The 72,089-nt window shown below is 49.8% G+C and overlaps 1 protein-coding gene across 1 annotated transcript; it reads right to left on the reverse strand.

Moving 5' to 3' along the window:
- Positions 1–14,780: 14,780 nt before the first annotated feature.
- LOC147093703 (uncharacterized) lies at positions 14,781–51,478 on the reverse strand. Its single transcript, XM_085974350.1, has 4 exons — positions 51,377–51,478; positions 50,617–50,781; positions 41,257–42,482; positions 14,781–15,707 (listed from the first exon to the last, which is right to left on the reverse strand). Exons 3-4 carry the CDS (start codon positions 42,372–42,374, stop codon positions 14,948–14,950), a joined length of 1,878 nt encoding a protein of 625 aa, XP_085830476.1. The 5' UTR covers positions 42,375–42,482; positions 50,617–50,781; positions 51,377–51,478; the 3' UTR covers positions 14,781–14,947.
- Positions 51,479–72,089: the final 20,611 nt, after the last annotated feature.

The raw sequence follows: 72,089 nt of genomic DNA on the forward strand, positions 1-72,089 counted from the left end.
ATGTGTTAGTCTAGGTACAGATAAGCTTCAAAGTCTCCACGACGCACTCTGCCACCCTGGGGTTACCAGAATGAACCACTTCATTAAGTCCCACAATCTACCCTACTCTATTGAGGAGGTCCGGACAATGACCAGAACCTGTCATGTTTGTGCTGAATGCAAACCCCGCTTCTATAAGCTGTCCGAGCCAGCTCATCTTATTAAAGCAACTCGACCATTTGAGCGTTTGAGTCTCGATTTTAAAGGTCCCCTTCCATCGAGCGACCGTAATGTCTATTTTCTTAATATTATAGACGAGTACTCTCGGTTCCCTTTTGTTATCCCCTGTCTGTATGTGACTAGTGCTGTTGTAATTAAATGCCTCTGCCAACTGTTTTCCTTGTTCGGCATGCCTAACTATATACATAGTGATAGGGGTTCTTCCTTTATGAGCGAAGAATTACAACAGTTTTTGCTATCGAAGGGGATTGCAATGAGTAGAACTACCAGCTATAACCCTCGTGGTAATGGGCAGGTCGAGAAAGAAAATGCGACAGTGTGGAAGGCTATCGTACTGTCTCTGAAGTCACGAGGCCTGCCAACCTCTCGCTGGCAGGATGTCCTGCCAGACATGCTGCATTCCATAAGGTCTCTTTTGTGTACAGCGACGAATGCCACCCCTCATGAAAGGATGTTTAGTTTTCCAAGAAAAGCTACTAATGGAATATCGTTACCCACATGGTTGACGACCACGGGCCCTGTGTTGTTGCGCAGACATGTGAGAGGCCACAAGACTGATCCACTGGTGGAGGAAGTACAACTCCTCCATGCTAATCCCCAGTATGCGTATATTCAATATTCGGATGGGCGAGAGGATACGGTCTCTATTAAAGATCTTGCACCTGCTGGAGCTCGAAAAGAGTTCGACTCTGAGAGTAGAGTTTTCAATCGTGGTATTGGACCTTCAGAGATACAAACCCTCAGTGTGGAAAATACTGATGATTCTGGGAATTCGAATGAACCGGAGTTAGTACTCCGGGAGGAGCCTCAGCAAGGGTTACGTCGTTCCCAGAGGATTATCAGACCTCCTGACAGACTGAATCTATAGCAGGGGGTGAATGTGATGAAATAACTGTGTTCTGATATTTGTACTTGTACTTGTAATGTCTGGAATGTTCCACCAGGGGGAACCACTAATGCTCCTCCCTGGCCCCGCCCCTCTTCTGGTATGTTCTACCAAGGGCTCGGTCGATGATGAACTCTGTTAACTCTGCCATGATTCTTATTTAATAAAAGGCTTCAGTCTTAAGCTTAACTTCACGGATTCGGGCAGTCATTTGGCACATCAAGGAGGATGAGAGAAGCATCTGTGATAAAGAAGTAGGATTAGCGGAAATAAAAATAGCAATAAGTGGAATGAAGGGGGGGAAAAGCCCAGGGTCCGATGGACTAAGTGTAGAATTTTATAAGGAATTTTTTGAGATTTTAAGTCCATTGCTCTTAGAAGTTTTTAAGGAAATTAAAATTGAGGGAAGCCTGGCCCCATCTATGAGGAGAGGTATCATAAGCTTAGCTTATAAAAATAAAGGGGATAGACAGGATCTGAAGAATTGGAGGCCCATCACACTATTAAATGTGGATTATAAGATCTTGGCGAGGGTTATGGCAAATCGTTTGAAGGAGGTGTTACCGGAGATAGTTTGGCCCTCTCAGTCCTATGGAGTCATAGGCCGGGACATCACAGACTCTGTGGTCTCAATCCGAGATGCGATAGAACTCATGGAAGAGAGTGGGAGGGAGGCTTATGTGTTAAAGATAGATCAAGAGAAAGCCTTTGATAGGGTCTCTCATGAGTTTTATTGAAGGTTTTGGAAGCATTTGGTTTCAAGGAAAATTTCATTCAGTGGATAAGGATTTTTTATTCAAACATATTTAGCTGTGTTAAATGTAATGGTTTTTTTTATCTAAGTCGTTTCCGATACAGAGATCAGTGAGACAGGGTTGTCCCCTGTCCCCACTGCTGTACACATTGGTAGCAGAATCATTAGGTTACATGATGCGAAAGAAACAAGGGGTATTTGGGATTGTGGTACCCAGTTCCGGGCTGGTTTCGGTGATACACCAATATGCAGATGACACAACCTTAACATTGAGAAATGGGGAGTCAGTGAGGAAAGCTATGGAGGTAGTGGAGGAATATTGTAGAGCTTCAGGTGCCAGAGTGAATTATAGTAAGTCCCAATGCCTGGTTGCAGGGAGGGGTAGGGGGGAATGGTTGGGGGAATGTCCCTTTAAGGTGGTGGAGGTTTTGGAAGTTCTGGGGGTGTATATGGGGTGCAAGAAAGACAGGGAAGAAGTGGATCGATTAAATTGGGAACCGAAGGTTATGAAAATTAAAAAGATTTTGGGAAGATGGGAAAGAAGGTGGTTGAAAGTGCAAGGAAGAGCGACAGTGGTGTCTGCCCTCCTGCTATCTAAGCTATGGTACTTATTGACGGTGGAGGATATTCCTGAGTGGGCAGAAAAGTCCATCCGAGAGGCTTGTGTGAGGTTTTTATGGGAAGGGAAACCAGCCTTGGTGGCTTACAATACCATCATTGGACGGAGAAATCAGGGAGGACTCAACTTCCCAGATATTGATTTGAAGAAAAAATCCTTTAGAATCAAATGGGTGAAGAGATTTCTTCAGAAGTCAAATTCAAGTTTTTGGAAGAGTTGTTTTGAGCATTTTTTTAAACAAAGTGGGATAGGAGGGCAGGGGATATTGTATATGGAATACAATAATATGTTTTTGAAATCGATTAAGCTTCTCCCTAGGTTTTATAAGGGGGTTGTAGAGACTTGGGCTCAATTTTTAAAAAGTGTGCAGTTTATGCCCAAGGGGGCTGAGGAATTTTTAGAACAGCCCTTATTTTTGAACAGGTGGGTCAACATCGAAGGAGAGGTTTTATTTAATCAAGCTTTTATAAAAGCTGGGATTATATCGGTGAAAGATGTATTATACGAGGTGATTCCAGGTTGGTTGCCAGAAGTGATAGTGAGGGACATGGTGTGGGAGGAGGATCAGGAGGTAGAAGGAAAAGCAATAGGAATCATGTATGAGAAGATTGTGAGGGCAATGCCACAGGATTGGATGGAAGAAATAAATGCGGAAATCTCCAAAGGAAGTAAAATGCATCCTGCTTTTCCAAGCTTTGTACTGGAGAAAGGGGGAGAGTTAGTCCAATTTGACAACTGTAATACTCGAGATTTCTATGAGGTATTCAGAGAATGGAGATTCAAGACACCTGCTGGTCAGCAGTTTTGGCAGAGTATATACCCACAGCTGGACTTCAACAGGATTTGGAAGGGAGTGTGGGCGAATTTTAAATGCCCAGATTTCAAATTGGCTCATAACTGGATTTTTACCATGACGGTCTTGTGCAAGATTGGACAAGTGGAGGCGGCAACTTGCCCAATGTGTGGGACACAGGATGAGACTCTGTTCCCATTTACTGGTGTTATGTCCGCAGTTAAATGACTTTAAGTACTATGTTCGACAGTTGTGTGAAGCTTTTTTGCTGGGTGGGGACCGAAGAGCGAGAATGGGAATCCCGTGGGACTCAATTTTGAGATGGGGATTGCAGGAGAGTCTGCCAGAGTCTAGCGGAGCGGCAATTAATTTAATGTTCAGTTTGGCTAGATTCGTGATTGTGCAAAGAAGGAATGCTCTGTTTTTTAAGGGGAGGAGAATCAATCTAAAAGAGTATTTTAAATATAAACTAAAAGACCATTATAAGGCTCTGTGGATGTTTTATTCAGAAAGGAATTTAAGGACAGTATTTTACAACCAATTTTTAAAGTACAATCGATTAATATATGTTACAGGTGATAAATTAAACTTCAGGTTTTGATGTTAAAATGTGGTGGCGGAATGGCTGTGCAGGGCGGTGGAATTGATTTGTATCATACAATGAAATGATCACGATGTTGTAAATGTTCTTAATGTTCAATAAAGCATAAGAAAAAAAAAGAAAAAAATGTGGGCAGCACTCTCACCTCTGAGTCAGAAGGTCGTGGGTTCAAGTCCCAGTCCAGAGACTTGAGCATAAAAATCTAGGCTGACACTCCAGTACTGAGAGAGTGCTGCGCTGTCAGCGGTGCCGTCTTTCGGATGAGATGTTAAACCGAGGCCCCCGTCTGCTCTTTCAGGTGGATGTAAAAGATCCCATGGCATTACATTGAAGAAGAACAGGGGAGTTCTCCCCGGTGTCCTGGGGCAATATTTATCCCTCAATCAATATCACTGAAATAGATTATCTGGTCATTGTCACATTGCTGTTTTTGGGAGCTTGCTGTGCGCCAATTGGCTGCCGCATTTCCTACATTACAACAGTGACTGCACTTCAGAAGTACTTCATTGGCTGTAAAGCACTCTGGGACATCCTGAGGTTGTGAAAGGCGCTATATAAATGCAAGTCTTTCTCAGCAAGAGGGCGAGTGTCAGTGGTTGGAGGGAGGAGCTCAGTGTTGTCACTGGGTGGACACAGACAGATTGAAGCTAAAAGACAGAATGCTGAAGTTTGGAATGATAACACCCAAAGTCAGGAGATGAGCCCTTTGCCTAGATATAGGAGCTGGTTGCTAAGAGACCCACAGACCTAATAACACTGCAAACTGCTCAGGCAGCAGACTTGTTGCAACATGTGAGGTCCCGAGTGAGTTGGTGCACAGACAACAGAGGCTTGGGCATTCCTGAGAGACAAACTGGTTCTGTAACCGGGAGAATAGGTTGAGGGAGTCACCCTACATGGGAAAACTTGTCTGAGGTGTTAACACAGAGGCAGCTTGGGAATGGGATGATCAATGAATCATAGAATCATAGAAATTTACAGCACAGAAGGAGGCCATTTGTAGGTTACGGCACTTCAAGTGAATATCCAAGTACTTTTTAAATGTGATGAGGGTCTCTGCCTCTACCACCCTTTCAGGCAGTGAGTTCCAGACCCCCACCACTCTCTGGGTGAAAGAATTTCTCCTCAAATCCCCGCTGAACTTCCGAACAATTACTTTAACTCTGTGCCCCCTGGTTATTGACCTCCCTGCTAAGGGATATAGGTCCTTCCTATCCACTCTATCTAGGCCCCTCATAATTATGTACACCTCAATTAGGTCTCCCCTCAGCCTCCTCTGTTGCAAAGAAAACAACCCCAGCCTATCCAATCTTTCCTCATAGCTAAAATTCCCCAGACCAAGCAACACCCTCGTAAATCTCCTCTGCAACCCCTCTAGTGCAATTACATCCTTCCTGTAATGTGACCAGAACTGCACGCAGTATTTTAGCTGCATCCTAATTAGTGTTTTATACAGGTCAAGCATAACCTCCCTGCTCTTATATTCTATGCCTCGGCTAATAAAGACAAGTATCCCGTGTGCCTTCTTAATCTCCTTATCTACCTGTCCTGCTACCTTCAGGGATATGTGGCCATGTACTCCAAGGTCCCTCTGATCTTCTCAGTGTCCTACCATTTATAGTGTATTCCCTTGCCTTGTTAGCCCTCCCCAAATGCATTACCTCACACTTCTCCGGATTGAATTCCATTTGCCACTGTTCTGCCCACCTGACCAGTCCATTGATATCTTCCTGCAGTCTGCAGCTTTCTTCTTCATTATCAACCACACGGCCAACTTTTGCATCATCTGCAAACTTCTTAATCATACTTCCTACATTCAAGTCCAAATCATTGATTTACACCACAAAAAGCAAAGGACCCAGTACTGAGCCCTGTGGAACCCCACTGGAAACAGCCTTCCAGTCACAAAAACACCCTTTGACCATTACCCTTTGTTTCTTGCCTCTGAGCCAATTTTGGATCCATCTTGTCACTTTGCATTGGGTCCCATGGGCTTTTACTTTTATGACCAGTCTGTCATGTGGGACGTTATCAAAAGCCTTGCTAAAATCCATATAGACAACATCAAATGCACTACCCTCATCGACCTCCTCAAAAAATGCAATCAAGTTAGTCAGACATGACCTTCCCTTAACAAATCCATGCTGTCTGTCCCTGATTAATCTAAATGGAGATTTATCTGTCCCTCAAAATTTTTCCCAATAATTTTCCCACCACCGAGGTTAGGCTGACTGGCCTGTAATTACTCAGTCTATCCCTTTCTCCCTTTTTAATCAATGGTACCATGTTAGCAGTCCTGCAGTTCTCTGGCACCACACCTGTAGCCAGAGAGGATTGGAAAATGATGGTCAGAGCCTCTGCTATTTCCTCTCTTACTTCTCTTAACAGTCTAGGATATATTTTATCCAGGCCTGGGGATTGAACCACCTTAGACTGGGTATTATTTAATGAGAAATGATTAATTAGCAATCTTGTTGTGCGTGGCCCCTTGGGGAGGAGCGATCATAATATGATAGAATTCTTCATTAAGATGGAGAGTGAAGTAGTTGATTCAGAGACTTGGGTACTGAATTTAAATAAAGGAAACTATGATGGTATGAGGTGCGAGTTGGCTAGGATGGATTGGGGAATATTACTTAAAGGGCTAATGGGAAAGGCAAACATTTAAAGATCGCGTGGATGAACTAGAGAAATTGTTCATCCCTGTTTGGCATAAAAATAAAACAAAAAAGGTGACTCAACATTGGCTAACGAGGGAAATTAGGGATAGCATAAGATCCAAGGAGAGGACATATAAATTGGCCAGAAAAAGCAGCAAACCTGAGGTTTGGGAGCAGTTTAGGATTCAGCAAAGGAGGACAAAGGGATTAATTAAGAGGGGAAAAATAGAGTATGAGGGTAAGCTTTCAGGGAACATAAAAACTGACTGTAAAAGCTTCTATAGATATGTGAAGAGAAAAAGATTGGTAAAGTCAAGCATAGCTCCCTTGCAGTCAGAATCAGGGGAATTTATAATGGGGAACAAAGACATGGCAGACCAATTAAATACATACTTTGGTTCTGTCTTCACAAAGGAGGACACAAATAAACTCCCAGAGATGTCAGGGAACATAGGGTCTAATGAGAGGGAGGAACTGAATGAAATCAGTATTTGTAGGGAAATGGTGTTAGGGAAATTGACGGGATTGAAGGCCGATAAATCCCCAGGGCCTGATAATCTACATCCTAGGGTACTTAAGGTAGTGGCCCTAGAAATAGTAGATGCATTGCTGGTCATCTTCCAAAATTCTATAGACTCTGGAATAGTTCCCATGGATTGGAGAGTAGCTAATGTAACCCCACTAGTTAAAAAAGGTGGTAGAGAAAAAATGGGGAATTATAGACCGGTAAGCCTGACATCGGTAGTGGGGAAAATGCTAGAGTCCATTATCAAAGATGTAATAGCAGAGCACTTGGAAAACAGTGACAGGATCGGACAAAGTCAATATGGATTTGCAAAAGGTAAATCATGCTTGAATAATCTACTGGAATTTTTTGAGGATGCAACTGGTAGAATAGATAAGGGAGAACCAGTGGATGAGGTGCATTTGGACTTTCAGAAGGCTTTCGATAAGGTCCCACATAAGAGACTAGCATGCAAAGTTAAAGCACATGGGATTGGGGGTAAGGTATTGACTTGGATAGAAAACTGGTTGGCAGACAGGAAGCAAAGAGTTGGAATAAACAGGTCTTTTTCTGAGTGGAAGGCAGTGGCTAGTGGGGTACCGCAGGAATCGGTGCTAGCACCCCAGTTATTTACAATATATATTCATGATCTAGACAAGGGAACTAGATATAATATCTCCAAATTTGCAGACAACACAAAGCTGGGTGGGCGTATGTGCTGTGAGGAGGATGCTGAGAAACTCCAGGATGATTTGGACAGGTTGGGTGATTGGGCAGAAGCATGGCAGATGCAGTATAATGTGGATAAATGTGAGGTTATCCACTTTGGTGGCAAAAAACAGGAAGGCAGATTATTATCTAAATGGCAATAGATTGGGAGAAGGGGAAGTGCAACGAGACCTGGGTGTCCTTGTGCACCAGTCGCTGAAGGTAAGCATGCAGGTGCAGCAGGCGGTTAAGAAGGCAAATGGTATGTTGGCCTTCGTAGCGAGAGGGTTTGAATACAGGAACAAGGATGTCTTGCTGCAGTTGTACAGGGCCTTGGTGAGACCACACCTTGAGTATTGTGTGCAGTTTTGGTCGCCTTTTCTGAGGAAGGATGTTCTTGCCATGGAGGGAGTGCAGCGAAGATTCACCAGACTGATACCTGGGATGGCAGGAATGATGTATGAGGAGAGATTGGGTCAATTGGGCGTGTACTCATTGGAGTTTAGAAGAATGAGAGGGGATCTCATTGAAACGTATAAAATTCTGACAGGACTGGAGAGACTAGATGCAGGAAGGATGTTCCCGATGGTCGGGGAGTCCAGAACCAGGGGTCACAGTCTAAGGATAAGGGGTAGACCATTTAGGACAGAAATGAGGAGGAATTTCTTCACCCAGAGAGTGGTGAACCTGTGGAATTCTCTACCACAGGAGGCAGTAGAGGCCAATTCATTAAATATATTCAAGAAGGAGTTGGATATATTTCTTAAGGCTAAAGGGATCAAGGGGTTAGGGGAGAAAGCAGGGACCGGGTACTGAATTTGGATGATCAGCCATGATCGCATTGAATGCTGGAGTAGGCTCGAGGGGCCAAATGGCCTACTCCTGCTCCTATCTTCTATGTTTCTATGTTTCTCTCCACATAACTGAAGTCCCCGATAAGAATATACAAATTAGGAGCAGGAGTTGGCCATACGGCCCCTCGAGCCTGCTCTGCCATTCAATAAGATCATGGATGATCTTCAAGCTCAACTCCACTTTCCCACCCAATCCCTATATTCCTTGATTCCCCTAGAGTCCAAAAATCTATCTATTTTAGCCTTGAATATACTCAACGACTCAGCATCCACAGCCATTTGGGGTAGAGAATTCCAAAGATTCAGAACCCTGAGTGAAGAAATTTCTCCTCATCCTTAAATGGCCGACGCCTTATCCTGAGACTATGCCCCCTAGTTCTAGACTCTCCAGTCTGGGGAAACAACCTCTCAGCATCTACCCTGTCAATCCCCCTCAGAATCTTATGTTTCAATGAGATCACCTCTCATTCTTCTAAATGCCAGAGAGTATCGGCACAATCTACTCAATCTCTCATCCCAGGGATCAATCTAGTGAACCTTTGTTGCACCGCCTCTAAGGCAAGTATGTCCTTCCTCAGATAAGACCAAAACTGTGCACAGTTCTCCAGGTGTGGTCTCACCAAGGCCCTGTACAATTGTAGTAAGACGTCCTTACTCTTGTACTCCATCCCCCTTGCAGTAAAAGCCAACATGCCATTTGCCTTCCTAATTGTCTGCTGTACCTGCATGCTAACATTCTGTGTTTCCTGTACGAGGACACCAAAATCTCTCTGAACACCAACATTTAATAGTTCCTCAATATTTAAAAAAATTCTGTTTTCCTATCAAAGTGAATAACCTCACAATTCTCCACATTATACTCCATCTGCCGTCTTATTGCCCCCTCACCTAACCTGTCTACATCCCTTTGCAGGCTGCTTGTGTCCTCCTCTCAGCTGACTTTCCCACCTAGCTTTGTATTGTCAACAAACCTGAATACATTGCACTTGGTCCCTTCATCTAATCATTGATATAGATTGTAAATAGCTGAGGCCCAAGCATCCTTGCGGCACCCCACGAGTTACAGCCTGCCAATCAGAAATTGACCTGTTTATTCCTACTCTCTGTTTTCTGTCAGTCAACCAATCCTCTCTCCAAACTAATACATTACCCTCAATCCCACGAGCCCTTATCTTGCTTAGCAACCTTTTATGTGGCACATTATCGAATGCCTTTTGCAAATCCAAATATACTACAACCACTGGTTCGCCTTTATCTACCCTGCCAGTTACATCCTTAAAAAACCTAAAACATTTGTTAAACACGATTTCCCTTTCATAAAACCATGTTCACTCTGCCTAAGTGCCCTGTTACCACTTCCCCAGTAATGGATTCCAGCATTTTCCCCACGACTGATGTCAGGCTAACTGGACGGTAGTTCCGTTTTTGCTCTCCCTCCTTTCTTGAATAGAATGCTTGGGCCGATGGGCCCTCCCCAGAGGAGGATTAATGCTCGTGCCTATGGGGCCCTCCCCTATGGATGGATGAATGCTGCTGATGGCCCACAGCACCTTATGGGTACCCAGTTTTGAGCTGCTAGGTCTGTTCAAATTCTATCGCACTTAGCACAATGGATCATTTGCACAGTGTGAAGACACTTGGTGTAATCTGTAAATTCCAACAACATGCCTCCAGTTTCTGAGTCCAAATGATAGTGAACACCAGTGGTCCCAGCACGGATCCGTGTGGGACACCAGTTCTCACTTTCTGCTAGTCCGAGAAACTCCCCTTAACTTCCACCCTCTGATTTCTGTTTTGGAGCCATCTTTCTACCCATTCTGATACCTGGACCTTGACTCCACACGGCCTGACCTTGGTCAGCCTGTAGATCGTACTTACTGTGGACACAGTACATCAATGGTGGAGGGGGTGGATATTGAGTCCTGTGCCAAGGCGCTGATGAAGTGAACTTCTCTGTCTTTGTGTTTTAGGCAACGCTGGTGGCGTTTTTCACCTCCTTCCACCTTTATAAGAATTGTTGCCGAATTATTAAACCCTTTTACAGCCTCATGAGCGGGACACGCAAACAACGAGGCCTCGTAAGTTTCCCTCAGAATTACAGACGGGCGGAAGGTGGGAATTGGTGTTCCACGGGGATTGGTGCTGGGACCACTGTTGTTCACCATTTACATGAATGATTTGGACTTGGGAATCAGAAGCACAATTTCAAAATTTGCTGATGACACTAAATTGGAGGGTGTAGTTAATACTGAGGAAGACTGCAATAGCATCCTTGTAGAATTATTCAGTTGTGTTCAGTAAATAGCAGCATCTTTTAATTTGCCTTGAATGATCACATCATTATATAGTTATGTGAAAAACAGAAATCATTAAAAGCTCCCAATTTCAGAATTGTCAGATCAAACTCAACTTCTTCCAAGTACAATCTAACATTCAAAAATTGTAATGGATGTAGGCAAGATATTAGGACTGTTGTCTAACACAATCCAAACACAGTGACACACAGACAGATGGGCAGGTGTAGCTTCACAGCGAATTCTTTCAAGCCTCAGTAAAAAGTGGCAGACTGGCAATCCATTGTTCACTAATGGAGTTGTGATCTTTGTAAATTAAGAAAGGAAATGCATGGAAATGTGTCAACGAGTTGATTAACAGAGTGGGGCATCATCTCCCTTTGATTTCTATTTCTGACAGCAGGCAAGAGAAAAAGATCATTACAACACGACATAAACAGACTCTTCAGGTGTCAGAGATCAGACTTCAGAACAACATGTCTGCCAGCTCTGGCCACAAACCCCAGTACAGTCAACCTTTCAGCAGCTGCAGCCGTGATTAAATAACTAGTAGTTTAACATGTCTAGTAGAGCTTTTGTAGAGAAATAGAAGAAATGTATTTGTGACACACACACAATTAATAATTAAATCACAATGTGATTGTAAGGATCCATTATCGTCTCTTTAACCCAAGGTGTCCACCGGTCGAGGAACGTATCAAGTGAACCGATGGACACTGCCTGCTCCCTCTCCAGGGCCACCCGGGCAGGGACAAGACCACGGGAGAGAGGCAGGCAGCCAGAGTGACCCCCCATGGGCCCCGCCCATCCAGGGCTGACAAATTGCTGTTTTCACCAGGCCCAAGAGCAGGTCCAGGAGAAGATCCTCCAACTTACCCACACCCCTCCGCACCAGGTAAGCAAAGATTAGGAGTGTGGGGCTAAAGTGTAGCCAAGAGTTGAGGAGCAGCCCCTTCAAGTAACTATACAGGGGCTGCAACCTCTCACACTGAATATATACACGGCCCGGGGACTCCTCTAGGCCGCAGAAAACACATCTGGCCTTGGAGTCCGGAAAGGAGCTTAAACTGTTGCACACGACAGCTCCCTGCAACAGTCTCCACCCCAGATCCCCAATGGTGCTGGGAAGGACTCCCGCATAGAGAGCCCTCCATTGGGGACCCTCGCCTCCATCAGACAGCAAGATGACCCGCCAGTCTGATTGAAATTGGGCAACAAACAAAATTAATCAATAAATGACACAGAAACCCGAGTGCCTGGGTCCTCAGCCCTGGTGTGAAGTACGCTGGCCACCAATTTTCCGTTACTAACTCGCACCTCAGGCCCCACCCAGTCTGGTTTAATTACTAAATGTTTTCTAACTCAGGTTTCAGGCCTGTCATTCTGAGGGAAACAAGGCCTCATTTATTGGTGTATCGCACCCGAGCGGCTGTTAATGGCTTTAATAAACTGGCAGCAAGGTTTTTTTTAAAGGTGGAAAGAGGTGAAAAACGCAACTAGCAATGCCTCAAAACTCACGGACAGAGAAATCCACTACATCAGCGCCCCTGCCACAGGACTCAATATTCACCCCCTCCACCACTGGTGCACTGTGTCTGCAGTATGTACGGCCTACAAGATGACCATGGTCAGGCCGTGTGGAGTCAAGGGCCAGGCAACAGAATGGATGGAAAGATTGCTACAAACTTCCCTTAACTCCAACCCTCTGATTTCTGTTTTGTAGCCAGCTTTCCATCCATTCTGCTTCCTGGCCCTTCCCTCCACACGGCCTGACCTGGGTCATCTTGTTGATCTTACATACTGTTATGGATAGCAAGCTGGTCACAAAACAGAAAACAGAGAGTAGGGGTTAAGAGTAGCTACTCAGACGGGCAAAAGGTGGGAAGCGGTGTTCCACGGGGATCGGCGCTGGGATCACTATTGTTCACCATTAAAGTAAACGACTTGGACTCGTGAATTAGAAGAAAAATTTCAAAGTTTGTCGATAACACCAATTTGGGAGGTAGAGTTAATACGGAGGAAAACAAAATGCAAGAAGACATTAATAAATTTCAGAATGGGCGTGTAATTGGCAAATGAATTACACTGTAGATCAGTTTGAGGTGGTGTGTTAATGAATTTCACTATAGATCAGTGTGAGGCGGTGTGTTAATGAAGGTCACTACAGATCAGTGTGAGGGGGTGTGTTAATGAATTTCACTATAGATCAGCGTGAGGGGGTGTGTTAATGAATTTCATTATAGATCAGTGTGAGGGGGTGTGTTAATGAATTTCATTATAGATCAGTGTGAGGTGGTGTGTTAATGAATTTCACTGTAGATCAGTGTGAGGTGGTGTGTTAATGAATTTTACTATAGATCAGTGTGAGGTGGTGTGTTAATGAATTTCACTATAGATCAGTGTGAGGTGGTGTGTTAATGAATTTCACTGTAGATCAGTGTGAGGTGGTGTGTTAATGAATTTCACTATAGATCAGTGTGAGGTGGTGTATTAATGAATTTCACTGTAGATCAGTGTGAGGTGGTGTGTTAATGAGTTTCACTGTAGATCAGTGTGAGGTGGTGTGTTAATGAATTTCACTATAGATCAGTGTGAGGTGGTGTGTTAATGAATTTCACTATAGATCAGTGTGAGGGGGTGTGTTAATGAATTTCACTATAGATCAGTGTGAGGCGGTGTGTTAATTAATGTCACTATAGATCAGTGTGAGGTGGTGTGTTAATGAATTTCACTGTAGATCAGTGTGAGGTGGTGTGTTAATGAATTTCACTATAGGTCAGTGTGAGGTGGTGTGTTTTGGTGGGAAGAATAAGGAAGCCACTCACTGCTTGGACAAGGGGGCGAAATTGGGTTGCTTTGTGCCTCCCGCGATATTTAGCGGGAGGTTAGCAGCGGAGGTAGTCAGTAGCTCCCCGCAGCACTGCACCGCTGGCAATGACATCATCGCCACACACAGCAGCCCGGCTGCAACCTTGGGTTGCGACCCCTGACCTATCGCCGGACGATATGAACGACAGGGTCAGGGGTCATTTCTACAGCCGCGGCGACGCCACTTAAAAGGCAGGTGTCGGGCGGCAATTTTTTATTTTGGCTGACTACCAGCACCTGCCCCCTTCCCCTTTCTTCTTCGGGGTGTCGGCCGCAATCGCACAGCCCGGCATTCCTCGTGATCCGACACCCCACTCCCCGGTGGTCCAGCAGGGCCCCGGTGTGCGCAGTGCTAGGCCCCTCCCCTTTAATCAGGGAGGGAGGTCTGCTATGACGCGGTGCTATGTGCCGACGGGCGTGGCGCTGTTACATGAAGTGCCGTGAAATTCACTGGTAGTGCCTCAAGAGGGAGAGCAGCGCTTCCAGTAGCACCCTGCCTCCTGCCTGGGGTGCCACGACTGAATATGATGTGCAGGGGTGCCAGCTATTTTGGGAAGTTAAAATTAGCCCCGGTGATGTTAGCGACCCAAAGGGGGTGCCACCAAATTTCCCCCTAAGAGTCTAAATGGGCTGGAGGAGCAGAGGGATCCAGGGACACAGATACACAAATCACTAAAAGCAGCAACACACGTTAATAAGGCCATTAAAAAAAAGCACTGGGGTACATTCCTAAAGGAGCCTTCTGTTCCATGCCTAGGAGCTCTGAACCATGGCAGAGAGCGGCTGGGACATATTTCTCACACGCCTCGAGATTAACCCACACAGCAACTTTGCTGTCAGTGAAGAGAGACAAGAAAGACCAAAGTGCCGTTTGCCCCTCTCAGTGTGGCCCTGAAGGACTGTATCCAGGCTGGAGTTCTGTTCCCACCGTACAATCCTCCCCCAGATTGTCCTTTCTGAGCTCCAGCCAGGTGATGCTAAACACTCAGGTGGGAAAGGCAAAAATCTACAACAACGTGTTTAAAACAAAGTTGATTTATTTGACATATATCCAGAATATTAAACTCCAGCCCAGTTCCCGGAGTTATTAACATCAGCAGAAACAATCCCCAACTGTCAGAATGAACATGGTTCAGTCCTGGATGTGATTAACAGCAGCAACAACAACAGAATCCACCCCCTGCAGTCACTTGTGAACTCGCTGGTGTGTCAGCAGGTGGGATGAGCGAGTGAATCGCTCCCCACACACGGAGCAGGTGAATGGCCTCGCCCCAGTGTGAGTGCATTCGTGTTGTATCAGCTTCCTTTTGCTTTTAAAACTCTTCTCACAGTCCGAGCATTTAAAAGGTGTCTCATCAGTGTGAACTCGCTGGTGTTTCAGCAGGTTGGATGACTGAGTGAATCCCTTCCCACACTCAGAGCAGGTGAACGGCCGCGAGCCGGTGTGGACACGCTGGTGTATCAGCAGGTCGGATGAATTAGTGAATCCCTTCCCACACTCAGAGCAGGTGAACGGCCTCTCCCCAGTGTGAACACGCTGGTGTGTCAGCAGGTGGGATGAATTAGTGAATCCCTTCCCACACTCAGAGCAGGTGAACGGCCTCTCCCCGGTGTGAACTTGCTGGTGTATCAGCAGTTTGGATGACTGAGTGAATCCCATCCCACACTCAGAGCAGGTGAATGGCCTCTCCCCGTTGTGAACACGCTGGTGTATCAGCAGGTTGGATGACTGAGTGAATCCCATCCCACACTCAGAGCAGGTGAACGGCCACTCCCCGGTGTGAACACGCTGGTGTCTCAGTAGGTTGGATAACTGAGTGAATCCCTTCCCACACTCAGAGCAGGTGAACGGCCTCTCCCCGGTGTGAATGCGCTTGTGTGTCGATAGGCCAGAGGATTGGCTGAAGCCTCGTCCACACACAGAACACGTGTACGGTTTCTCCCCGCTGTAAATGGTGCTTTTTGCTTCCATGTTCAGAGGCCGATGATATTCAGATCCGATGAGTCGAGTGACTCTGTCAGATCTTGATGTGATGTTTGGTTTGAGTTTCCTGTCTGCAAATCCTCCCCTTCCAGTGCCCTGTAAAATTAATTTAAAACAGGGAGCGTGAAGAAAACAAAGGCAGGTTGTGAAATTGAGCTCAATGAATCTGGTCAATTGTGGGTCCGGCACTAGAGAAAAGTGACCATGAAAGCTGCCGGATTGTCATAAAAACCCAACTGGTTCGCTGATGTCCTTCAGGGATGGGAATCCGCCACCTGGTCTGGGCCTACACAAGTCTCTGGCCTCTATGGGAGGAGAGAGTGAGAGAGCGCGAGAGAGAGAGGTGGGTGTGGTAGGGGGAGGGGGTGAAGGAAAGGAACTTTATACATCTGCAACTCGACCAGAACTTTGATAGCACCTCCAAAACCCGCAACCTCCACCACCTAGAAGGACAAGGGCAGCTGTTGTATGGGAGCACCATCACCTCCAAGTTCCCCTCCAAGTCACACACCATCCTGACTCAGATATATTCATCGTTGCTGGGTCATAATCCTGGAACTCCTTACCGAACAACATTGTGGGAATACCTTCACCACACGGACTGCAGTAGTTCAAGAAGGTGACTCACCACCCCCTTCTCAACGGGAAACTGGGGATTGGCAATACAGGAAACTTTCGTTTCAACGGAGGTTAAATATCCGGAATGCTCTATCCACTGGCAAAATTCAGGAGTCGGTTCAGATAACTTTTTTTTACTTTTAGCTGCTTTTTTTCTCCATTTGTGGCTCTGCAAGTGTCTAGCTGAAGCTGTTGCTTAGCTACAGAGACGCTTGCAAGCTGCACCGACTGTTTTGAAGCTGTTGCTAAGCAACAGGGTTTGTTGCTTCAGACAGAGCTCAGAAGCTCCATATCTTTTAACTATAGCGCGCGTTTCTCCGGCAGTGTTGATCGACCGGCACCAGCTCGGTCCCGTCAGTGCCGGATACCAGAAAGTTTCCTGTATTTGCTGCTCTTGCTAGCTACGCCCACATCCCAAGAATGAATTAAAACAAATCTGTAGATGTAAACTGGATTAAAAGCCTGTACAGAAATACTTGTTCCTAAAACAATACTCTTTTACATTGTACGGACAGTGTCTGTGTAACAAACTAATCTCCCCTAGAATCCACCTCCCTTGACAGTCTCACATTGGAAATTGTTGGGTCCTCTTGGGCTCAGAAGTAGTGGGGGTTAAACCCAGCAGCTTCTCCTCCATCTCCACTTCAGCTCAAACTGAAACATAGGAACATACAAACATAGAAGATAGGAGCAGGAGTAGGCTATTCGGCCCCTCATGGCTGATCATCCAAATTCAGTACCCGGTCCCTGCTTTCTCCCCATACCCCTTGATCCCTTTAGCTTTAAGAAATATATCCAACTCCTTCTTGAATATATTTAATGTATTGGCCTCAACTGACTTCTGTGGTAGAGAATTCCACAGGTTCACCAGTCTCTGGGTGAAGAAATTCCTCCTCATTTCTGTCCTAAATGGCTTACCCCGTAACCTTAGACTGTGACCCCTGGTTCTGGACTCCACGACCATCGGGAACATCCTTCCTGCATCTAGTCTGTCCAGTCCTGTCAGAATTTTATAAGTTTCAATGAGATCCCCTCTCATTCTTCTAAAGTCCAGCGAGTACAAGCCCAATCATCCCAATCTCTCCTCATATGTCATTCGGCACTAAACTAGACGACACTAAACTAGGAGGTGGGGTGGGCTCAGAGGAAGAGACCAGGAAGCTCCAGAGCGATTTGGACAGACTGGGCGATTGGGCGGATAAATGGCAGATGCACTATAATGTGGACAAGTGCGAAGTTATCCACCTTGGGTGCAGGAACGGGAGGGCAAATTATTATTTAAATGGCAATAGATTGGGAGAGGGGGAAGTACAGAGAGACCTGGGTGTTCTTGTACACCAGTCACTGAAGGCGAGCATGCAGGTGCAACAGGCGGTCAAGAAGGCAAACGGTATGCTGGCCTTCATAGCAAAAGGGTTAGAATACAGGAACAGGGATACCTTGCTGCAGCTGTACAGGGCACTGGTGAGACCACACCTCGAGTACTGTGTACAGTTTTGGTCGCCTCATCTGAGGAAGGATGTTCTTGCCATGGAGGGGGTGCAGCGGCGATTCACCAGGCTGATACCAGGAATGGCGGGAATGACCTATGAGGAGAGACTATGTAGTTTAGGGATGTACACACTGGAGTTTAGAAGATTGAGAGGGGACCTCATAGAAGTGTATAAAATTCTGACAGGTCTAGACAGACTGGATGCAGAAGGAATGTTTCCCTTGGCGGGTGAGAACAGAACTAGAGGACATAATTTAAGGATAAGGGCTAAACCATTTAGGACAGAGATGAGGGGGAATTTCTTCACTCAGAGAGTGGTGAACCTGTGGAACTCATTGCCACAGAGGGCAGTGTACGCCAGCTCATTAAATATATTTAAGAGGGAATTAGATATATTTCTACGGGCAAAAGGGGTTAAGGGTTACGGAGAGAAGGCGGGGACGGGATACTGAATTAAAGGATCAGCCATGATCTCATTAAATGGCGGAGCAGGCACGAAGGGCCGAATGGCCTACTCCTGCTCCTATCTTCTATGTATCTATGTATCTATGTATTCCTGCCATCCCAGGTATCAGCCTGGTGAATCTTCGTTGAACTCCTTCCACGGCAAGAACATCCTTCCTCAGATAAGGTGACCAAAACTGCACACAGTACTCAAGATGTGGTCTCACCAAGGCCCTGTACAACTACAGCAAGACATCCTTGTTCCTGTACTGAAACCCTCTCGCTATGAAGGCCAACATACCATTTGCCTTCTTAACCACCTGCTGCACCTGCATGCTTACCTTCAGCGACTGGTGCTCAAGGACACCCAGGTCTCATTGCACTTCCCCTTCTCCCAATCTATTGCCATTCAAATAATAATCTGCCTTCCTGTTTTTGCCACCAAAGTGGATAACCTCAGATTTATCCACGTTATATTGCATCTGCCATGCTTCTGCCCAATCACCCAACCTGTCCAAATCATCCTGTAGTTTCTCGGCATCCTCCTCACAGCACACACGCCCACCCAGCTTTGTGTCATCTGCAAATTTGGAGATGTTACATCTAGTTCCCTTGTCTAGATCATTAATATATATTGTGAATAGCTGGGGTCCAAGGACCGATCCCTGCGGTACCCCACTAGTCACTGCCTGCCACTCGGAAAAAGACCCGTTTATTCCAACACTTTGCTTCCTGTCTGCCAACCATTTCTCTATCCAAGCCAATACCTTGCCCCCAATCCCAGGTGCCTTAACTTTACACACTAATCTCTTATGCGGGACCTTATCGAAAGCCTTCTGAAAGTCCAAATACACAACATCCACTGGTTCTCCCTTATCTATTTTACTAGTTACATCCTCAACAATGAAGCAACAAAAAGACCTACACAGGCGGCCAGGCGCCTACCTTCCGTCAGCCTGCAATAAAGCTCTTCCCCACAGCTGCTGACTAATGGCGGCCGCAACACCCACAATTCCCCACGCCCCAGAAACTGCTCTATGCAACGCGCCGATTTCCCCGCTGAGAGTGCGCATGCTCCCCGGGGCTATGGGCCATTCTGGGAGCCTGGCTCCTGTCCTTTGTCCCGAGTCGGACTCAGTGGTACCAGCTGAAGAAACCGGGAAGCGGCGGCTCGGATGGGAGAGGCACTGCACCCTGGGTTTCCTGGTGCCGGGGCCCTGGCCGCACGTCCACCGGACCCAGCCGCTCTGATTCTGATTGAGTTTTTGATGAGCTAACAGAGAGGGTTGATGAGGGCAATGTGGTTAACGTGGTGTACATGGATTTCCAAAAGGCGTTCGACAAGTGCCACATTATAGTGAAGGGGTTAAAATTAATCCTCTCAGAATTCAGGCAGCTGAGGTGCCAGCAGAATTAAAATCAGAACAAAGGAGTGGGTTCATGTGAGAATGAATGAGAGCTAAAAGAAACCAGGTGGCGATAAGAAATTTCACAATATAAATTGACTTACGTAAAAAGGCAAAACTAAAGAAAGGACAGGCTGAAAAGTGCTATATGAAAAACAAAGATAAGACAGTACAGATTGAAAAAGTGCTACTCTCGCTAGTCTTGCACAAAAGACAGTGTGAGAAGCTTCAAAAAACCAAGATAAGACACAATTGTGCGACAAGACAGAATGTGTGTTCTGAGTAAGCGATAAGGAATATGCTGCTTTAGCTAAAAATTGTAGACACAGCAGGATATAAGGGTCATGGGAATTTGACCTGTGACCAAAGGCATAGTAAGATGTAACTAACCTTTACTAATACTGAAAAGAATAAATAAGCCATATGTGATCAGGTGATTATTGTAATACAATGTGATTGGATGAAAATGGAATAAAAAGCTGTACCAACCAAGAGAGAACAAGAAGGGTGTCATTAGACCACGGGGTCTATGACCTTCTCCCAGAATGTTCTGTTAATAAACTGTGTACTATCACTTTTACTTTAAGGCAGACTCGAGTGAATTTGTTTTTCACCAACAAATTGGCATGGCGAGCAGGGTGCTACGGAACTGAAAGACTGCCCGTACCAGTGAACCCGGACGAGAAGTCAAATTCTGACCGTCCAGAAATTGAGTCATCTGGGAAGGTGGAGGGACAGTGCCGTAGCATCATGAATCAAGTGAAAGTCTGTAAGAGGTGAGAGAACACAGTTGTGTGAGTGTGGATTGCATGAACTAAGGGAACACTGTGTAGCGATAGACGTCGCGAAGGAATGAGTGATTGACTGATCGACAAGGACAAGGAGGGTGCCTGTCTCATTGACCCTAGCCTGAGCCGGAATTAAGAGGGCGATTGGGCCCCACGTGATGGCCAGGTTCAAGTAGGCTGAGAGACTCCAAAGTACCCTGGGATCGTGAAGTCAATGAATATATGTGTGCTTAATTGTGATTAATTAACTGCTTAAAAAGTCTTTTACGACCACCGGGGGTGTTACGAGAGGTAAGATGGAGGGGAGAAATCCCAGGTCACGGACATACCACGAATAAAGACAGGATCACAGCAAACCCGCACAGAGAAACGCAGCAGAGTAGGTAAGACTGATGTAGGACTGGATATGGTGTCGGGGAAAGAGATGGAATGGGGACCCCCTGGGTCCCTTACCAGGCTCTATGCAGACGACCGGAAGGGTTTGATAGATAAGATGAAAAAGGATGGATGGGATCCGTCTAAGGTACCAGTGTACCAACGAGAATGGTGGGAGACACAAAAGGGAAGTAAGACAAAGAAAGCGGGAGTTATATTGGTACACCAATTAGTAACGGTCATTCAAAAGACTGAGGAAATTAAAATGAAAATCTACAGGAGCAGGTGACAAAATTAGAGAAAAAAAATTGGCAAAACGAAAGGATAAACAAGGCGAAAGAAGATGGGGACACCGATGGAAAAAGAGGGAAAAAAAGAGAAACTTAAAGTTTTACTGACATGGAAGTTATTAACATTTGTGCTAAGACAAATAAAACACAAGATTTGCTGAGTAAAAGGAACCTTAAAAAATGCTGGAATTTTAGTTTGTGTGAAAGTGTGTGTTAAAGTGTGAATGTTTTCCTGACTATGAATGTTTAAGAAGTTACAGTATTTCTTTTGTCTGAAAGTATGTCTTTAAAAGAAAGATTCTGTTATGTTTGTTTTAGCTCCACCCACTTCTCTGTGTTAAAAGTGTTTAAAAACTTTTGTCTAGTCTTGGATTTTGAGGCCTAGAAATTGGGTTGTGGGTTCGCCAAGGCTGTAGCGCCAGAAATTTTGCGCCAGCGTTATTGCGGCAGCGCCCGACGAAAATTCGGTTGCGCCGGGCCCAGACGGCGGCGGGCGCTAAAGGAGGGTTTTAGCGCCTCAAAACGGGCGTTCAATTGGGTTTTCCAGCGCTAATCCCCCGCTGCGGCACCCGATGCGGTGCGGCAGGCTGGGGAACTGCAGGCCTCCTCCTTCTGTTAAGGAGGAGCTGCCTGCAGCTGACAACTGACCGGCGGATTCCCCCGACATCTGAGCCCGGCACCTCGGGGAAGTGCCGGGCTCGCAGCACACACACATCAGGGCTGCGGGGGGGGTGATGCAGGAGTCCGGGAAGGGAGGTGCGGGCAGGCGGCCGCCGGGAACGCGGCCGGCCGCCGCTCCACCTTTATGCGCCGGCGCAAAGGCGTGTAAGAACCCTTTCCACAATCGTTGGTTGCGCCTGCCACGGGCGAGGCGGGCGCAACTGAATTTGGGCTTGGGGCCGGGTTACCACGGCAACCGGGATGCTGCGCACACCGATGACGTCATCGGTGCTGGCGCAGCGCTACCGGCTAACGCCGATGGTAAGGCCCAAGTCAATTTCAGAAACGGCTATAATTCCAGCGCAATGCCCTCCAGCGCCGCTAATTGGGCGCTAACCCCACTCAATTTCTAGGCCTGGAAGTTTTAAGAATGTGCGAATAAGATTGTGCCCCAAGAATTGGAAAAAAAACCTTTGAACTAATTTAAGTTAAGCTGGTGTGTAGAAACTGAGAAGAGCAACAAAAAGTTTGTTTAACAAAAGATTAAGGGCTAGAAATTCGGTCTCGCCCCGTTTGGGGCGCTAGTCCTGGCGAAGCGCAAAGTTTAGCGCCCGACGCAACTTGGCGCCGTATTGGGTCGCTGCACCCCTGATGGTGATTGCGGCGCTAAATCAGGCGCTGCATGCTACTCTTAAGCTGCAACCCAATTTCACCATGGTGGGGCGCAGCGCAGGTGCTGTCAATAATCACTGACCCCGAGACACACTGGCGCCGGACAGCTCTGAAAGGGGCGGGTCAATTGGAATCACAAGACACAACACTTCCTGGCACGCCTTAAATTCGGTGGAGGCTAAACAGAGGCACCCCAGGCTCTGCAAAGGTGCAAAGGGTCAGGCAGAGGGCTGTACGCTTTGATGAGGGGCCCTGGAGGCTTTGGTTGGTGCTGTGGAGTGCCGGCGTGAAACGCTATATCCCCAGGATGGCAGGAGGGCGCCACATGCCGAATACAGGCGGGCCTGGAGGGACGTGGCCACCAGAGTGGGCTCCAGGAGCGTGGTCCCTCGCACTGCGGTCCAGTGCCGGAAGAAGTTCAACGACCTCACTCGGGTCATCAGGGTGAGTGCCTTTTCCACGGTCTTGTTCATCCCTCCATGTGCACCTGACTTTCTGGCTAGAGGGTGGGCGAGCCGCCAAAGGCCATCTGCCAGCCAGCACCCCTGGCCCTTTCAGGAAAGACACATGCACATGCTGCTCAGTGCATGATGTAAGGGCTATTCAACCATGGGGGGCAGCTGATGTGTGCTCAGTGCAGGATGTTTCAGCAATTTCCATCCTTTCTGTTGCAGGGGAAGCTGGCACATAACCGACACCAGCAAATGGCCACCGGAGGAGGACGTGCCCAGATCCAGGCTCTCACCGACCTGGAGGAGAGGGTCCAACATATCATGGGGACCTGGCTGACTGGTCCTGCCGCCTCTGGAGCTGCCGACCCCATAGTGGCCTACGATGGTAAGGCTATCGCCTTTTGGATCTCTCTCCTCCCAACTGTTCCCCCCAGCAGCATGATCACTGACTGTGGATCCACTGCAGTATATTGCAGCACTCATTCCTCCCTCGCTGCCACCCTGTCCTCACGTTAATGCCACTCCTGCACCTCCATGCCTCCCTCGCTGCCACCCTGTCATAGAAACATAGAAGATAGGAGCAGGAGTAGGCCATTCGGCCATTCGAGCCTGCTCCGCCATTCAACGAGATCATGGCTGATCATCCAAACCCTAGCACCCGGTCCCTACACTGACAGCCATCCCACACAAGCCCTATCCCTGTAACCCCGTAACCCCACGTATTTAATCCCCCCCTAACACTAAGGGCCAATTTTTGTCATGGCCAATCAACCTAACCCGCACATCTTTGGACTGTGGGAGGAAACCGGAGCAGCCAGAGAAAACCCACGCAAACACAGGGAGAATGTGCAAACTCCACACAGACAGTCACCCGAGGCCGGATTTGAACCCGGGTCCCTGGCGCTGTGAGGCAACAGTGCTAACCACTATGCCACCGTGCCGCCCACGCCTCACGTTAATGCCACTCCTGCACCTCCATGCCTCCCTCGCTGCCACCCTGTCCTCACGTTAATGCCACTCCTGTACCTCCCTGCTTTCAGCTGCTGACTCGTCCGGGGAGGAGTCGGGCCCTGAAGCTGCCACTATGGGTGACTCTGGAGGCGGCGACCAGGATGAAGCCGAAACACCAGATGAAGCTGCAGGCAAGCCAGTGCAGTGGCGGACTGGGGGCACACCATCCCGGGAGGGGAGCGGGGGGGACACCACGGACGAGGATCCACTAGTGGGCCCCAGTGGCCTGCAGCAATGCAGGGGGAGAAGGGAAGCTCGGGGGCCGTCTCCCCGGAGGGTGAGTCAGGCCACCAGTGCTGCTGCAGAGAGTGCAGAGGATGTACGTGCCCTCAGGAAAATGAGCGCTCAGGCTGGCCGGAGGCACACTGAGCTCATGGCTGCAGTGGCAAGGTTGCCTCAAGCCACCGAGACACTGACGACCACTGTCCAAGACATTGACGCAGCACAGGCCCAGAGTGCGCAGGACTTCAGGTCAGCTTTGGAAAGGTCTGTCCAGGGCTTCAGTGCAGCGATGGATAGATCTGTGCAGGGCTTCAGTGGGGCAATGGAAAGAAGTGTCCAGGGCTTCACAGAAGCAATGGAGAGGAGTCTCCATGGCTTCCGCGGGACAATGGAAATGACTGTCCAGGGCTTCACTGAAGCAATGCAAAGGACTGTCCAGGGCTTTGCCGAAGCACTGGCACCTGCCACGCAAGGGCTAAGTGCTGCCACGCAGTCACTCGCTGGTCTCCTGCAGAGGCACATGGAGGCCACACGACCAGTGACTGCTGCCAACCTCGATGGCTCAGGCATGATTACCCAGGGACCTCACAGCACCGCAGCAGACCAGCAATCTGTGCTCCCACAGATTGCTCCGGCTGCTGAGGTACTGCCCCGTGGGAGTGCCAGTGTGTTGGTCGAGCAGGGAGGTGCTGCCGTCTCTCAGGATGACAGCATTCCTGCTCCCACCACTGGCACTTCACTGCAGCTGCCAGCACCTGCAGGACAGACTTGCTCCACCCATGCACAGGTGGAGCAGTCAGCAGCCGGGCCCTCTAGGCCCAGAGGTCATCCAGGCCGCACCTCAGGGGCATCTGCACTCCGGGACAGTCAGCAGGCCTCCCCCAGCCTTGTTGCAGCCACTGGGGCCCCCTTAAGGAGGAGCTTCAGGGTGGGAAGGGGACAGACGTCCAAAAGACCACGCTCCCCATCAGGGGGGAAGAACTGAAGGGTGCCCCTGAAGCGTCTGGCCAGTTGGAACCAAGCCCAGGGGAATGTCTCTGCCTACTGTCATGTTTTATTTCATCTGTCTCACGGGAGGGAGAGACGAATGTGTCCGTCTGTGACTTTTGATTTCTGTTCATTTTATTTAGTAATGTTGGAAGGGAGCACGTTTTTGTAAATAAACACTTTTTTATTCCTTAAGAATGGCCATGCCTGCTATTTATATGCATCTTGCCCTTCACAGGCTTGGGGGTATGAGGTTGGTTCCATTCCTGTTCTTGGATTGGCTGCAAGCATTCCGTCAGAGTGGCCTAGAATCGATTTGTGATCAGCCTCAGACGCATGGCCCTTCCAGTTAGAACCTCCCTCCCATCCTCCTCCTCCTCCTCCTCCTCCGCTGGGGCGGCAATGTCTGGTGGCATTGGCTGGGTACGCAGGATAGCAAGGTTATGGAGCATGCAGCAAACAACCACAAAGTGCGAGACTCGCTCAGGCGAATACTGCAGTGCTCCGCCGGAATGCTCCAGACAGCGGAACCGCTGCTTCAGCATGCCAATTGTCTGTTCGACAATGTTCCACGTGGCCTGATGGCTTGCATTGTAGCGCTCTTCAGCAGGGGTTCTGGGCATCCGGAGCGGGGTCATCAGCCACGGGCACAGAGGATAGCCCTTGTCCCCGAGAAGCCAGCCTTCTGGTTGAAGCAGTGCCTCAAAAAGGTCTGCAACAGTAGTCTGGCACAAGATGAAGGCGTCATGGCTGCTGCCTGGGAACTGCGCATTCACTGCGAGGATCAGGTGTCGGTGGTCACAGACCAGCTGGACATTGAGGGAATGGAACCCCTTGCAGTTGTGGAACTCCTCCGGATTGAATACAGGCGCCCGCAAAGCCACATGCGTGCAGTCAATGGCACCCTGCACCATGGGGAAGTCCGCGATTGCTGCGAAGCCCTCTGCGCACTCCCACTGCTTGTCCGGGGTCATTGGGAAGGAGATGTACTGCCACCTCCTTCTAAACAGGGCATCAGTCACTTGACGGATGCAGCAATGCACCGCAAACTGGGAGATGCTGGCTATGTCGCCAGATGCAGCCTGAAAAGAGCTGCTCGCGTAGAAGTTCAGGGCAACAGTCATCTTCACAGCCACCGACAGAGATGTCCTGCACCTTAACTGAGGCTGCAGATCTGTCCGAAGCAGGTGACACAGTTCAGTCACCACCTCCTTTCTGAAGCGCAGCCTTCGGACACACTGCTCCTCCGACATGTTCATGTAGGAAAACTGCTGGCGGAAAACCCTGGCAGTGTAAGGTCTGGTGTGGCGACGTCTGTAGGCCCTCCTCTGTCTGGCCACGGCCGGCCCCCTCTCCCTGCGTCTCAGTGCCCTTTGCAGATAATGCAGCAGCAGGACGCCACGTCCAATGCAGCACCCATAATAAGTGCGCGCAGGTAGTTTTGCCATTCTTAATGCTCACCAGCAGTAAAGCAATGGTCCGAATGACGAAGTTCCTCTGCCAGCATGGACCCAGTGGTCAAAAGGCTCTCTGTGTGCAGCTCAGCAACTCCTTGTAGCGCTCGAGGAAGTTGTGCTGCAGAAATGGCTGCCACTTTTAAACCACACCAGTCCCCTTTAAATAACGCCCCTCCAGCACGAGTGCAACTTGGTAAGGATCCAGGTAAGCTATCACTAATAGCGCCAGGCGCTACGCAGGGGTGGGCCACTGAATTTGCGGACGGGGGCGCCCAAAAGGCGTTGCACACTCAAATGACGTCATTATCTGCCTGCGCCCATGAGCGGGCGCTAAGAGTTAGCACCGGCGCTAAAACCATGCTCAATATGGGGCGAGGCACTCGGCTCCCTGCGCCCGCCCGGAAATTGGCTAGCGCCCCATTTTTTGCCCTCTTTAGGCGTTATTTGGAGGCGCTAGCAACCCAATTTCTAGCCCTACGTTTCAGTCTAAGATTTAACCTTGCAGTCGCGGTTGCTATGGTGAAATCTTCTAAAGCAGTTTGATTTGATAAGAAAATATGATGTAATTTACTGTTTTCTGCAAGAATATGCTATTTTGTTTTGTTTGTCTGTTCATAGTTTTACAAAAGATAAGCTTCTGCCTTAAAGTTACAGTTGCCGATGTGCTTTTGTTATATGGAAGTTACCTTGTAAACTAATTGCAGCACTTCTGTCTCTAATGTTAAAAACACTGTGTAAGCTACCTAGCCTGAGAATCACTTGTTTCTGAAATTGGAAATGGAAGATAAATTGATAGAGATGAAATTGAACATTGACAAAACCTGTCAGTTCAACTGTACTGCTATTTGGATTTTGGGATAATTTTGAAATGACAAAATGGACTCAGGCACTATATATTTGGTTACTTTTGGGAAAATAAAAGATCCTCTAAAAATAATGATAATAAAATGTGTTAATAACTTGAATCAAGTGAGAACGTTTGATCTATGTTTTCTATCTTAAATATTGTACTGGACCGTAAAGTTTTTCCAGGACTCATGAATGAGATATGAATGGTAATTAAAGGAAAGTGATTGAGAGTGTAAGATTGAAACAGGAGAATTACACTACTGAATGGGAATTTTCAAAATTTTCTAGTGAAAGTCAGGAAAATGTAGTTAAGAATAGTAAACTGATAGCTTTCTCTTGGAGACATTTGTGTCCCTGCCTTTAATGAACTTTTAAGAAAACTGAATTTGATAGTCTGGCCACTACCCAAGACATCGGGACCATGCAGAGGAAGATGAACAAAGATCTCCAGGCGACTACAATCTTTCGATAAGATACCTGAAAGCCCGAGAAAGGCTTGTATCGGATGGCACGATATTGAGATACTGATATGAGTGTGCAAATGTGATTCGTTATGTATGAGGTAATTACCATCCAGGAATGTATGGTGAGTTTGCACTGAAGAATGGGTCTCAGACATGCTCAGTTACTTGACAACAGCAAGACATGAAATGGTTAATGTGGCTCAGGAGAGCGAGACAACTTTTAAAGCATACTCCATCGAGAAACTATCTAATTAATGAAACAATCAGAATAGAGTTAAACACACGGGTACCTGTTAGAGGGATTGAAGTTGAAGTGGAGAGTTGCATGGAATCTGGATTGATACAATCGAGGGCTAAGGAGAAATCATGATTAGTAAGAATTATCCACAAGATGGATACGAGCAAAAGAGAGATCTGGAGAATCTTTTAAATCCATGATTTGTTGATTAGATGTTAAACTGTAATGTATTTGATATGATTGTAAGATTGAATTTAACTGTGACTGTAATAATTGTGTTTTGTAGGTAACAGAGCGTGGGAAAAACCAGTACGAATCCAGTATGAGGTGATTTTAGTGGTGCCCCCTGTGTCACTACTACTGCAATTACCATGCTTTATGGGTCTAACAGGACCTGTCCCATCAACCAACACATTTTTAAGTATGAGCTACACAATTATGTGGCACAATTCGGATACTCGGATATGACATTCCCCTGTTGTTTGTGGGTTTCAGTGAGCTCATGATGCGACTGAACTCCTCCCTAAAGCATTTTTATGTTTTGGAGCAAGACAACTCGAGAATAGATATTGAAATTGACAGCATAGGGGACAACTCACATTGATGGGATATTGGGCTTAATACATCAGCACACCCTTAGGTTTGTATTATTTCACATGCTCTGGTAGTTATCCAACTTGTAATGATAGTGTATTTGATATATGTAACGTGTGTAGTAAGACTTTGATACATAAGCCAATTGGGTACTCATGACCATGACTGAGAAGCACTAACAAATTAATTGAGCACACCAAAAGAGAAGATCCGAAGCAATGTAGAGGAGACCCCAGGTGGGGTAACATCAGGAAAGATAGAAGAAACAGAGGAGACCCCAGGCGGGGCAGAATTGGAACACCGGAACAGTGAATTGAATTTGAGTAAGGGGTCAGAGGTTGCTCCTTCTCCTCAAAGGAATGGACTGTAAGGAAGGGAGAAATCTTCAAGACTCCCTATGAACTAACGCCCAAGTTGAGAGAGCAATAAGAGCTGGCTAGATTAGTCAAGAGCCGATTGTGAGAAGTCAATAAAGGTATTTCCTTCTAAAAAAAAAGGGAATTGTAAGAAATAGCTATTAGATTCAAAGATGGGTTTTAATTCTTAAACCAGGGACTGACAACAGGCAAGCGGAAAAAGATAGCATAAATGCCAGCAAGGTCGAATATCAAGTATCAAAAGACAAATAGAAATGATAAGGACTTCTAATTGTCATTATAGTTGTAGTATTATTTTGTGTTATAATGACGGTTCTGTAGGGCAGCTGTGTCCCGAATAGTGCCGGTTGCTGCAGTTGATATAATCAATATTGAGCCTGAAACCGAACAGTTAATGCGGGATAATGAACTGATAGTAACATACATGTAAAGTTCATTAGTCATTTGCACAGACTACCACGCCTAGCACAACAAGATAGACAGAGGGGAAAGATGAGCTTAGGTACTAAGTTTAAGCCATCAGTGTAGGAGTAATCCCGGGGATGGTAAAAGTGGAAGAGAAGTTGGTATCCCTAGCCAAAGTTTAAATTTGGTGCGGGACCAACAGGAGGGATTGAAAGGGTTAAAAGCAAATCCTTTCAGTGTTTAAAATGCAGGGCAAACAAATTAAAGAGAGAGGGGTCATGTGCGAGATCACTAAGAGCTGAGGAGAAGCCAGGTGATGATAAAATGTCTGCCCAGCTCAAGGACTTCATACAATGGAGCCTTGCAAGAATAAGATAAGGCATAGCCACCAAGCTACATACAACTAATGCTGAATTGTGAGAATGATTTAATAAAATCAGCTAAACTTAAAGTAGTAACATAAAGAAACAAAATGGCTTGCATAGATTATTAAAGAAACCTCAGCCTAGCAACTATGGTCTGGCAGCCTGTAGAACCAGACGTCATAATCCAGGTGGCAGAGATAAGAAATAGAACAGAAAGAATGGGCTCAGTTATAAACGAGTTGTTGATACTGTAACCTATGACCTGCAGCCCAGTGTTGCAGACCAAGAAGGATCACGAGGGCCTAGCTGCCAGAATCATTGCAGGGGAGGATTAATTAGCTATTGTATTGAAGGGGTTAAATTGAACCCTCTCAGAATTCGGACAGCCGAGGTGACCACTAATTAAGTGATGCCAGCAAAATTAAACTCAGAACAAAGGAGTGGGGTCATGTGAAAGTGAATAAGATAAGAAATATCACAATAAAAATTGACTTACGTAAAAAGGCAAAACTAAACAAAGAACAATGTGAGAAGCTTCGAAAAACCAAGATAAGACGCAGTTGTGGGACCAGACAGAATATGTGCGTTTTGCGTAAGCGATAAGGAATATGCTGCTTTAGCTAAAAATTGTAGACAACAGCAGAATATAGGGGTCATGGGAATTTGACCTGTAACCAAAGGCATAGTAAGATGTAACTAACCTTTATTAATACTGAAAAGAATCCATATGTGATCAGGTGATTATTGTAATACAATGTGATCAGGTGATTATTGTAATACAATGTGATTGGATGAAAATAGAATAAAAAGCTGTACCAACCAAGAGAGAACGAGAAGGTGCTCACACAGACCGCGAGGTCTGAGACTCTTCTCCCAGAGCTCTGATAATAAACTGCATCTTTTTACTTTTACACGGTTTAGATGTGAATTTATTTTCACCACAACAGTAGGAAAAACAGAAAGGCAGAGTATTATTTAAATGGTGATAGATTGGGAAATGTTGATGTACAAAGGGACCTGGGTGTCCTTGTACACCAGTCACTAAAAGCAAACATGCAGGTGCAGCAAACAGTTCGGATGGCAAATGGTTTGTTGGCCTTCATTGCAAGAGGATTTGAGTACAGGAGCAAGGATGTCTTACTACAGTTGTACAGGGCCTTGGTGAGACCACACCTGGAGAACTGTGTGCAGTTTTGGTCTCCTTACCTAAGAAAGGATATACTTGCCATAGAGGGAGTGCAGCGAAGGTTCCCCAGACTGATTCCTGGGATGGCAGGACTGTCGTATGAGGAGAGATTGGATCGACTAGGCCCGTATTTGTGAGGGTGCCAGTCAGTTCCTTTTGTAACCTCTAGATGGCACCTTCACTTGTTTGTTCCTTTGTTAATTGTTCCTTAGCTTCCTGTGTTAATTCTTAACTGCCTGTTAGCTGTTCATGGGTTGCATCTGGTTTTCTTGGTATATAAGTTCTATGGTTGTTTCACTCTTTGCTCAGTCCTCACTAGGGTGAACCAGGGTGTTAGTCTTGACAATGTTCCTTGTCTTGACTAGGTGCTCTGTGTGACTAGCCTTTTCTCTATGGCAGCTTGCCTTCACTAGCTGGCTGCCATAGTTCTCTCGAGCTATGTATCTAAGTCTGTGTTCTAGTTCTCTCGAGCTATGTACCTAAGTTTGTGCCATAGTTCTCTTGAGTTATGTATCTAAGTCTGTGTTCTAGTTCTCTCGAGCTATGTATCTAAGTCTGTGTTTTTGTCTCTGGATTTAAGATGTATTTAAGTCTGTTGTTCTGTTAAGTTGCTTGTCTTGGTAAGGTGCTGTTCGGACTAGCGTGTTGCTATGTGGGAGCCGTTGGGATCTTGTCTTGAGCTTTGCATTGATAAGCCGATTACCCTTGGGGTAGCTTGTCTGGAGTTGAGCTTCGGCAAGCCGGTTGCCCCTTGTGGTAGCTTGTCGCAAGCTCAGTATAGACAAGTGGGCTTCCTCATGGAAGCTGTCCTGAGTTCTTATCTTGACTAGCTGTCTTGTAACTTGTCTCTAGATCTTATGTATGCTTGTTGTGTTTCTGTCTCGAGTTCTCTTGTCTCTAGTTCTTATGTATATTGCTGTGTTAATCTGGTTATGTGTGAATCTAGTAAAGTTCAAACAAAGTACGGTATATGTGTCTCTTGTCTGGTTTCTGCACTTGGGTCCAGAACCTACCTTGCCCGGAGAGCACGGCCTCGTATTTATACGGCCCCGTGGCTCCCCAACCCTGACAGTATTCACTAGAGTTTAGAAGAATGAGAGGGGATCTCATTGGAACGTATAAAATTTTGACAGGGCTAGACAGACTGGATGGAGGGAGGATGTTTCCCCTGGGTGGGGGGGGGGGTCTAGAACGAGGGGTCTCAGGATACAGGGTAGGACATTTTGGACTGAGATGAGGAGGAATGTCTTCACTCAGAGGGTGGGGAACCTGTGGAATTCTCTACCACAGAAGGCTGTGGAGGCCAAATCACTGAATATATTTCAGAAAGAGATAGATAGATTTCTAGACACAAAAGGCATCAAGGGGTATGGGGAGAGAGCGGGAATATGGTACTGAGATAGAGGATCGGGCATGATCATATTGAATGGTGGAGCAGGCTCGAAGGGCCGAATGGCCTACTCTTGCTCCTATTTTTCTATGTTTCTATGATATGGGCTTGGCTATATGGAGCACAAGATCAAAATCTCCGGATGAGACTGTAATGTATACAACATTGAAGGGACTACTTTGTTTTGCGGATGTACATCCTTAGTTGCGAGCGTATATAACAGACGCGTATTGATTTGTACAGTCAGTGCCGAAGTTCCAGTTACCCAGTAAAGTTCTCTTGAAGTTACTCTCAGTCTCTGCTGCTTTATTGTTTTTTGTAGTTGTGTGTAGTGGTACAAACACAACAAATTGGCGATGAGAATTATGAGCATACGTCTTCCTATTCTGGCATCGCATCCAGAGGACACCGAAATTTGGAAGAAAGGAGCGAGAAGGTAGAGAAAACGGAGCACACTTGCTAAGCTAGGCAGGGGTTACGTAAGTCAAGTGAAAAGTGCACAGGACTTGCATGGCGCTAGCTAACTAGTAAAGAAAGAAAAACGGGTTTGGAAAAAGAAAAATGGTGATGATTGGCATGATTGCAGCATTTGATAGCAGCATTGAAGACTGGGCAACTTACATTGAAAGAGTGGAGTTGTACTGTGAGGCTAACGGAGTGGAGGTAGGAAAGAAAGCCACTGTTTTGCTAAGTGTTATGGGCGCAAGTACATATGGGCTGCTACGTAGTTTACTAAGCCCTGAAAAGCCAGCAAACAAAACATTCAAACAAATAGTGGACACACTCCAAGACCATTTAAGCCCCAGACCACTGCTTATAGCTGAAAGATTTAAATTCCATAAGCGGAACCAGAGCAAAAATGAAAGCATTTCTGAATATTTGGCAAAGTTGCGCAAATTATCAGAACATTGCCAATTTGGAGTGGGCTTATCAGACACATTGAGAGACAGATTTGTGTGTGGTATGCAAAGTGAAAGCACACAAAAGAAGCTCCTGTCTGAAAAAGATCTCACCTTGGAGAAGGCTTTAAGTATTGCAATTTCAATGGAAGCAGCAGCACGTGGCGCTTTAGAAATTCAACAAAAATCCCTGGAATATTCCACTAACAAAATGTCTCTGAAACAGAAAAAAAGTGCTATTGCTGTGGTAAAATGTCACATGACCACAATGACTGTTGGTTTAAAGACAAAGATTGCAGACAATGTAGCAAACGAGGGCACATTGAAAGGGTCTGCAAAGCAAAGCAGTAAACTGATACAATACAGAGTAACAAAAAGGCACACCGAGTGACTGGAAACAAGAAACATTTCAAAGATAGATACAAGAGGGTACACCAAGTGACTGGAGATAGGAAGAGGATCTGGCTTGTCTAAAACTACACAGTGTGAAAGAAACAGAGGATCACAGAATAATATGGGTTACTCCAGAAGTGGCAGGAGTTAGGCTGAAAATGGAGTTGGACACAGGCTCAGCTTTAACAGTGATCTCTGTACATGACTACAAACGACTGTTTTCACACATACCGCTAAGGCCAACTAAAGTACTGTTAAAGACATACACAGGACAAAGAGTGTGCCCCAAAGGTAAAATAAAAGTGACAGTGACATACCAAGAAAAAAAAATACCGCAATTGAACCTCTATGTAGTGGAAAATGGAGGACCACCATTGCTGGGACGCGAATGGCTCAGGAAAATACAGTTGGATTGGCACACCATCCAAGCACTGTTTGTGTCAGCAAAGGAGGACAGCAACGCCACTCCTGAGAGACTGCCACAAACACTCTCTGACTCTCAGGAAGTGTTCAAGAAGGGAATAGGAACACTTAAGGGCATGAAAGCAAAAATTAAGATTGAAGAGAATGCAAATCCAAAGTTCCACAAGGCCAGAACAGTGCCTCATGCAATTCGCCCTTCAGTAGAAGCAGAGCTGGAGAACTTGGAACAGTTAGGGGTCCTGTCCAAGGTGGAGTGGAGTGAATGGGCCACACCTATAGTTCCAGTGATGAAGAAAACCTCCAGCACAAAACCAAGAAAAGTGCGCATTTGTGGAGACTTTAAAGTGACTGTTAACCCAGTCCTCCACACAGTACAGTACCCATTGCCTCGCATTGAGGACATCTTTGCTTCCCTGTCAAGAGGGGAACGCTTCACAAAGATTGACTTGGCCCAGGCCTATCTCCAAATGGTAATTGATGATGCATCAAAGAAGTACCTAACAATAAATACGCACAAAGGCCTTTACCAGTACAATCGGCTGGTATTCGGAATAGCATCAGCTCCTGCAATCTGGCAAAGGGCAATGGACCAAGTCCTGCAGGGGATCCCAGGTACTCAGTGTTATCTTGATGACATCATCATTACTGGCAAGAATGACAATGACCACCTTTCCAACCTTGAACAGGTGCTCATCAGGTTACGGGAGTATGGGCTCCGAGCGAACCGAGACAAGTGTGAGTTTTTCAAAAAGGAAATCTCATACTGTGGACAAGGACGGTTTACACAAGTCTCCAGACAAGATTGAAGCTGTGATTAATGCACCAACACCTGAAAATGTGTCTCAGTTGAGATCATATCTTGGACTGGTGAACTACTATCACAAGTTCTTGCCCAACCTATCCACAGTGTTACATCCACTAAATGCACTGCTACAGACAGGGTCACAATGGAAGTGGAGTGACAGCTGTGAACAAGCTTTTCAAGAGAGTAAAAGACTCATTACTTCAGAAGAGGTGCTAGCTCACTTTGACCCATCCTTACCTATTCGACTGGCATGTGATGCTTCACCCTATGGCATTGGTGCCGTGTTGTCACATAAGTTGCCAGACGGCTCAGAGAGACCAATAGCCTTTGCTTCAAGATCCTTGACTACAGCTGAATGCAATTATGCACAGATTGACCGAGAGGCCCTCAGCCTTGTGTGGGGAGTCAAGAAATTCAACCACTACTTGTATGGTCAACAGTTTACACTGTTAACTGACCACCAGCCTCTCGTTTCAATCTTCAACCCAAGGAAGGGCGTTCCAGTGATGACGGCACAACGGCTGCAGCGATGGTCACTCTTCCTAGGGGCTCACCTGTATGACATTAAATACAAGGGGACCAAGCAACATGGCAACACTGATAGTTTGTCACGTTTACCACTGCCGACCTCAGAAGAAACTACAACAGTTGACTCAGCAGAGGTATTTCACACAATAGTTGAGCAGCTACCAGTGACAAACTCCCTCATTGAAAGATAAACACGCAATGACCCTACATTGTCAAAAGTTTATGACATCACTGTGAAGGGATGGCCAGCGCATGGTGACTCATTATTTCCAGCATTCTCAGCTAGGAGGGAGCAGTTATCAGTGTGTCGAGGAACACTGATGTGCGGCTCATGAGTTGTGATTCCTCCCAAGCTTCGTGACCGAGTGCTAGATGAACTGCATGAAGGCCACTTAGGTATGGTAAAGATGAAAAGCCTTGCATGTGGATACGTGTGGTGGCCGGGAATTGACAAACAGATCGAGGACCTGACAAAGAGCTGTTCAGGATGTCAAAAGGTCCAGAACGCACCACCACAAGCCACTCTCCACCCATGGGAATGGCCCTCATCACCATGGCAACATGTGCACGTCGACTTTGCTGGACCGTTCATGGACTCCATGTTCTTGATTGCAGTCGATGCACATTCCAAATGGCCCGAGGTCATTAAAATGAAATTAACCACATCTGAAAAGACCATTTCAGTTCTGAGGACCATGTTTGCTAGAAATGGACTACCAGAACAAATCTGCACAGACAATGGACGACAATTTGTCTCTGACGAATTCCAAAGGTTCACGAGGAAAAATGGAATCAAGCACTACACATCTGCCCCGTACCATCCAGCTACAAATGTCTTGGCAGAAAGATTCATACAGACTTTCAAGAAGGCCATCAAAGCAATGTACAGCGAGAATCTACCACTGCAACACAAGACAGGCAATTTCCTCTTTGCTTATCGGAACGCAGTACACGCAGCCACTAATCAGACTCCAGCGATGATGTTTCTGAACAGGAACCTGAGATCTCGCATGGACCTTCTTAAACCGAATGTACGTCATGATGTAGAGAACAAACAGTTCAAACATTTGAATGCTAAGCCAACAAGAAGCTTCAGTGTGGGACAGTCAGATCTTGCTCGTGATTTCCGGACGGAAGAGTGGCAACCAGATACAATATCCACAAGAGAGGGACCACTGATGTATACTGTAGATGTGGGAGAGAACGCTTTGAGACGTCATGTGGACCAAATTCTGGACGTTCAGGTGGAAAACACCCCTATACCTCGCCCAGACTCACCTGACATGGAAACAGACACTCCTGATTCATTAGCATCAGCACCAGCCTCGTCCACAGCTGAGAGCTCTACCTGTGCTGATAGCTCACCTGATGCAACTGTACCTGTACAGTCTCATTCCCCAAAGCAAGAGAGTCTGGAGAGACGTTACCCAGAGAGGCAGAGGAGGCCTCCCCAGAGACTTGACTTGTAAATAAAATTTATGTTGGAATTTGAATTTGGTTACTGTAAAGACAGGCTCTGTATGTTAATTATAGAAATTTTGCATTAATATACTATTAAACTAAAAGGGGAGCAAGTGTAATGTATACAACATTGAAGGGACTACTTTGTTTAGCAGATGTATATCCTTAGTTGTGAGCGTATATAACAGACGCGTATCGATTTGTACAGTCAGTGCTGAAGTTCCAGTTACCCAGTAAAGTTCTCTTGAAGTTACTCTCAGTCTCTGTTGCTTTATTAGTTTATGTAGTTGTGTACAAACACAACAGAGACCAAAATAGGGATTGTGGGAAGCTGTGAAGAGGACTGTAAGTGACTTCAGTGTGAATACACAGGTTAGTAAATGGGGCATGTAGATGTCAGATGAAATTTAACGCAGTGAATTATAAGGTGATGCATTTTGGCTGGAAGAAAAAAGTAGGAAATCTCCATTAAATGGTAAAACTTTAAAAGGTATAGCGGACAGAGGGACTTTGGGGTGTAAGATTCTAGCTAATGCCTTGTCTTATTAATTAGCAGAATTGAGAGTCTCATGTCACCAACTTTAATACCTTATTCGGAAATATAAGGTCAGCAGATCCTCTGTCCTCTAACGTACCTGATATTGATCCTCTATCAGAGTGAACATGCAAGTCCCGCGTGTCCACAGTAACTTAGAAACATAGAAGACAGCAGCAGGAGTAGGCCATTCAGCCCCTCGAGCCTGCTCCGCCATTCAATGAGATCATGGCTGATCATCCAAACTCAGTACCCTGTTCGTGCCTTCTCCCCATATCCCTTGATCCCTTTAGCCTTAAGAAATATATCTAACTCCTTCTTGAATATATTTAATGAATTGGCCTCTACTGCCTTCTGTGGTAGAAAATTCCACAGGTGAAGAAATTCCTCCTCATCTCTGTCCTAAATGGCTTACCCCTTATCCTTAGACTGTGACCCCTGGTTCTGGACTCCCCGGCCATCAGAAACATCCTTCCTGCATCTAGTCTGTCTAGTCCTGTTAGAATTTTATAAGTTTCAATGAGATCCCCTCTCATTCTTCTAAACTCCAGCGAGTATAAGCCCAATCGCCCCAATCTCTCCTCATACATCATTCCTGCCATCCCAGGTATCAGTCTGGTGAATCTTCGCTGCACTCCCTCCATGGCAAGAACATCCTTCCTCAGATAAGGCGACCAAAACTGCACGCAATACTCAAGATGTGGTCTCACCAAGGCTCTGTACAACTGCAAGACATCCTTGTTCCTGTACTCGAACCCTCTCGCTACGAAGGCCAACATACCATTTGCCTTCTTAACCACCTGCATGCTTACCTTCAGCGACCGGTGCACAAGGACACCCAGGTCTCGTTGCACTTCCCCTTCTCCCAATCTATTGCCATTCAGATAATAATCTGCCTTCCTGTTTTTGCCACTAAAGTGGATAACCTCGCATTTATCCACATTATACTGCATCTGCCATGCTTCTGCCCAATCACCCAACCTGTCCAAATCATCCTGGAGTTTCTCGGCATCCTCCTCACAGCACACATGCCCACCCAGCTTTGTGTCGTCTGCAAACTTGGAGATATTACATCTAGTTTCCTCGTCTAGATCATTTATATATATTGTGAACAGCTGGGGTCCTCGGACCGATCCCTGTGGTACCCCACTAGTCACTGTCTGCCACTCGGAAAAAGAGACGTTTATTCCAACTCTTTGCTTCCTGTCTGACAACCAGTTCTCTATCCAAGTCAATATCTTGCCCCCAATCCCATGTGCCTTAACTTTACACGCTAATCTCTTATGCGGGACCTTATCGAAAGCCTTCTGAAAGTCCAAATACACCACATCCACGGGTTCTTCCTTATCTATTCCACCAGTTACATCCTAAAAAAATTCCAGTAGATTAGTCAAGCACGATGTACCTTTTGTAAATCCATGTTGACTTCGTCCGATCCTGTCTCTGTTTTCCAAGTGCTCTGCTATTACATCTTTTATAATGGACTCTAGCATTTTCCCCACTACCGATGTCAGGCTTACCGGTCTATAATTCCCCATTTTCTCTCTACCACCTTTTTTGAATAGTGGGGTAACATTAGCTACTCTCCAATCCATGGGAACTGATCCAGATTCTATTGAATGTTGGAAGATGATCAGCAATGCATCTACTATTTCTAGGGCACTTCCTTAAGTACCCTAGGATGTAGATTATCAGGCCCTGGGGATTTATCGGCCTTCAATCCCGTCAATTTCCCTAACACCATTTCCCTACAAATGCTGATTTCTTTCAGTTCCTCCCTCTCATTAGACCCTATGTTCCCCAACATCTCTGGGAGGTTATTTGTGTCCTCCTTTGTGAAGACAGAACCAAAGCATGTATTTAATTGGTCTGCCATTTCTTTGTTCCCCATTATAAATTCCCCTGATTCTGACTGCAAGGGACCTACGCTTGACTTCACCAATCTTTTTCTCTTCACTTATCTATAAAAGCTTTTACAGTCAGTTTTTATGTTCCCAGCAAGCTTACTCTCATATTCTATTTCCCCCCTCTTAATTAATCCCTTTGTCCTCCTTTGCTGAATCCTAAACTGCTCCCAATCATCAGGTTTACTGATTTTTCTGGCCAATTTGTATGTCCTTTCCTTCGATCCTATGCTATCCCTAATTTCCCTTGTTAGCCACGGTTGAGTCACCTTTTTTGTTTTATTTTTATGCCAAACAGGGATGAACAAATTCTGTAGTTCATCCATGCGATCTTTGAATGTTTGCCATTGCCTATCCACCGTCAACCCTTTGAGTAACATTCCCCAATCAAACCTACCCAACTCACGCCTCATACCATCGTAGTGTGAGGTGGTGTGTTAATGAATTTCACTATAGGTCAGTATGAGGTGGTGTGTTAATGAATTTCACGATAGGTCAGTGTGAGGTGGTGTGTTAATGAATTTCACTATAGGTCAGTGTGAGGTGGTGTGTTAATGAATTTCACTATAGGTCAGTGTGAGGTGGTGTGCTTTGGTGGGAAGAATAAGGAGGTCACTCACTATTTGGACAAGGGGGAGAAATTGGGTTGCTTTGTGCCTCCCGCGATATTCAGCGGGAGGTTAGCAGCGGAGGTAGTCTGTAGCTCCCCGTGGCACTGCACCGCCGGCAATGACGTCATCACTACGCGCAGCACCCCAGCTGCAACCTTGGGTTGCGACCCCATACCTATCACCGGACGATATGTCCGACAGGGTGAGGGGTCGTTTCTGCAGCCGCGGCGATGCCACTTAAAGGGCAGGTGTCGGGCGGCAACTTTTTATTTTGGCCAACTGCCAGCACCTGCCCCCTTTCCCTTTCTTCTTCGGGGTGTCGGCCGCGATTGCTCAGCCCGGCGCTCCTCTTGATCAGACACCCCGCTCCCTGGTGGTCCAGCAGGGCCCCGGTGTGTGCAGTGCTAGGCCCCTCCCCTTTAATCAGGGAGGGAGGTCTGCTATGACACGGTGCTATGTGCCGGCGGGCGTGGCGCTGTTACACGAATCGCCGTGAAATTCACTGGTAGCGCCTCAAGAGGGAGGGGAGCGCTTCCAGTAGCACCCCGCCTCCTGCCTGGGGCGCTACCACTGAATTTAATGCGCAGGGGCGCTAACGTTTTAGGGGTGCTAAAATTAGTCCCGGCACCACCGAATTTCTCCCTAAGAGTCTAAATGGGCTAGAGGAGCAGAGGGATCCAGATCCACAAATCACTAAAAGTAGCAACACAGGTTAATAAGGCCATTAAAAAAAAAGCACTGGGGTACATTCCTAAAGGAGCCTTCTGTTCTGTGCCTAGGAGCTCTGAACCATGGCAGAGAGCGGCTGGGACACGTTTCTCACACACCTCGAGATTAACCTGCACGGCAACTTTGCTGTCAGTGAAGAGAGACAAGAAAGACCAAAGTGCCATTTGCCCCTCTCAGTGTGGCCCTGAAGGACTGTGTCCAGGCTGGAGTTCTGTTCCCGCCGTACGATCCTCCCCCAGATTGTCCTTTGAGCTCCAGCTAGGTGATGCTAAACACTCAGGTGGGAAAGAAGAAAATCTACAATAATGTGTTTAAAACAAAGCTCGTTTATTTGACATCTATCCAGAATATTAAATTCCAGCCCAGTTATAGGGGTTATTAACATCAGCAGAAACAAACCCCAACTGTCAGAATGAACATGGTTCAGGCCTGAATGTGATTAACAGCAGCAACAGCAGCAGAATCCAACCCGTGCAGTCGCTTGTGAACTCGCTGGTGTGTCAGCAGGCTGGATGACTGAGTGAATCCCTTCCCACACTCAGAGCAGGTGAACAGCCTCTCCCCAGTGTGAACTCGCTGGTGTGTCAGCAGTTTGGATGCCAGAGTGAATCCTTTCCCACACTCTGAGCAGGTGAACGGCCTCTCCGCAGTGTGAACTCGCTGGTGATTCAGCAGGTTGGATGAATTAGTGAATCCCTTCCCACACTCAGAGCAGGTGAACGGCCTCTCCCCAGTGTGAACATGCTGATGATTCAGCAGGTAGGATGGCTTAGTGAATCCTTTCCCACACTCTGAGCAGGTGAACGGCCTCTCCCCAGTGTGAACTCGCTGGTGATTCAGCAGGTTGGATGAATTACCGAATCCCTTCCCACACTCAGAGCAGGTGAACGGTCTCTCTCCAGTGTGAACATGCTGATGATTCAGCAGGTTGGATGACTTAGAGAATCCCTTCCCACACTCAGAGCAGGTGAACGGCCTCTCCCCAGTGTGAACGCGCTGGTGATTCAGCAGGTTGGATGAATTAGTGAATCCCTTCCCACACTCAGAGCAGGTGAATGGCCTCTCCCCAGTGTGAACTCGCTGATGTGTCTGAAGGTCGGATGACTGAGTGAATCCCTTCCCACACTCAGAGCAGGTGAACAGACCCTCTCCAGTGTGAACTCGCAGGTGTGTCAGCAGGTTGGATGACTTAGTGAATCCCTTCCCACACTCAGAGCACGTGAACGGTCTCTCCCCGGTGTGAACACGCTGGTGTATCAGCAGGGTGGATGACTGAGTGAATCCCTTCCCACACTCAGAGCAGGTGAACGGTCTCTCCCCAGTGTGAACTCGCTGGTGTGTCAGTAGGTTGGATGACTTAGTGAATCCCTTCCCACACTCAGAGCAGGTGAACGGCCTCTCCCCAGTGTGAACTCGCTGGTGTGTCAGTAGGTGGGATGACTGAGTGAATCCCTTCCCACACTCAGAGCAGGTGAACGGCCTCTCCGCGGTGTGAATGCGCTTGTGTATCGATAGGCCAGAGGGTTGGCTGAAGCCTCGTCCACACACAGAACACGTGTACGGTTTCTCCTCGCTGTGAACGGTGCTTTTTGCTTCCATGTTCAGAGGCCGATGATATTCAGATCCGATGAGTCGAGTGACTCTGTTAGATCTTGAAGTGATGTTTGGTTTGAGCTTACCGTCTGCAAATCCTTCCCTTCCAGTGCCCTGTAAAATTAATATAAAACAGGGAGCGTGAGAGACAACCCACAAGAAAACAAAGGCAGGTTGTGAAATTGAGCTCAATGAATCTGCTCAATTGTGGGGCCGGCACTAGAAAAAAGTGACCATGAAAGATGCTGGATTGTCATAAATACCCAACTGGTTCACTAATGTCCTTCAGGGAAGGGAATCCGCCACCTGGTCTGGGCCTACACAAGACTCTGGCCTCTATGGGAGGAGAGAGGGAGGTGGGGGGGGGGGGAAGGATAGGAACTTTATACATCTGCAACTCGACCAGAACTTTGATAGAACCTCCAAAACCCACAACCTCCACCACCTAGAAGGACAAGGGCAGCTGTTGTATGGGAGCACCATCACATCCAAGTTCCCCTCCAAGTCACACGTCATCCTGACTCAGATATATTCATCGTTGCTGGGTCATAATCCTGGAACTCCTTACCGAACAACATTGTGGGAATACCTTCACCACACGGACTGCAGTAGTTCAAGAAGGCGACTCACCACCCCCCTCTCAATGGGAAACTGGGGATTGGCCATATTTGCTGCTCTTGCGAGCTACGCCCACATCCCAAGAATGAATTAAAACAAATCTGTAGATGTAAACTGGATTAAAAGCCTGTACAGAAATACTTGTTCCGAAAACAATACTCTTTTACATTGTACGGACAGTGTCTGTTTAACAACCTAATCTCCCCCAGAATCCACCTCCCTTGACAGTCTCACATTGGAAATTGTTGGTTCCTCCTGGGCTCAGAAGTACTGGTGGTTAAACACAGCAGCTTCTCCTCCATCTCCACTCCAGCTCAAACTGAAACATAGAAGATAGGAGCAGGAGTAGGCCATTCGGCCCCTCGAGCCTGCTCCACCATTCAATGCGATCATGGCTGATCATCCAAGTTCAGTACCCGGTCCCTGCTTTCTCCCCATACCCCTTGATCCCTTTAGCCTTAAGAAATATATCCAACTCCTTCTTGAATATATTTAATAATTTTTTGGCCTCCACTGCCTTCTGTGGTAGAGAATTCCACAGGTTCACCACTCTCTGGGTGAAGAAATTCCTCCTCATTTCTGTCCTAAATGGCCTACCCCTTATCCTTAGACTGTGACCCCTGGTTCTGGACTCCCCGACCATCGGGAACATCCTTCCTGCATCTAGTCTGTCCAGTCCTGTCAGAATTTTATAAGTTTCAATGAGAGCCCCTCTCATTCTTCTAAACTCCAGCGAGTGCAAGCCCAATCGTCCCAATCTCTCCTCATACGTCATTCCTGCCATCCCAGGTATCAGCCTGGTGAATCTTCGCTGAACTCCTTCCACGGCAAGAACATCCTTCCTCAGATAAGGTGACCAAAACTGCACACAATACTCAAGATGTGGTCTCACCAAGGCCCTGTACAACTGCAGCAAGACATCCTTGTTCCTGTACTCAAACCCTCTCGCTATGAAGGCCAACATACCATTAGCCTTCTTAACCGCCTACTGCACCTGCATGCTTACCTTCAGCGACTGGTGCACAAGGACACCCAGGTCTCGTTGCACTTCCCCTTCTCCCAATCTATTGCCATTCAGATAATAATCTGCCTTCCTGTTTTGGCCACCAAAGTGGATAACCTCACATTTATCCACGTTATATTGCATCTGCTATGCTTCTGCCCAATCACCCAATCTGTCCAAATCACCCTGTAGTTTCTCAGCATCCTCCTCACAGCACACATGCCCACCCAGCTTTGTGTTGTCTGCAAATTTGGAGATATTACATCTAGTTCCCTTGTCTAGATCATTAATATATATTGTGAATAGCTGGGGTCCAAGGACCGATCCCTGCGGTACCCCACTAGTCACTGCCTGCCGCTCGGAAAAAGACCCGTTTATTGCAACGCTTTGCTTTCTGTCTGCCGACCAGTTCTCTATCCAAGTCAATATCTTGCCCCCAATCCCATGTGCCTTAACTTTACACGCTAATCTCTTATGCGGGACCTTATCAAAAGCCTTCTGAAAGTCCAAATACACAACGTCCACTGATTCTCCCTTATCTATTTTACTAGTTATATCCTCAACAATGAAGCAACAAAAAGACCTACACAGGCGGCCAGGGACCTACCTTCCGTCAGCCTGAAATAAAACTCTTCCTGACAGCCGCTGACTAATGGCGGCCGCAGCACCCACAATCCCCCGTGCCCCAGAAACCACTCTATCCAATGCGCTGATTTCCCTGCTGAGAGTGCGCATGCCCCCCGGGGCCGTGGGCCATTCTGGGAGCCTGGCTCCTGTCCTTTTCCCGATTCGGACTTGGTGGAACCGGCTGAAGAAACCGGGAAGCGGCGGCTTGGATGGGGGAGGCGCTGCACCCTGGGTTTCCTGGTGCCGGGGCTCTGGCCAGATGTCCTCTGGTCCCGGCCACTCTGATTCTGATTGAGTTTTTGATGAGGTAACAGAGAGGGTTGATGAGGGCACTGCGGTTAAGGTGGTGTACATTTATTTCCAAAAGGCGTTCCACAAGTGCCACATAATAGGCTTGCCAGCAAAGTTGAAGACCATGGAATAAAAGGGACAGTGGCAGCATGGATACAAAATTGGCAAAGTGACAGGAAACAGAGAGCAGTGGTGAATGGTTGTTTTTCGGACTGGAGGAAGGTATACAGTGGTGTTCCCCAGGGATCGGTACTAGGACCACTGCTTTACTTGATATATATTAATGACCTAGACTTGGGTGTAAAGGGCACAATTTCAAAATTTGCAGATGACAGAAAACGTGGCAGTAAAGTGAACAGTGAGGAGGATAGTGATAGATTTCAAGAAGACATAGACAGGCTGGTGGAATGGGCGGTCATGTGGCAGATCAAATTTAACGCAGAAAAGTGCAAAGTGATACATTTTGGTAGGAAGAACCAAGTGAGGCAATATAAACTAAAGGGTACAATTTTAAAGTGTGTGCATGAACAGAGAGACCTGGGGGTATGTGTGCACAAATCGTTGAAGGTGGCAGGGCAGGTTGAGAAAGTGGTTAAAAAAGCATACGAGATCCTGGGCTTTATAAATAGAGGCAGAGAGTCCAAAAGGAAGGAGGTTATGATCAACCTTTATAACACACTGGCTCGGCCTCAACTGGTGAATTGTGTCCAATTCTGGGCCCCGCACTTTAGGAAGGATGTGAAGGCCTCAGAGAGGGTGCAGAAAAGATTTACAAGAATGGTTCCAGTGATAAGGGATGAGGGACTTCAGTTATGTGGATAGACTCGAGAAGCTGGGGTGGTTCTCCTTACAGCAGAGAAGGTAGAGAGGAGATTTGATAGGTGTTCAAAATCATGATAGGTCTGGACAGAGTAGAAACTGTTCCCATTGGCGGAAGGGTCGAGAACCAAAGGCGACATGAGGAAAAACTTTTTTATGCAGCGAGTGGTTAGGATCTGGAATGCACTGCCCGAGAGGGTGGTGGAGGCAGATTCAATCACAGCTTTCAAAAGGGAATTGGATAAGTACCTGAATGAAAAAGAATTGCAGGGTTATGGGGAAAGGGCGGGGATGGGACTAGCTGAAGTGGTCTTGCAGAGAGCCGGCACGGGCTCGACAGGTCGAATGGCCTCCTTCTGTGCTGTAACCATTTTATGATTCTATAAAATATTAGAAAGTTTGTTCCACAGAAGCACGAGGTTTATCTGCTTTTATTGATGAACTTAAAAAGTCTCTATTAAAACCTGAGCCAGTGTGTTGTGAGCCAAAGAGCCTTGTGTCCAATGAGGGGAATAAAGGCCCACAGCCTCCCCTGGCCCCTGAACAAGGGACTGGAGAAACTCGCTGCCCTGCGGATCAATCAGCCGGCGCTAGTCCCGCCCCTCAGGTTCCCCGATTGGTTGGAGGACCCGCCGCCGGCTCGCTCCTCCAGCCCTGCCCTGCTCGCTCCCTATTGGTCGGAAGCTCCCGTCAATCAGGCCCTGGGGCCAGGTCACATTTCCCCGAGGAGATCACGTGCTCCGTCCAACAGACGCCGCTCGGTCCGGGGCCTCGCGGACTCTCAGATTTTTCTATTTCTCTTTATTCTCTCCCGATCCACCCCTACCCCCACCCCGTGCGATTCTCCACCCAATCGGAGCGGAGAAAACTCACTTTGCGTCACCGATCGCGACTCTGGACCCGACACTAAGGCCTTTCCCCGGAATGCCCCACGCCAACTCCGTCCGGCAGGATCCGAGTGCGCAGGCGCAGCTCCGAGTGGGGGAGGAGGGTTGGCCCCTTCTGGGCATGCACGGTTATTACCCTTGGTGACCGGGAGGGGTCACTGTGCCGGACTCGGTCCGAACCGCCGCTCCCTGTGCGCATGCGCGGACTATTGTCTGTCAATTAACCATCAGCCAGAAGAGGTCGCTGGTGAGACCAGTGAAGAAAGAAACACTTGCATTTCTATAGCGCCTTTCACCACCACCGGACATCCTAAAGTGCTTTACAGCCAATGAAGTCCTTTTGAAGTGTAGTCACTGTTGTAATGTAGGAAATGCGGCAGCCAAATAGCGCACAGCAAGCTCCCACAAACAGCAATGTGATAATGACCAGATAATCTATCTTTTTGTTAACTCTGTTTCTCTCTCTACGGATGTTGCCTGGCCTGCTGAGTGTTTCCAGCATTTCTTGTTGTTATTTCAGATTTCCAGCATCCTCAGTATTTTGCTATTATCCTTTTGTTACATTGATTGAGGGATAAACATTGGCTGGGACACCGGGGATATTTCCCCTGCTCTTTTCCACATTACAACAGTGACTACACCTCAAAAGTACTTAATTGGCTGTAAAGCACTTCAAGACGTCTGCTGGTCATGAAAGCACTATATAAATGCAAGTCTTTCTTTCTCAAAATAGTGTCATGGGATCTTTTACATCCACCTGAGAGAGCAGACAGGGCCTCAGTTTAATGTCTCATCCGAAAGACGCCACCTCTGACAGTGCCTCAGTACTGCACTGGAGTGTCAGCCTGGATTTTTGTGCTCGAGTCTCTGGAGTGGGACTTGAACCCACAACCTTATGCCTCAGAGGCAAGAGTGCTACCATAGAGTCATAGATTTATACAGCACAGAAAGGGGCCCTTCGGCCCATCGTGTCCACGCTGGCCATCAAGCCCTGTCTATTCTAATCCTGTTTTCCAGCACTTGGTCCGTAGCCTTGTATGCTATGGCGTTTCCAGTGCTCATCTAAATCCTTCTTGAATGTTGTGAGGGTTCCTGCCTCTACCACCCTTTCAGGCAGTGAGTTCCAGATTCCAACCACCCTCTGGGTGAAAAAGCTTTTCCTCAAATCACCTCTAAACCTCCTGCCCCTTACCTTGAAACTATGCCCCCTGGTTATTGACCCCTCTACTAAGGGGAAAAGTTCCTTTCTATCTACCCTATGCCCCTCATAATTTTGTACACCTCAATGAGGTCCCCCCTCAGCCTTCTCTGCTCTAAGGAAAACAACCCCAACCTGTCCAGTCTCTCTTCATAGCTGAAGCGCTCCAGCCCAGGTAACACCCTGGTGAATCTCCTCTGCACCCTCTCCAATGCAATCACATTCTTCCTATAGTGTGGCAACCAGAACTGCACACATTATTCCAGCTGTGGCCTAACTAGCGTTTTGTACAGCTCCATCATAACCTCCCTGCTCTTGCCTTCATTAGCCGAGGCATAGAATATAAGTATCCCATATGCCTTCTTAACCACCCTATCTAGCTGTCCTGCTGCCCTCAGGGATCTATGTACATGCACACCAAGGTCCCTCTGATCCTCTGTCCTTCCTAGGGTCCTACCATTCATTGTGTATTCCCTTGTTAGTCCTCCCAAAATGCATCACCTCACACTTTTCAGGGTTAAATTCCATTTGCCACTGTGCTGCCCATCTAACCAACCCGTCTATATTCTCCTGTAGCCTGAGGCTTCCCTCCTCGCTATTTACCACTCCACCAATTTTCGTGCCATCTGCGAACTTACTGATCATACCTCCTACATTCATATCTAAATCATTAATGTACACTACAAACAGCAAAGGACCCAGCACCGATCCCTGCGGTAACCCACTGGACACAGGCTTCCAGTCACAAAACAACCTTTGACCATCACCCTCTGCCTCCTGCCACTAAGCCAATTTTGGATCCAATGTGCCAAATTGCCCTGGATCCCATGGGCTCTTACCTTCTTGACCAGTCTCCCATGTAGGACTTTGTCAAAAGCCTTACTGAAGTCCATGTAGACTACATCAACTGGACTGCCCTCATCCACACACCTAGTCACCCCCATCGAAAAATTCAATCAAATTGGTTAGACATGATCTCCCCCTGACAAAGCCATGCTGACTATCCTTGATTAATCCTTGCCTCTCCAACTGGAGACTAATTCTGTCCCTCAGAATTTTTTCCAATAATTTCCCTACCAATGATGTTCAGCTCACTGGCCTGTAATTACCTGGTTTATCCCTACTACTACCCTTCTTGAATAATGGTACTACATTAGCTGTTCTCCAGTCCTCTGGCACCTCCCCTGTGGTCAGAGAGGTTCTGAAAATTTGTGTCAGAGCCCCTGCAATCTCCTCCCTTGCCTCACACAGCAGCCTGGGATACATCTCGTCTGGGCCTGGGGGTTTATCCACTTTTAAGCCCGCTAAAACCACTAGTACCTCCTCCCTTTCAATACTAATTTGTTCAAGTATATCACAATCCCCCTGCCTGATTTCTATGCCTGCATCGTCCTTCTCCATAGTGAACACAGATGCAAAATATTAATTTAAAACCTCACCTACATCTTCTGGCTCTACACACAGATTGCCACTTTGGTCCCTAATGGGCTCTACTCTTTCCCTGGTTATCCTCTTGCCCTTAATATACTAATAAAACACCTTGGGATTTTCCTTTATTTTGCCTGCCAGTGTTTTTTCATGACCCCTCTTCGTTCTCCTAATTTCTTCTTTAAGTACCCCCCTGCACCTTCTATACTCCTCTAGGGCTTCCACTGTTTTTAGTCCTTTGTATCTGCCAAAAGCCTCCCTTTTTTTCCTAAACCATTCTTGTATGTCCCTCGACATCCAGGGTTCCCTGGATTTGTTGGTCCCACCCTTTACCTTTACGGGAACATGTTGGCGTTGTACTCTCTCTATTTCCTTTCTGAAAGACTCCCACTGCTCTGATGTGGATTTTCCTACAAGTAGCTGATCCCAGTCCACTTTGGCCAGATCCTGCCTTATCATATTAAAATCGGCCTTCCCCCAATTTAGAACCTTTATTTCCGGTCCATCTTTGTCCTTTTCCATAACTACTTTAAATCTCACCAAATTATGGTCACTGTTACCAAAATGCTTTCATACTAACCCTTCTACCACTTGCCCTGCTACATTCCCTCGAATTAGGTCCAGTACCGCCCCCTCTCTTGTAGGACTTTCTACATGTTGGCTGAAAAAGCTCTCCTGGATGCACTTTAAGAATTCCACACCCTCTAAGCCTTTCACACTCTGACTATCCCAGTTAATATTGGGGAGGTTGAAATCCCCAACAATTATTACCCTATTATTTCTACACTTCTGAGATTTGCCTACATATCTGTTCCTCTATCTCCCCCTTACTGTTTGGGGGCCTATAGTACACTCCCAGCAAAGTGCTTGCCCCCTTTTTGTTTTTAAGTTCTACCCATATGGCCTCATTAGCGGAACCTGCTAAGGTATCATCCCTCCTTACAGCAGAAATTGACTCCTTGATTAATATTACTAACCTGATTTTTGGTCAACTCTTGGAGCATTCAACTTTAATAAATCTCCGGGAGAAGGAGTCGCTTCACTTGCACTGGTTCCTGGGGCCTGATCACCTTCCCCAGGAGCAGGGCCCTGATTCTGGAGGTGTTTTATTGCACCACTTGGTGTACTTGAGAAGAGCCCCATCAGGGCGAGTGCGGGAGAGTCAGGGGGCGAGTGCGGGAGGGTCAGGGGGCGAGTGCGGGAGCGTCCATCTCCAGGACCAGTGTGTATCTGAGTCAATGAGACTCTCTCTGACCTTTCTCCCCAGTCCCTCTCCAGGATCAGTGTGTATCTGAGTCAATGGGACTCTCTCTGACGTTTCTCCCCAGTCCATCTCCAGGACCAGTGTGTATCTGAGTCAATGGGACTTTCTCTTACCTTGCTCCCCAGTCGATCTCTGGAAGCTCTTTGAATCGGAAGGGTTCTCTCCGGTTGGTGCTCACAATCCTGTGCTGGTTAACCGGCTGTTGTTCCTCAGTCGACAATCCCTGTTTACTTCGAGCTGAGCACCTTCCTCAATCACACCATCATTCACCGGGAGATCTAATTGTGGCAAAGCAGAAAATAAGAACAACATTGAAAGCGTGAAATAATGTAATGTAGGCTTTTAATCTGCTTACTAATAATCCAATGTGAAGGCGGAGTATTTGTTTGATTTTGTGCCTTTGCTCAGATCCCCAGTTGCGGGGCTGTGTGTTTAGTTTGGAGATTTTCCTCAGATCCCCAGTTGCGGGGCTGTGTGTTTAGTTTGGGGATTTTCCTCAGATCCCCAGTTGCGGGGCTGCGTGTTTAGTTTGGAGATTTTCCTCCGATCCGCAGTTGCGGGGCTGTGTGTTTAGTTTGGGGATTTTCCTCAGATCCCCAGTTGCGGGGCTGTGTGTTTAGTTTGGGGATTTTCCTCAGATCCCCAGTTGCGGGGCTGTGGGTTTAGTTTGGAGATTTTCCTCACAGTAAATTTCCGGCCTCCTGAGACTCCCCCATTCTCACTGCTCTGGGCGGAAATGCGCCATTTTCTGTGCGGTGTTACTGCCCGGAGCTGTGACCCTGTGAGCCTCCTTCGCTGTGATCGAAACTCGGGGCTGAGCAGCCGCTGTCGGGCCGAGTTCCCTCAATCAGCCTGTGTCTGACCCTCACTCACCGATCAACCCGCGCCGCCCGGCCCAGCACACAGCAGGGGAGCGGCACTGCGCCTGCGCCAGAGGGCAGGGGAGAGGCACTGCGTCTGCGCCGGAGGGCAGGGGAGCGGCACTGCGCCTGCGCCGGAGGGCAGGGGAGCAGCACTACGCCTGCGCGGGAGGGCAGGGGAGCGGCACTGCACCTGCGCGGGAGAGGTAGAAAGGGAGCGGCACTGCGCCTGCGCCGGAGGGCAGGGGAGCGGCACTGCGCCTGCGCGGGAGAAAGGGAGCGGCACTGCGCCTGCGCCGGAGGGCAGGGGAGCGGTATTGCGCCTGCGCGGGAGAGGAAATGGAGCGGCACTGCGCCTGCGCGGTAGAGCTATGTCGCACGAACGCATCACTGTCGCTCCCAGTGGTGGGAGGACTACATCAGAACATATACAGGCCCAGGTTAACGGCAGCCATCTTTGTAAAGGAGGGAGGAAAGTTTCAGTGCGACGTCACCATATGCCTGAGACAAAGAGCCTTGTGTCCAATGCGGGGAATAAAAGCCCACAGCCTCTCCTGGCCCCGGGCCCTGAACAAGGGACTGGAGAAACTCGCTGCCCTGCGGATCAGACAATCAGCCGGCGCTAGTCCCGCCCCTCGGGCTCCCCGATTGCTTGGAGGACCCGCCGCCGGCTCACTCCGCCAGCCCCGCCCCGCTCGCTCCCTATTAGTCGGAGGCTCCCGTCAATCAGGTCGCGGGCCCGGGTGACGTATTCCCGAGGAGATCACGTGACCGTCCAACTGCCGCCGCTCGGTCCGGGGCCTCGCGGACTCTGAGGTTTTTCTATTTCTCTTTTTATTCTCTCCCGATCCACCCCGCGCCATTCTCCACCCGATCGGAGCGAAGAAAACACACATTTGCCTCACCGATCGCGACTCTGGAACCGACACCAAGGCCTTTCCCGGAATGCCCCGCGCCGACTCTGTCCGGCAGGATCCGAGTGCGCAGGCGTAGCTCCGAGTGGGGGAGGGGGTTGGTCTCCAGTGGGCATGCGCGGTTATTACCCTTGGTGACCGGCAGGGGTCGCTGTGTCGCGCATGCGCGGGCTCATGGCTGTCAATCAGCCAGCAGCCAGAAGAGGTCGCTGGTGAGACCAGTGAAGAAAGAAAGACTTGCATTTATATAGCGCCTTTCACCACCACCGGATGTCCCAAAGCGCTTTACAGCCAATGAAGTACTTTTTGAAGTGCAGTTACTGTTATAATGTAAACAAAGAAACAGAAGATCGGAGCAGGAGTAGGCCATTCGGCCCCTCGAGCCTGCTCCGCCATTCAATGAGATCATGGCTGATCATCCAAACTCAATACCCTGTCACGGCCTTCTCCCCATATCCCTTGATCCCTTTAGCCTTAAGAAATATATCCAACTCCTTCTTGAATATATTTAATGAACTGGCCTCCACAGCTTTCTGTGGTAGAGAATTCCACAGGTTCACCACTCTCTGGGTGAAGAAATTCCTCCTCATCTCTGTCCTAAATGGCCTACCCCTTATCCTTAGACTGTGACCCCTGGTTCTGGCGTAGGAACCGCGGAAGTCAGTAAGCGCACCGCAAGCTCCCACAAACAGCAATGTGATAATGACCAGATAATCTATCTTTTTGTTGTGTTAATTGAGGGATAAACATTGGCTAGGACACCGGGGGATAACTCCCCTGCTCTTTCCCACATTACAACAGTGACTACACTCCAATAGTACCTCATTGGTTGTAAAGCACTTCAAGACATCTGCTGGTCGTGAAAGGCACCATATAAATGCAAGCCTGTCTTTCTCGAAATAGTGCCATGGGATCTTTTATATCCAGCTGAGAGAGCAGACAGGGCCTCAGTTTAACATCTCATCCAAAAAACGACACCTCCAACAGTGCCACACTCCCTCAGCACTGCACTGGAGTGTCAGCCTGCATTTTTGTGCTCAAGTCTCTGAAGTTGGGACTTGAACCCACAACCTTCTGACATCAGAGGCGAGAGTGCTACCCACTGAGCCACTGGCTGACACTAAAGAACAAGCAGTTCTGACAAAAGGTCATCGACCTGAAACATTAACTGTTTCTGTCTCCACAGATACTGCCTGACCTGCTGAGTATTTCCAGTACTTTCTGTTTTTATTAAAGAAACGAGGGAGTGATTGCTGACAGGAAGAATGTTGGGTCGTCCTGCGCATGTGCACCTCCCTGGCGGCTGAGGCAAAACACCGACTCGCCCCCACCTGAGCCGCGCACCAGTACCAGATGTTGCGGCTGCGCATGCGCGGCCGGTGTTCCAACCGCGGGGTTTTGTGTGATGAGCATGCGCGTTGCGGACTGATCGGGACGGGCGATTGTAGAGCAGGAGGGAGAGCGCGGGGGCCATGAGCACATGCGCGGGACTCAGCGTCAACAGAGCGCTTTCTGGAGCGCGGGGGCTTGTGGGTATTACAGCCGCCATTACTGCTGATTCTTTCAACCAACCTGTGTAGCAGCTGGAGCCTGCAAATCAGCTTCACTGCCCCTAGGTTCGGAAAGGGGAAAATTAAACAACAGTTTGCCTCTGATCCTGTTCTGATCTCAATTTACAGGGTTATAGAAGTGGAGCAGTTACAGGCGGGAAGCTCAGACCAAACATCACGTCAAGATCTGACAGAGTCACTCGATTCATCAGGACCTGAATATCATCGGCCTTTGCACATGGAAGGAGAAAGCAGCGATCGCAGCGATGACAAACTGCACACGTGTTCGGTGTGTGAACGCGGATTCAGCCAATTGCCTGACCTGGTGAGACACGTGCACCGTCACACCGGGGAGAAACCAGGTAAAGGTGGGGACGGCGGGAAGGGATTCTGTTCCCCGTCTGCATTGGAAGTTCAATGGCACAGTCACACCAGGGACAGTCTGTTCACCTGCTCCGTGTGTGGAAAGGAATTTGTTTGTTCATCCCACCTGCAAACACACCAGCGAGTTCACACTGGGGAGAGACCATTTCAGTGTTCTGACTGGGAAGAGCTTTAAAAGCCCCAGGGATCTGAAGAAACACCAGCTTGTTCACACTGATGTGAGACCCTTTAACTGTCCTGACTGTGGTAAGAGCTTTAAAAGTCCCCGGGAGCTCAAGCAACACCAGCGAGTTCACACTGGGGAGAGGCCGTTCACCTGCTCCGATTGTGGGAAGGGATTCACTCAGACAGCCAACCTGCAGAGACACCAGCGCCTCCACACTGGGGAGAGGCCATTCACCTGCTCCATGTGTGGGAAGGGATTCAGTGAGTCATCCAACCTGCAGACACACCAGCTTGTTCACACTGACGAGAGATCCTTTAAATGTTCTGACTGTGGGAAGAGCTTTAAAAGCCCCCAGGAGCTGAAGGGACACTGGCTCCTACACACTGGGGAGAGACCGTTCACCTGCTCCGTGTGTGGGAAGGGATTCGCTCGGTCCTCCACCCTCCTTTCACACCAGCTTGTTCACACTGATGAGAGGCCGTTTAACTGCCCTGACTGTGGGAAGCGTTTTAAAAGCCCCGGGGATCTGAAGGGACACCAGCTTGTTCACACTGCGGAGAGGCTGTTCACTTGCTCCGTGTGTGGGAAGGGATTCTTGAAGTCCTCCACCCTGCTGAGACAACAGCTTGTTCACACTGATGAGAGGCCATTTAACTGTTCTGACTGTGGGAAGAGCTTTAAAAGCCCTGGGGAGCTGAAGGGACACCAGCGAGTTCACACGAATGAGAGACCCTTTAAATGTTCTGAGTGTGGGAAGAGTTTTAAAATCCCTGGGGAGCTCTAGCAACACTAGCAAGTTCACACTGCAGAGAGGCTGTTCACCTGCTCCATGTGTGGGAAGGGATTCACTGTGTCATCCGCCCTCCTGTCACACCAGCTTGTTCACGCTGACGAGAGACCCTTTAAATGTTCTGACTGTGGGAAGAGCTTTAAAAGCCCCCAGGAGCTGAAGAGACAGCAGCTTGTTCACACTGGGGAGAGACCATTTAACTGTTCTGATTGTGGGAAGATCTTTAAAAGCTCCTGGGAGCTGAAGAGACATCGGCTCCTCCACACTGGTGAGAGGCAGTTCACCTGCTCCGTGTGTGGGAAGGGATTCACTCAGTCATCCACCCTCCTGTCACACCAGCTTGTTCACACTGACAAGAGACCCTTTAAATGTTCTGACTGTGGGAAGAGTTTTAAAAGCTCGAAGAGCCTTAAGAGTCACCAGCGTCTTCACACTGATCATCGAATCTAACAGCACAGAAGGAGGTGATTCGGCCCATCGTGTCTGTGCCGGCTCTTTGAAAGAGCTGTCCAATTTAGTCCCAAACCCCAGCTTTGTCCCCAGAACTCTGCAAACTAGTCCTCTTCAAGTACATGTCCAATTACCGTTTGAAAGTTCCTGTGGAACCTGATTCCAGCATCCTTTCAGATGGTGCGTTCCAGATCTTAACAACCCTCTGTGTGAAAACAATTCTCCTCATTTCCCTCTAGTTCTTTTAGCAACTATTTTAAATCTGTGACCTTTGGTTACCGACCCACTTGCCAGAGTGAACAGTTTCTCCCTACTTGCTCGATCAAAACCCCTCATCATTTTGAACACTTCTATCAGGTCTCCTCTTAAACTTCTTTGCTCTAAGGGGAACAATCCCAGCTTCTCCAATCTCTCCACATAACTGAAGTCCCTCATCCCTGGTACCATCCTGGTCAACCTCCTCTGCACCCTCTCCAAGGCCTTGACATCCTTCCTAAAGTGTGGTGCCCAGAACTGTACACAAGACTCCAGCTGAGGCCAAAACCCTGCAGCTGTACAAAACCCTGGTTAGACCACACCTGGAGCACTGTGAGCAGTTCTGGGCATCACACCTTAGGAAGGATATATTGGCCTTGGAGGGAGTGCAGCATAGGTTTACCAGAATGATACCTGGACTTCAAGGGTTAAGTTACGAGGAGGGATTACACAAATTAGGGTTGTATTCCCTGGAATTTAGAAGGTTAAGGCATGATCTGATCGAAGTTTTCAGGATATTAAGGGGAACAGATAGGGTAGATGGAGAGAAACTATTTCCGCTGGTTGGGGATTCTAGGACTGGGGGCATGGTCTAAAAATTAGAGCCAGACCTTTCAGGAGTGAAATTAGGAAACACTTAGATACATGGATACATAGAAGATAGGAGCAGGAGTAGGCCATTCAGCCCTTCGAGCCTGCTCCACCATTCAATGAGATCATGGCTGATCATCCAAATTCAGTACCCGGTCCCTGCCTTTTCCCCATATCCCTTGATCCCTTTAGCCTTAAGAAATATATCCAACTCTTTCTTGAATATACTTAATGAACTGGCCTCCACCGCCCTCTGTGGCAGAGAATTCCACAGGTTCACCACTCTCTGGGTGAAGAAATTCCTCCTCATTTCAGTCCTAAATGGCTTACCCCTTATCCTTAGACTATGACCCCTGGTTCTGGACTCCCCGGCCATCAGAAACATCCTTCCTGCATCTAGTGTGTCCAGGCCTGACAGAATTTTATAGGTTTCGATGAGATCCCCTCTCAATCTTCTAAACTCCAGTGAGTATAAGCCCAATCGACACAATCTCTCCTCATACGTCATTCCTGCCATCCCAGGTATCAGCCTGGTGAATCTTCGCTGCACTCCCTCCATGGCAAGAACATCCTTCCTCAGATAAGGCGACCAAAACTGCACACAATACTCAAGGTGTGGTCTCACCAAGGCCCTGTACAACTGCAGCAAGACATCCTTGTTCTTGTACTCGAACCCTCTTGCTACGAAGGCCAACATACCATTTGCCTTCTTAACCGCCTGCTGCACCTGCATGCTTACCTTCAGCGACTGGTGTACAAGAACACCCAGGTCTCTTTGCACTTCCCCTTCTCCCAATCTATTACCATTCAAATAATAATCTGCCTTCCTGTTTTTGCCACCAAAGTGGATAACCTCACATTTATTCACATTACTGTTTTCCAAGTGCTCTGCTATTACATCTTTTATAATGGAGTCTAGCATTTTCCCCACTACCGATGTCAGGCTTACCGGTCTGTAATTCCCCGTTTTCTCTCTACCACCTTTTTTAGCTACCCTCCAATCCATGGGAACTGTTCCAGATTCCATCGAATATTGGAAGATGATCAGCAATGCATCTACTATTTCTAGGGCCACTTCCTTAAGTACTCTTGGATGTAGATTATCAGGCTGATCTGTGACCTAACTCCATACACCTGCCTTTGGCCCATATCCCTTAATGCCTTTGGGTAACAAAAACACTTCTACACACAAAGGGTGGTAGAAGTTTGGAACTCTCTTCCGCAAATGGCAATTGATGCGAGATCAATTGTTAATTTTAAATCTGACATTGATAGGTTTTTGTTACCCAAAGGCATTAAGGGATATGGGCCAAAGGCGGGTGTATGGAGTTAGGTCACAGATCAGCCTGATAATCTACATCCTAGGGTACTTAAGGAAGTGGCCCTAGAAATAGTAGATGCATTGCTGATCATCTTCCAATATTCGATGGAACCTGGAACAGTTCCCATGGATTGGAGGGTAGCTAAAAAAGGTGGTAGAGAGAAAACGGGGAATTACAGACCGGTAAGCCTGACATCGGTAGTGGGGAAAATGCTAGACTCCATTATAAAGGATGTAATAGCAGAGCACTTGGAAAACAGTGACAGGATCGGATAAAGTCAACATGGATTTACAAAAGGTAAATCGTGCTTGACTAATCTACTGGAATTTTTTGAGGATGTAACTGGTAAAATAGATAAGGGAGAACCAGTGGATGTGGTGTATTTGGACTTTCAGAAGGCTTTCGATAAGGTCCCACATAAGAGATTAGCATGTAAAGTTAAGGCACATGGGATTGGGGGCAAGGTATTGACTTGGATAGAGAACCGGTTGACAGATAGAAAGCAAAGAGTTAGAATAAACGGGTCTTTTTCCGAGCGGCAGGCAGTGTCTAGTGGGGTACCGCAGGGATCGGTCCTTGGACCCCAGCTATTCACAATATATATTAATGATCTAGACAAGGGAACTAGATGTAATATCTCCAAATTTGCAGACGACACAAAGCTGGGTGGGCGTGTCTGCTGTGAGGAGGATGCCGAGAAACTACAGGATGATTTGGACCGGTTGGGTGATTGGGCAGAAGCATGGCAGATGCAATATAACGTGGATAAATGTGAGGTTATCCACTTTGGTGGCAAAAACAGGAAGGCAGATTATTATCTGAATGGCAATAGATTGGGAGAAGGGGAAGTGCAACGAGACCTGGGTGTCCTTGTGCACCAGTCGCTGAAGGTAAGCATGCAGGTGCAGCAGGCGGTTAAGAAGGCAAATGGTATGTTGGCCTTTATAGCAAGAGGGTTTGAGTACAGGAACAGGGATGTCTTGCTGCAGTTGCACAGGGCCTTGGTGAAACCACATCTTGAGTATTGTGTGCAGTTTTAGTTGCCTTACCTGAGGAAGGACGTTCTTGCCATGGAAGGAGTTCAGCGAAGATTCACCAGGCTGATACCTGGGATGGCAGGAATGACGTATGAGGAGAGATTGGGTCCATTGGGCTTGTACTTGCTGGAGTTTAGAAGAATGAGAGGGGATCTCATTGAAACTTATAAAATTCTGGCAGGACTGGACAGACTAGATGCAGGGAGGATGTTCCCGATGGTCAGGGAATCCAGAACCAGGGGTCACAGTCTAAGGATAAGGACAGAAATGAGGAGGAATTTCTTCACCCACAGAGTGGTGAACCTGTGGAATTCTCTACCACAGAAGGCAGTAGAGGCCAATTCATTAAATATATTCAAGAAGGAATTGGTATTTCTTAAGGCTAAAGGGATCAAGGGGTATGGGGAGAAAGCAGGGACCGGGTACTGAACTTGGATGATCAGCCATGATCACATTGAATGGCGGGGCAGGCTCGAGGGGCCGAATGGCCTACTCCTGTCCTATGTTCCTAGTGATTTGTAAAGGTTTAGTGTAACTTCCTTGTTTTTGTATTCAATGGCCCTACTTGCAAAGCCAAGTATCCCATACGCTTTCTGAACCGCCTCACTAACTTGCCGTGGCACTTTGAAAGATTTGTGAATATGGAGCCCCAGGTCCCTCTGCTCTTGCACCCCCTCAAAATAGTCCCATTTAGATTATACGGCCTCTCCCAAACTGCATCACTTCACACTTATCATTTAATTTCATCTGCCTTGTGTCTGCTCATTTCACAGTCTGTCTCTGTCCTTCTGAAGTCTGCTACTACTATACTCACTATTTACTATGTTGCCAAGTTTTGTATCATCCATAAACTTCAAATTGTGCACCTATACCCAAGGCCAGGTCATTTATATATAACAAGAAAAGCAATGGTCCTAATACCGACCCCTGGGGAAGCCCACTGCATACTTCCCTCCAGTCAGAAAAACATCCCTCAGCACTACTCACTGTCTCCTCTCCCTTAGCCAATTATATACCCAAATTATCATCGGCCCTTTAATTCCCTGTGCTTCTATTTTCTGAGTAAGTCTCTTATGTGGTATTTTATCAAATGCCTTTTGAAAGTCCATATATACAACATCTACTGCACTACCTTCATCAACCCTCTGTCACTTCATCAGAGAACTCAATCAGGTTAATCAGACACGATTTACCTTTAACAAATCCATACTGGCTGCCCCTTATTAACCCATGCTTCTCCAAGTGAGAATTAATTTTGTCCTTGACAATGGTCTCTAGTCGTTCACCCACCACTGACATTAGACTGATTGGCCTGTAGTTACCAGGTTTAACCCTCTCCCCCTTTTTAAACAGGGTGTAACATTTGCAATCTTCCAGTCCTCTGTCACCACTCCCATATATCTGAGGGAGATTGAAAGATTGTGGTCGGAGCTTCTGCTATCTCCACCCTAGCTTCCCTCAGCAATCTAGGATGCATCACATCTGGTCCGGGTGACTTATTAACTTTGAGTGATGACAACCTATTTAGCACCTCCTTTCTATCCATTTTTATCCAATTTCTCTACTCCCCCCTCCTCTATTGCGACATGAACTTCATCCTCTTCTTTTGTGGAGACAGATGCTAAGTACTCATTCAGTACCTCAGCCACGCCCTCTGCCTCCATATGATGAGCTCCTATTTGGTCCCTAATCGGCCCCACCATTCCTTTAACTATCCTTTTACTTTTGGTACGTTTATAAAAGATTTTTGGGTTCCCTTTTACGTTACCCACTAATCTTTACTCGTATTCTCTCCCTTGTGTCAGCTGTGACTCAGTGGGTAGCACTCTCGCCAGTCAGAAGGTTGTGGGTTCATAGTCCCACGCCAGGGACTTGAGCACATAAAGCTAGGCTGACACTCTAGTGCAGTGCTGAGGGAGTGCTGCACTGTCAGAGGTGGTGTCTTTCTGATGAGACTTTAAACTGAGGCCCCGTCTGCTCTCTCAGGTGGATGTAAAAGATCCCATGGCACTATTTTGAAGAAGAGTAGGGGAGTTATCCCCGGTGTCCTGGCCAATATTTATCCCTCAACCAACATAACAAAAACAGATTACCTGGTTATTATCACATTGCTGTTTGTGGGAGCTTGCTGTGCACAAACTGGCTGCCGTGTTTCCCACATTACAACAGTGACTTTGAGATGTCTGGTGGTCGTGAAAGGCGCTATATAAATGCAAGTCTTTCTTTCATATATCCTTTTTCAATTTCTCCCACACTCTCTGTATTCTCCTGGTTTTTGACTGTATTCTGTATCTGACATTTGTAGTAAACCTCCTTTTTCTGTTTTATTCTAACCTCGATATCCTTTGTCATCGGGAGCTCGAGCTTTGGACGGCCCATCTTTCCTCCTTATGGGAATATGCTTGGTTTGTACCCGGTGTCAAATTTTGTTTTATAACGCTCCCGTGAAGCGTGTTGGGGCATTTTACTACATTAAATACGTTCTATAAATACAAGTTGTTGTTATTGTCTGACACTAACAAATTCCACAGAGGAAAATAACAATTTTTTTACTCCGAAATATTAAATATTTTTTTCCACGAAGTTTATCTGCTTTTATTGATGAATTTAAAAAGTCTGTATTAAAACCTGAGCCAGTGTGTTGTGAGACAAAGAGCCTTGTGTCCAATGCGGGGAATAAAGGCCCACAGCCTCCCCTGGCCCCGGGCCCTGAACCAGGGACTGGAGAAACTCGCTGCCCTGCGGATCAGACAATCAGCCGGCGATTGTCCCGCCCCTCGGGCTCCCCGATTGGTTGGAGGACCCGCCGCCGGCTCGCTCCTCCAGCCCCGCCCACTGGGTGCCGCCAGTCCCGCCCCTCGGGCTCCCCGATTGGTTGGAGGACCCACCGCCCGTTCGCTCCTCCAGCTCCGCCCACTGTTTTGCCGCTAGTCCCGCCCCTCGGGCTCCCTGATTGATTGGAGGACCCGCCGCCCACTCGCTTCCTATTGGTCGGAAGTTCCCGTCAATCAGGCTGTGGACGCGCGTCACATGTTTATGGGACGATGACGTCTGTGCGACCGCCGGCCCCGGTCACGTGTTGTCTGAGGAACTCTAACCCGCTCCGCGAGACTGAATCCGCTCCGTTCGCTTTCCGGGACACTAAAACTACCAGGTTTGTGTTTACCGTAATTTATTTCCCCGTCCCTCTCCACTCGTCCGTCGAACTGAGAAAACTCGCTTTCCGCCGGTAATTCCGACTCTTCAAGCGTTAACGCAGTGTGTCGCCCCCGAGCATGCCCACTAGCAGCTGGTTCTGGGACTCTGCCCCTGAGCATGCCCACTAGCAGCTGGTTCTGGGACTCTGCCCCTGAGCATGCCCACGAGCAGCTGGTCCTGGGACTCTGTGCCCCTGAGCATGCCCACTAGCAGCTGGTTCTGGGACTCTGGGCCCCTGAGCATGCCCACGAGCAGCTGGTCCAGGGACTCTGGGTCCCTGAGCATGCCCACTAGCAGCTGGTTCTGGGTCTCTGCTGCCCCTGAGCATGCCCACTAGCAGCTGGTCCTGGGACTCTGCCCCTGAGCATGCGCACCAGCAGCTGGACCTGGGACTCTGGGCCCCTGGACATGTCGACTAGCAGCTGGTCCTGGGACTCTGCTTCCCCTGAACATGCTCACTAGGAGCTGGGTCTGGGACTCTGCTCCCCTGAGCATGTGCACTAGCAGCTGGTCCTGGGACTATGGGCCCCTGAGCATGCCCACTAGCAGCTGGCCCTGGGACTCTGCCCCTGAGCATGCCCACTAGCAGCTGGTCCTGGGACTCTGCCCCTGAGCATGCCCACCAGCAGCCAATCCTGGGATTCTGCCCCTGAGCATGCCCACTAGCAGCTCGTCCTGGGACTCTGGGCCCCTGAGCATGCCCACTAGCAGCTGGTTCTGGGACTCTGCCCCTGAGCATGTCCACTAGCAGCTGGTTCTGGGACTCTGCCCCTGAGCATGTCCACTAGCAGCTGGTCCTGGGACTCTGCCCCTGAGCATGCCCACTAGCAGGTGGTCCTGGGACTCTGGGCCCTGAGCATGCCCACTTGCAGCTGGTCCTGGGACTCTGCTTCCCCTGAACATGCCCACTAGCAGCTGGTCCTGGGACTCTGCCCCTGAGCATGTCCACTAGCAGCTGGTTCTGGGACTCTGGGCCCCTGAGCATGCCCACTTGCAGCTGGTCCTGGGACTCTGCTTCCCCTGAACATGCCCACTAGGAGCTGGTTCTGGGACTCTGCTCCCTTGAGCATGTGCACTAGCAGCTGGTCCTGGGACTGTGGGCCCCTGAGCATGCGCACCAGCAGCTGGTCCTGGGACTCTGCCCCTGAGCATGTCCACTAGCAGCGGGTCCTGGGACTCTGCTGCCCCAGAGCATGCCCACTAGCAGCTGGTCCTGGGACTCTGCCCCTGAGCATGCCCACCAGCAGCCAGTCCTGGGACTCTGCCCCTGATCATGCCCACTAGCAGCTGGTACTGGGACTCTGCCCCTGAGCATGCGCACAAGCAGCTGGTCCTGGGACTCTGCCTCTGAGCATGCCAACTAGCAGCTGGTCCTGGGACTCTGCCCCTGAGCATGCCCACTAGCAGCTGGTCCTGGGACTCTGGGTCCCTGAGCATGCCCACTAGCAGCTGGTCCTGGGACTCCGCTGCCCCTGAGCATGCCCACTAGCAGCTGTTTCTGGGACTCTCCTGCCCCTGAGCATGCCCGCTAGCAGCTGGTCCTGGGACTCTGCTGCCCCAGAGCATGCCCACAAGCAGCTGGTTCTGGGACTCTCCTGCCCCTGAGCATGCCCACTAGCAGCTGGTCCTGGGACTCTGCTGCCTCTGAGCATGCCCACTAGCAGCTGGTCCTGGCACTCTGCTGCCCCTGAGCATGCGCAGTAGCAGCTGGTCCAGGGACTTCGCTGCCCCTGAGCATGCGCACTAGCAGCTGGTCCTGGAACTCTGCCCTGAGCATGCCCACTAGCAGCTGGTCCTGGGACTCTGCCCCTGAGCATGCCCACTAGCAGCTGGTTCTGGGACTCTGCCCCTGAGCATGCCCACTAGCAGCTGGTCCTGGGACTCTGCTGCCCCTGAGCATGCCCACTAGCAGCTGGTTCTGGGACTCTGCCCCTGAGCATGCCCACGAGCAGCTGGTCCTGGGACTCTGTGCCCCTGAGCATGCCCACGAGCAGCTGGTCCAGGGACTCTGGGTCCCTGAGCATGCCCACTAGCAGCTGGTTCTGGGTCTCTGCTGCCCCTGAGCATGCCCACTAGCAGCTGGTCCTGGGACTCTGCCCCTGAGCATGCGCACCAGCAGCTGGACCTGGGACTCTGGGCCCCTGGACATGTCGACTAGCAGCTGGTCCTGGGACTCTGCTTCCCCTGAACATGCTCACTAGGAGCTGGGTCTGGGACTCTGCTCCCCTGAGCATGTGCACTAGCAGCTGGTCCTGGGACTATGGGCCCCTGAGCATGCCCACTAGCAGCTGGCCCTGGGACTCTGCCCCTGAGCATGCCCACTAGCAGCTGGTCCTGGGACTCTGCCCCTGAGCATGCCCACCAGCAGCCAATCCTGGGACTCTGCCCCTGAGCATGCCCACTAGCAGCTCGTCCTGGGACTCTGGGCCCCTGAGCATGCCCACTAGCAGCTGGTTCTGGGACTCTGCCCCTGAGCATGTCCACTAGCAGCTGGTTCTGGGACTCTGCCCCTGAGCATGTCCACTAGCAGCTGGTCCTGGGACTCTGCCCCTGAGCATGCCCACTAGCAGGTGGTCCTGGGACTCTGGGCCCTGAGCATGCCCACTTGCAGCTGGTCCTGGGACTCTGCTTCCCCTGAACATGCCCACTAGCAGCTGGTCCTGGGACTCTGCCCCTGAGCATGTCCACTGGCAGCTGGTTCTGGGACTCTGGGCCCCTGAGCATGCCCACTTGCAGCTGGTCCTGGGACTCTGCTTCCCCTGAACATGCCCACTAGGAGCTGGTTCTGGGACTCTGCTCCCTTGAGCATGTGCACTAGCAGCTGGTCCTGGGACTGTGGGCCCCTGAGCATGCGCACCAGCAGCTGGTCCTGGGACTCTGCCCCTGAGCATGTCCACTAGCAGCGGGTCCTGGGACTCTGCTGCCCCAGAGCATGCCCACTAGCAGCTGGTCCTGGGACTCTGCCCCTGAGCATGCCCACCAGCAGCCAGTCCTGGGACTCTGCCCCTGATCATGCCCACTAGCAGCTGGTACTGGGACTCTGCCCCTGAGCATGCGCATAAGCAGCTGGTCCTGGGACTCTGGGTCCCTGAGCATGCCCACTAGCAGCTGGTCCTGGGACTCCGCTGCCCCTGAGCATGCCCACTAGCAGCTGTTTCTGGGACTCTCCTGCCCCTGAGCATGCCCGCTAGCAGCTGGTCCTGGGACTCTGCTGCCCCAGAGCATGCCCACAAGCAGCTGGTTCTGGGACTCTCCTGCCCCTGAGCATGCCCACTAGCAGCTGGTCCTGGGACTCTGCTGCCTCTGAGCATGCCCACTAGCAGCTGGTCCTGGCACTCTGCTGCCCCTGAGCATGCGCAGTAGCAGCTGGTCCAGGGACTTCGCTGCCCCTGAGCATGCGCACTAGCAGCTGGTCCTGGAACTCTGCCCTGAGCATGCCCACTAGCAGCTGGTCCTGGGACTCTGCCCCTGAGCATGCCCACTAGCAGCTGGTTCTGGGACTCTGCCCCTGAGCATGCCCACTAGCAGCTGGTCCTGGGACTCTGCTGCCCCTGAGTATGCCCACTAGCAGCTGGTCCTGGGACTCTGCTACCCCTGAGCATGCCCACTAGCAGCTGGTCCTCGGACTCTGCCCCTGAGCATGCGCACTAGCAGCTGCTCCTGGGACTCTGCCCCTGAGCATGCCCACTTGCAGCTGGTCCTGGGACTCTGCCCCTTAGCATGCCCACTAGCAGCTGGTCCTGAGACTCTGCTACCCCTGAGCATGCCCACTAGCAGCTGTTCTTGGCACTCTGCTGCCCCTGAGCATGCGCACTAGCAGCTGGTCCTGGGATTCTGCCCCTGAGCATGCCCACCAGCAGCTGGTCCTGGGACTCTGCCCCTGAGCATGCCCACTAGCAGCTGGTCCTGGGTCTCTGCTGCCCCTGAGCATGCTCACTAGCAGCTGGTCCGGGGACTCTGCCCTTCAGCATGCCCAGTAGCAGCTGGTCCTGGGACTCTACCCCTGGACATGTCCACCAGCAGCTGGTCCTGGGACTCCGCCCCTGAGCATGCCCGCTAGCAGCTGGTCCTGGGACTCTGCCCCTGAGCATGCCCACTAGCAACTGCTCCTGGGACTCTGCTGCCCCTGAGCATGCCCACTCGCAGCTGGTCCTGGGACTCTGCCCCTGAGCGTGCCCACTAGCAGCTGGTCCTGGGACTCTGCTTCCCCTGAACATGCTCACTAGGAGCTGGTTCTGGGACTCTGCTCCCCTGAGCATGTGCACTAGCAGCTGGTCCTGGGACTATGGGCCCCTGAGCATGCCCACTAGCGGCTGGTCCTGGGACTCTACTGCCCCTGAGCATGCCCACTAGCAGCTAGTCCTGGTACTCTGCCCCTGAGCATGCCCAGTAGCAGCTGGTCCTGGGACTGTGCTCCCCTGAGCTTGCCCACTAGCAGCTGGTCCTGGGACTCTGCCCCTGAGCATGCCGACTAGCAGCTGGTCCTGGGACTCCGGGCCCCTGAGCATGCCCACTAGCAGCTGGTCCTGGGTCTCTGCTGCCCCTGGACATGTCCACTAGCAGCTGGTCCTGGGACTCCGCCCCTGAGCATGCCCGCTAGCAGCTGGTCCTGGGACTCTGCCCCTGAGCATGCCCACTAGCAACTGCTCCTGGGACTCTGCTGCCCCTGAGCATGCCCACTCGCAGCTGGTCCTGGGACTCTGCCCCTGAGCGTGCCCACTAGCAGCTGGTCCTGGGACTCTGCTTCCCCTGAACATGCTCACTAGGAGCTGGTTCTGGGACTCTGCTCCCCTGAGCATGTGCACTAGCAGCTGGTCCTGGTACTCTGCCCCTGAGCATGCCCAGTAGCAGCTGGTCCTGGGACTGTGCTCCCCTGAGCTTGCCCACTAGCAGCTGGTCCTGGGACTCTGCCCCTGAGCATGCCGACTAGCAGCTGGTCCTGGGACTCCGGGCCCCTGAGCATGCCCACTAGCCGCTGGTCCTGGGACTCTGGGCCCCTGAGCACGCCCCCTAGCAGCTGGTTCTGGGACTCTGCCCCTGAGTATGCCCACTAGCAGCTGGTCATGGGACTCTGCCCCTGAGCATGCCCACTAGCAGCTGGTTCTGGGACTCTGGGCCCCTGAGCATGCCCACTAGCAGCTGGACCTGGGACTCTGCTACCCCTGAGCATGCCCACTAGCAGCTGGTCCTGGGACTCTGCTGCCCCTGAGCGTGCCCACGAGCAGCTGGTCCTGGGACTCTGCTGCCCCTGAGCATGCCCACTAGCAGCTGGTACTGGGACCCTGCCCCTGAGCATGCCCACCAGCAGCCAGTCCTGGGACTCTGACCCTGAGCATGCCCACCAGCAGCCAGTCCTGGGACTCTGTCCCTGAGCATGTCCACTAGCAGCTGGTTCTGGGACTCTCCTGCCCCTGAGCATGCCCACTAGCAGCTGGTCCTGGGACTCTGCTGCCCCTGAGCATGCCCACTAGCAGCTGGTCCTGGGATTCTGCCCCTGAGCATGCCCACCAGCAGCTGGTCCTGGGACTCTGCCCCTGAGCATGCCCACTAGCAGCTGGTCCTGGGACTCTGCTGCCCCTGAGCATGCCCACTAGCAGCTGGTCCTGGGGCTCCCCCTGAGCATGCCCACTAGCAGCTGGTCCAGGGACTCTGCCCCTGAGCATGCCCACTAGCATCTGGTCCTGGGACTCTGCCCCTGAGCATGCCCACTAGTAGCTGGTCCTGGGACTCTGCTACCCCTGAGCATGCCCACTAGCAGCAGCTTCTGGGACCCTGCTGCCCCTTAGCATGCCCATTAGCAGCTGGTTCTTGGACTCTGGCCCCTGAGCATGCCCACGAGCATCTGGTCCTGGGACTCTGCCCCTGAGCATGCCCACTAGCAGCTGGTCCGGGGACTCTGCCCCTGAGCATGTCCACTAGCAGCTGGTCCTGGGACTCTACCCCTGAGCATGCCCACAAGCAGCTGGTCTTGGGACTCTGCTGCCCCTGTGCATGCCCACTAGCAGCTGGTCCTGGGACTCTGCAGCCCCTGAGCATGCCCACGAGCAGCTGGTCCTGGGACTCTGTGCCCCTGAGCATGCCCATTAGCAGCTGGTCCTGGGACTCTGCTGCCCCTGAGCATGCCCACTAGCAGCTGGTTCTGGGACTCTGGGCCCCTGAGCATGCCCACTTGCAGCTGGTCCTGGGACTCTGTGCCCCTGAGCATGCCCACGAGCAGCTGGTCCTGGGACTCTGTGCCCCTGAGCATGCCCATTAGCAGCTGGTCCTGGGACTCTGCTGCCCCTGAGCATGCCCACTAGCAGCTGGTTCTGGGACTCTGGGCCCCTGAGCATGTGCACCAGCAGCTGGACCTGGGACACTGCTTCCCCTGAACATGCCCACTAGGAGCTGGTTCTGGGACTCTGCTCCCCTGAGCATGCCCACTAGCAGCTGGTACTGGGACTCTGCCCCTGATCATGCCCACTAGCAGCTGGTACTGGGACTCTGCCCCTGAGCATGCGCACAAGCAGCTGGTCCGGGGACTCTGCCTCTGAGCATGCCAACTAGCAGCTGGTCCTGGGACTCTGCCCCTGAGCATGCCCACTAGCAGCTGGTCCTGGGACTCTGGGTCCCTGAGCATGCCCACTAGCAGCTGGTCCTGGGACTCCGCTGCCCCTGAGCATGCCCACTAGCAGCTGTTTCTGGGACTCTCCTGCCCCTGAGCATGCCCGCTAGCAGCTGGTCCTGGGACTCTGGGCCCCTGAGCATGCCCACTAGCAGCTGGTTCTGGGACTCTGCTGCCCCAGAGCATGCCCACAAGCAGCTGGTTCTGGGACTCTCCTGCCCCTGAGCATGCCCACTAGCAGCTGGTCCTGGGACTGTGGGCCCCTGAGCATGCCCACTAGCAGCTGGTCCAGGGACTTCGCTGCCCCTGAGCATGCGCACTAGCAGCTGGTCCTGGAACTCTGCCCTGAGCATGCCCACTAGCAGCTGGTCCTGGGACTCTGCCCCTGAGCATGCCCACTAGCAGCTGGTCCTGGGACTCTGCTACCCCTGAGCATGCCCACTAGCAGCTGGTCCTCGGACTCTGCCCCTGAGCATGCCCACTTGCAGATGGTCCTGGGACTCTGCCCCTGAGCATGCCCACTTGCAACTGGTCCTGAGACTCTGCTACCCCTGAGCATGCCCACTAGCAGCTGCTCTTGGGACTCTGCTGCCCCTGAGCATGCGCACTAGCAGCTGGTCCTGGGATTCTGCCCCTGAGCATGCCTACCAGCAGCTGGTCCTGGGACTCTGCCCCTGAGCATGCCCACTAGCAGCTGGTCCTGGGTCTCTGCTGCCCCTGAGCATGCTCACTAGCAGCTGGTCCGGGGACTCTGCCCTTCAGCATGCCCAGTAGCAGCTGGTCCTGGGACTCTACCACTGGACATGTCCACTAGCAGCTGGTCCTGGGACTCCGCCCCTGAGCATGCCCGCTAGCAGCTGGTCCTGGGACTCTGCCCCTGAGCATGCCCACTAGCAACTGCTCCTGGGACTCTGCTGCCCCTGAGCATGCCCACTCGCAGCTGGTCCTGGGACTCTGCCCCTGAGCGTGCCCACTAGCAGCTGGTCCTGGGACTCTGCTTCCCCTGAACATGCTCACTAGGAGCTGGTTCTGGGACTCTGCTCCCCTGAGCATGTGCACTAGCAGCTGGTCCTGGGACTATGGGCCCCTGAGCATGCCCACTAGCAGCTAGTCCTGGTACTCTGCCCCTGAGCATGCCCAGTAGCAGCTGGTCCTGGGACTGTGCTCCCCTGAGCTTGCCCACTAGCAGCTGGTCCTGGGACTCTGCCCCTGAGCATGCCGACTAGCAGCTGGTCCTGGGACTCCGGGCCCCTGAGCATGCCCACTAGCCGCTGGTCCTGGGACTCTGGGCCCCTGAGCACGCCCCCTAGCAGCTGGTTCTGGGACTCTGCCCCTGAGTATGCCCACTAGCAGCTGGTCATGGGACTCTGCCCCTGAGCATGCCCACTAGCAGCTGGCCCTGGGACACTGCCCCTGAGCATGCCCACTAGCATCTGGTTCTGGGACTCTGCCCCTGAGCATGCCCACCAGCAGCTGGCCCTGGGACTGCTGCCCCTGAGCATGCCCACTAGCAGCTGCTCCTGGGACTCTGCTGCCCCTGAGCATGCCCACCAGTAGCTGATCCTGGCACTCTGCTGCCCCTGAGCATTCCCACTCGCAGCTGGTCCTGGGACTCTGCTGCCCCTGAGCATGCCCACCAGTAGCTGATCCTGGGACTCTGCCCCTGAGTATGCCCACTAGCAGCTGGTTCTGGGACTCTGCTGCTCCTGAGCATGCCCACTAGCAGCTGGTCCTGGGACTCTGCTGCCCCTGAGCATGCCCACTAGCAGCTGGTTCTGGGACTCTGCTCCCTTGAGCATGCGCACTAGCAGCTGGTCCTGGGAATCTGCTACCCCTGAGCATGCGCACTAGCAGCTGGTCCTGGGACTCTGCCCCTGAGCATGCCCACTAGCAGCTGGTCATGGAACTCTGCTGCCCCTGAGCATGCCCACTAGCAGCTGGTCCTGAGACTCTGCTACCCCTGAGCATGCCCACTAGCAGCTGCTCTTGGGACTCTGCTGCCCCTGAGCATGCGCACTAGCAGCTGGTCCTGGGATTCTGCCCCTGAGCATGCCCACCAGCAGCTGGTCCTGGGACTCTGCCCCTGAGCATGCCCACTAGCAGCTGGTCCTGGGTCTCTGCTGCCCCTGAGCATGCTCACTAGCAGCTGGTCCGGGGACTCTGCCCTTCAGCATGCCCAGTAGCAGCTGGTCCTGGGACTCTACCCCTGGACATGTCCACTAGCAGCTGGTCCTGGGACTCCGCCCCTGAGCATGCCCGCTAGCAGCTGGTCCTGGGACTCTGCCCCTGAGCATGCCCACTAGCAACTGCTCCTGGGACTCTGCTGCCCCTGAGCATGCCCACTCGCAGCTGGTCCTGGGACTCTGCCCCTGAGCGTGCCCACTAGCAGCTGGTCCTGGGACTCTGCTTCCCCTGAACATGCTCACTAGGAGCTGGTTCTGGGACTCTGCTCCCCTGAGCATGTGCACTAGCAGCTGGTCCTGGGACTATGGGCCCCTGAGCATGCCCACTAGCGGCTGGTCCTGGGACTCTACTGCGCCTGAGCATGCCCACTAGCAGCTAGCCCTGGTACTCTGCCCCTGAGCATGCCCAGTAGCAGCTGGTCCTGTGCTCCCCTGAGCTTGCCCACTAGCAGCTGGTCCTGGGACTCTGCCCCTGAGCATGCCGACTAGCAGCTGGTCCTGGGACTCTGGGCCCCTGAGCACGCCCCCTAGCAGCTGGTTCTGGGACTCTGCCCCTGAGTATGCCCACTAGCAGCTGGCCCTGGGACACTGCCCCTGAGCATGCCCACTGGCATCTGCTTCTGGGACTCTGCCCCTGAGCATGCCCACCAGCAGCTGGCCCTGGGACTCTGCCCCTGAGCATGCCCACCAGCAGCTGGCCCTGGGACTCTGCCCCTGAGCATGCCCACTAGCATCTGGTCCTGGGACTCTGCCCCTGAGCATGCCCACTAGTAGCTGGTCCTGGGACTCTGCTACCCCTGAGCATGCCCACTAGCAGCAGCTTCTGGGACCCTGCTGCCCCTTAGCATGCCCATTAGCAGCTGGTTCTTGGACTCTGGCCCCTGAGCATGCCCACGAGCATCTGGTCCTGGGACTCTGCCCCTGAGCATGCCCACTAGCAGCTGGTCCGGGGACTCTGCCCCTGAGCATGTCCACTAGCAGCTGGTCCTGGGACTCTACCCCTGAGCATGCCCACAAGCAGCTGGTCTTGGGACTCTGCTGCCCCTGTGCATGCCCACTAGCAGCTGGTCCTGGGACTCTGCAGCCCCTGAGCATGCCCACGAGCAGCTGGTCCTGGGACTCTGTGCCCCTGAGCATGCCCATTAGCAGCTGGTCCTGGGACTCTGCTGCCCCTGAGCATGCCCACTAGCAGCTGGTTCTGGGACTCTGGGCCCCTGAGCATGCCCACTTGCAGCTGGTCCTGGGACTCTGTGCCCCTGAGCATGCCCACGAGCAGCTGGTC

This window comes from Somniosus microcephalus, unplaced genomic scaffold, assembly GCF_052327205.1.
Source record: "Somniosus microcephalus isolate GS21.2 unplaced genomic scaffold, FLI_Smic_1.0 unresolved_chr1, whole genome shotgun sequence".
Taxonomy (NCBI): Eukaryota; Metazoa; Chordata; class Chondrichthyes; order Squaliformes; family Somniosidae; genus Somniosus; species Somniosus microcephalus.

What these genes read in the sequence shown, in the direction of transcription:
- LOC147093703 (XM_085974350.1), bottom strand. Translation starts at nt 42,374, where the DNA reads ATGGAAGCAAAAAGCACCGTTCACAGCGAGGAGAAACCGTACACGTGT. An exon ending in ACACACCAGCGAGTTCACAA is followed by an intron (nt 15,708 to 41,256) that starts GCGACTGCACGG and finishes CACCATTTACAG; the next exon opens with CGGGGAGAAACCGTACACGT.